The sequence below is a fragment of the Callospermophilus lateralis genome, chromosome 2, assembly GCF_048772815.1.
Source record: "Callospermophilus lateralis isolate mCalLat2 chromosome 2, mCalLat2.hap1, whole genome shotgun sequence".
Taxonomy (NCBI): domain Eukaryota; kingdom Metazoa; phylum Chordata; class Mammalia; order Rodentia; family Sciuridae; genus Callospermophilus; species Callospermophilus lateralis.
In genome coordinates this window covers 37,174,395-37,244,016 of record NC_135306.1, presented here as the reverse complement: position 1 = coordinate 37,244,016, position 69,622 = coordinate 37,174,395, and the positions used below count along the sequence as shown (strand labels likewise).

Here is a 69,622-nt window from a genome sequence, read left to right as displayed (position 1 = left end):
ACTGCTTCAACAGGAAAGATGTCAGCTCCCAGAGTAGGGACTAGTTCCCCTTCAGGCTGAAAACCTGACCTCTCCTTCTGTCCAGGCTCAGGTGTGAAGGCCCCTCCCTGGAGTTTGTCTCAGGGCTCTTCAGGTCTTCTGACAGTATCTTGGTGAGGTGTAGGCCCAGGACTTGACAGAGCATTCCATATTTGAAGGGATCTCTGATGTAGACATTGTTAAGAAATAGCTTAAGAGCTTTGTTGCTTTCTTCAAAGAGATAACCTAGAGGTGACTCATCTTGAATCTTTGGTACCAGAGACCTTAGGATCCCTCTCTCACTCCCAGTCTGGACTTGTGCCCCAAAGCTTGGGTGTAGCCACTGAAGAACTTCCGAGGAACTTCCCCAAGATCCCCATCATCTTGTCATAAACCTTCTTTATCAGTTGGTTGCCTGTCATACACTTTGTGATCTTTCCTGGACTTGTCAATTCCAGAGAACTTTGGAAGGCAGAAAACAAATACTAGGTGTACACCCGTCTCTCCCCTTTGGCTTTTCCAAAGATCAGGCCAAGTCTGCTGTCGAAGGGGCAGCCCAGGCTGAAAGTCATTGGTCCCACCTAGAAACTGGGCTATCTTTGTAACTTAATGCCCTGGTGTCCTTTCTAATGTTGAGGTTAGTCCCTAACTAAAAGCAGGCTAACATAGTAGTCCTCCACTTTGGGAGTAGTCTCACCACGTTGGGAGTTAGTGGAGCCCAGGTTTATTTGAGCAACACAATACAATGGGATGGCAGGGAGCAGTGGCCCTTGGACTTTACTAGGGAAGTATCAATAACAGCTAGGTGGGTTAATGCTAAGAATATCTAAAATTGGGATCAGCCTGGAAAAGCCAGGTTGGGGTACTAACTGTAGGAAAGGCCTCCAACCCACATCAGTCTCCTGAGGCAGGTTACATGAAGAGGCAGCTTTTGTGAAGAGACAGCTTCTTAGGAATCTACCCCTTCTGTCAGCCTACTTCCTACAACCCTGGCTTAAAGTCTTTTAGATTCATTCCCAGGAAGGGAAGATTCTTCAGATACCCAGCAAAATTCTGGCTAGGGGGAAGGTGGTGACCAAGAGATGGGGCTGTGGGAACATATCAGCATGGGGATGAGGTGGACAGGGAGATCAGGCCAGCGTTATTTACTTCTCTCCATATAAGACTACTGACAGTGAAGGGAGTTTTTTTTTTTTCTTTTTTCTTTTTCTTTTTTGGTGGTGGGGGCACAGAAAAGCAGTCACTTTTGATAGTAACAGGAAGCCTGACTTGATAGGGGCCCCTTAGGCATGGGGGGGTTGATATGGAAAAGCACCCCACTAGGGAGGAAGATCCTGTCGGTATGTAAACAGGTGTGGAGAGGGGCTCCCAGTCCGAATGATGGCATCGAATGGTGGCAGCGGCGGCAGAGTCAGGAAGGCAGTATGGTGGGCTTCGCTTTAAATTTTTAATGCACCGGCTGTCTGGGCAGCGGTGGCAGGGGTGCGGCAGAGGAGGCCACGACCTGAGCGATGGGGAGCAGGGCCCAGGCTGCTCGACAGACAGCTCATCAGGCCCCGCAGAGGCTCCAGCTTCTGCTCTCGGGGGTGTGCAGAGCTGTAGGGCAACCCGATACTGGCATGAGGTGAGGCGGGGGCGCCCAGATTCCCACCCCCCCATCCGTCCTCCGAGACTGAGTCTCCTCCATGCCCCTGGCGGACCCTCGGGATCGCAGCCCCTCACCTCCGCTCCCTGCGCCACATTCGCAGCCAGGGGAAAAAGTAGAAACAGCCCCAGTAGATCCTGTAGAAAGAAGGCAGAACCGGGCCGGGCCGGGCGGGGCGGGGCTGACCCCTCAGACTCCGCCCCCGGACGCCTCGATCTCGAGGGAGGCTCCGCCCCCACAAAGGCGGATCCATTTGTGGCCTACGCCCCTTACGGCCCCGCCCCCCTCCCCCGAGAACGCGCACCCTCCCCCACCCGGAGCCGCCTGATTCCTCCTCCGCAGAACCCCGCCTCCACTCACTCCTCCTCCGCCTCCAGCGCCACCTCGTATCTCCTCAATCCCGACATGTCCTGGGTTCCGAACGTCTCCTGGGGAGAGGCATGATTGGATCAAATATTCCCTAGCCCCAGGTCCCCTTCTCCGTCATTCTTGGGATGAGTCTGATTAAATCGCAGGTAATCTGAAGTAGGTGCCCCGGAAGACAATTGCCACATCGGGACAGGGTGGGATTAAAGATTTGGGAGACACCAGAAGTTAAGGCTTTAAGAGGACAATTATCTTGGGGGTCTGGGACATGTAGAGGGTCAAGGCAAGGGGTTTGGCGATTATGGGGCTGGGAGATTTGGGGACCTTGGGTGAGGGTTTTCAAGGGCTAGGGTCACCTGGAGGGGGGCTGAGGGGTCGGCGCAGCCTAAACTCCCGCCCTCCCTAGCTCCACCCCGGAAACGGACCGTTACCATTACGTCACAGGGACGCTTTTCTACACTAGGGGTGGGGCTTGCCTATCACCCGGAAGGGGCGGAGCCAGAATTTCTCTCAGAGAAGGCCGAATCAATGTTACATTCTGAGGTGGAGTTAGGGTCTGTCATTAAAGGGAGGAATTGAGGATTTTTTTTTTTTTTTTTTTTTAAATGCGGGGCATAGAATCCTCTTAGAGGGATGTCGTCAGATTTTGGAGTTACAGTCCGGGAGGCTGAGGCTTTAGCATCTGGCAGTAATGAAACAGCTTTGGGAATCTGTCCAACAGTTTTCCCAGTCCCCACTACCCCTCCCTGACTTCTGCCATGCCAGTTGCCTTTCTTGCCTACCCTGTTCCCCTTCCTTGGGTGATTCTAGCCTGAGAAGGAATGGGTTCCCTATAGAACCCAGTCTAGAGCAGGCTAGGCTGTGGAAACATATCTGAGTGGTCTTGGCCAAGTCACTTAATGGCCAGATAGATGTACCCCTTCTCTCTTGAGCTGAGACTGATCTTCCTGTGCTTTTCTTTTTCTTTTTATAGACATTCAATCAACAGCTATGTACTGAGTGTCTACTTCATGCAGGCACTGTGCTGAACATGGAGATATAGTGTGAAAGAATACAGGCAGTCTGCACCTTCGAAGAGCCATCATCTGGGGTAGAGCTGGAACAGTCAAAAGAAGACAATTAGATCATTACAATAAATGGAACAGGCTGGCTAGGGAAGATAGAGGATGCTGCACCAGAGTCAAGAAGGGCATTAACCCATTGTAGCAGTTTGGAAATAGCTGCCTCAGATCTCTGACATGCCAGCCAAGGCCCACTACTCACCTACAGTTTGTCTTGGAGGAGCAAAAAAAGAGTCTTATGGCTGGACTGGTTGTATAGGAGAGAATGACCCAAAATAAGCAAGAGGAAAGTTTCCTCAGCTGAAATGGAAGGAATGGATACACTACCCTTTCACCCATTTGACACCTTTATTCTCTCTCATATCCATCTTCCCGAGCCTGCACTACATACAAACAACAGATAGGTTCAACAGTGAATGCCAGGTGACTTTATTGGAAGCACTGCAGTTTGGACATGAAGAGGCTGTGATCTTGCCACACTCACACTCTTGTTCACACATTGGTACTTCTGCTCTGGTTAAGTCAGGTCTGGTGCAGAGCAGCCTGGTCTTTTCTTCTGGTCCTTGGTTCTCCAGGCCAAGGAGATTCTCTTCACTTAGGCAAGGGCTTCCTCTGGTGTTGTCATTGTTTAACATGGGGCTTGCTCTTGGGAAGGAAGGAGAGGCAAAGTCCTGGGTTGGGTAGAATCTTCAATAGGGCCTTGGAAGTTGGAAGCAGGGTTGAGGATTTTGTCTTGGCAAAGAACTACTTCTTCAGTTTCTGAATAATGTGGCACACCCCAGGCTGATCTGGGTGCCCAAAGCTAATGGACCCTCATTATGGTGAACCTGGAGTCAGAGGTCAGAGAGAATGGAGCCCTGGGACCCAGCTTCCTAGAAAGCTTTTTTGTGAGGGGCAAAGACTGGCATTTATCACTGTTTTTTGAGGAGATTAGAACTATGGAATTTCTCAAGTACAAATGGCCCCTGACTCATGATGATTTGACTTAGGAATTTTTCACTTTATAATGGTGCAAAAGCTGCATGCATTCAATATTTCAAATTTAGAAGATTGATTTTTTTTCCTATTCCAGTGATATGTGGTACAATACTCCTTGAGATGCTGGGCAGTGTCAGTGAGTCCCAGCTCCCAGTCATATGATTATGAAGATACATAACTGATGCTCTGCAGTGTACTGTATTGATAAACTATGATGCTTAGACTTAGGATATTTTCAACTTATGATAGGTTTTTAGGGTCATAATCCCAGTGGAAGTTTAGGAGTATATGTAATTGAGTGTCTTTGGTATGTGAGCCCCTTAGGTAACTTTATGCTGAAAGATGAGATGACTCAGGATGGGAACTTGTCACCATAAGGACCAATCATGGTTAGAGGGTTGGGACTTTTAAGTCAGCCAGACCTTGGAAAGGAGAGAGAGGCTGGAGATTGACTTTGGTATGTGGCCAAAAATTCAACCAAGGCTATGTAATGGTATCTCAATAAAAATTGGACACCAAAGCTCACAGAACTTCTTGGTTGACAAACATGTTGATGTGTCAGGAGGGCAATGCATATCTTATGTCCCCAGTGAAAGCACGAAAGCCCTGCATTTGGTATTCTCCCAGACTTTATTCTATGTGTCTCTTCATTTGGACATTACTGACTTACACCCTTTATAAACGTAAATAGCACTTTCTTGAATTTTCTGAGTGAGTTTACTTTTTTTTTTTTTGGATACTGGGGATTGAACCCAGGAGTGCTTTACCATTGAGTTACATCCTCAGCCCTTTTAAAGTTTTATTTCGAGGCAAGTTCTCACTAAGTTGTTTAGGGTCTCCCTAATTTGCTGAGGCTGGCCTCAAACTTGTGATCCACCTGCCTCAGCCTCCCAAGATCCTCCTACCTCAGCCTCCTGAGTTGCTGGGATTACAGGTGTGCGCCACCAGGCCCACAGTCTTGTTAGAGACTTTCCCCCTAAACCTGTGGGGTTTCATGCTGCCGGTGGATGGTTAATGTCAGAATCAAATGCAACATGAGTTAATAGCGAAACACCTTGCTGGATATGCTCCCCTACAGTTTTTTTGCAGAAGATTTTCTTTTTCTTTTTTCAGATATTACAAATTGAATCCAAGGCCTTGCATGCTGAGCTACATAACCATCCCTTTCTTATTTTTAATTTTGAGACTAAGTTGCAGGGACTGGCCTTGAATTTGTGATCCTCCTATCTCAGCCTTCTGAGTAGCTGGGATTACAGGCATTTGCATTGTGCTCAGCCTTTTTTCCTTTTTATAACTCTTCTCTAGCCTCCCTGCACCCATTTCTCACTCTACTTTCAGCTCTAACAATCTCAGCAATCAGCAGTTTGGACACCCTGTGTGTGAGGTTTCATTGTTGTGTCCTTAGAAGTTTTGTGAAGTTGCCCTCTTGGAGGTATTGAACTATGTTTCAAGGCTGGAAGTCAGGAGTAGAGATTTAGTCCCAAGATATAGGAGGTGGTAGAAATGGGAAAGATAGGACATAGCCCATTTCCCACAATCATAGGAGCAGGGTAAGGCTGGAGAAGACCCCCACTCAGATTCTCCAGCTCTGCATAAGCCTATCACAGTGGCTACACATTCATCATCTGAGATCCACTCCACCCTTGGAGAAACAAAGCTAAAGGAAGGCTCTTTGGAAGCAAATCTAGCTCTCTCACATTGTTGACCTCTAGAATTCCTCCTTCCTGGCTTAGCCAGCAGTGTCCCTCTTTCCTATTGATCCAGTTTTCTATGCTCCATGAGAGGAATATCTAGAGGGAAATCTGGCTCCAAACAACCCTTTCTATCACCTCTCCCTACCTTGGGAATTGATAAGAGATTTTTTTTTTTTTCCTTTAGTGGGGAGAACTGAACCCAGGGTCTCACACATACTAAGCAAGTGCTGTGCCACTAAGCTAAGCCCCCACCCTGCTGAAAGGGATTTTTGAGGAGAGGAAAGTAGAGATCAGGGAGACCTGTGAAGCAGGTGGATCAGTTGTTAACCAATGTATCTCAGTCCTGTGAGACAACACACTCATACGTGACAAGTTACACAAAACCTAGGTTTGTTGTGAGCCAGGCCTCTAAGGCTCAGGAGAGCTGCATATTCTCCACTTTTCCTTTTTTCTTTTTCTTTTTTTTTTTTTTTTTTTTTTGTGGTTCTGGGGATTGAACCCAGGGCCTTGTGCATGCAAGGCAAGCTCTCTACCAACTGAACTATATCCCCAGCCCATGTTCTCCACTTTTGCTGCAGCTGAGAGACCTGAAAATCAGCCAACCCTGGAGTTTATACCCACCTTGGAGTTTATAGCTAGCCTATAGTGCTGAAGGACATCCTGTTTCTGAAGGACACCAGAACACAGCCCAGACTGTTTCAACTCCCTCTTATCTCAAGACATTGCATTCCCAGCACATTCTACAGTTATCCTTGAGAATTACAATTGAGAAAACAGGGAGAACTAGATCAGTCCAAGTCCACTTAGAGAATCTACTACGGAGCTACACCCCCAATCCCAGACCACTTTTCTACTCCTTATATTCCTTTAAGGAACTCCTCTCCCATTTCATGTGGACTTGGTAGGGCTACCAACCACAGTGCTCTGGTCTGAGTACCCCGTTCTCTGGACACTATGATAGACTGAAGAACTAATTATATATTTTAAGTATACAGTTAACCAGAGCTTTTAATAAGATTTTAAATTTGGAAAGTAGAAGACAGAGGGCCTTTGCTTTATCTAAATCATTATAAAAATTTAGACAGGAGCTACATTTCTTGCTATTAGAAAAGGATCCATCTATGACAGAGAATCGGTAAGGTAATATATGGAGATAACATTTGAACCCCTGGATCCAACCAGAGCTGGAGATTTAATATCTTTAACAGTTCTGGTTATGTGACATGATAAGCTTAACTTTTTGCCTAAACTTTTGCAATTGAAAGAGCCCTCAATACTATTTATTACATTATTATTTTTATTTTACAAATGAGGAACCAGAGGCCCAGCAAGATTTAATTTCCAAAGGTTTACAAGTGGCAGAGTATTGCATTAGTATTTTGGAGTATTTCTGTGCTATATTACTTATATCCATCTATCCATCGTTTCATCCATCCATCCCATCTATTTATGGACCTGACCATCTTTCAGTGCTAAGACACTGAAGTCAATAATTCTTTTCTCACTAGCCAGCTCCTAATCTGAAACTGGGTCTTGATCAGAGATTGACAAACTTTTTCTGTAAAGATTCAGAAAGTAAATGTTTAAGGTTTTATGGGCAATATGGTCTCTGTGGTAATTGCATAGGTTTACTATTGTACAAAAAGAGGTAGAAGGCTGGATTTGGCCCATGGCTATAATTTACCAATTCCTGGTCTGGATCAATGGGAGGGACATATGTTTGTTGTTTTTTTAATTGGGAATATGAGTAGGGAATGGGAACACATAAAAACCTTGCATTTGTCATTACTAATGTAATAGAAAAGACAGGATTTTTATACTCAACTCTTGTGTTTGAATCTGGCTCTGTGGCTTTGAACACATAAGAAAAACAAGTGTCAGTTTCCTCATCTGTAAAATGTACCTTGTGAGGTAGTACATGTACCTGATGCACAATGGGCACTCAGGAAAGGGTAGGGGCATTTCTCCTCTTTACTCACCACCTTCCATGTATTACCAGTAGGAGGAGACCTCTTTTTTTTTTTTTTTTGTACCAGGGATTGAACTCAGGGCCATTCAACCACTGAGCCACATCCCCAGCCCTGTTTTGTATTTTATTTAGAGACAGGGTTTCACTGAGTTACTTAGCACCTCGCCATTGTTGAGGCTGACTTTGAACCCACAGTCCTCTTGTCTCAGCCTCCTGAGCCACTGGGATCATAGATGTGTGCCACTGTGTCCGGCAGGAGACCTCTTTTTAAGGTTTTTGGAATGCAGTGAGGACAGAGCTCAGTCAGACTTGTTAAATTCAAGAATCCAATTTCTAAGAATAAGATTTCATGTAAGTTATATAGATTAAGCTCCTGGAAACTTTAAAAATAGCCCTTCCCCAACTCTTGCCTGCACTGTTCTAAACTTAAAACCACTCCACTGCCTAACAAAATAAAGGGTTCTGCAGTCAGTGGGCCTCATTAGACCTAGAAGCAATTTAGCCACCCTATTTTATCAAGTTTACCACTCAGTGTATACCTTGATTTCCAAGTGGCTTCTCAACCTATTTCTTCCTAAGACACCTCTTGAGGAGAAGAGGTTTGTCCTTGTGCTCATGACTGTGTGTGTAATCATATATGTGTCTGTTCTCAGATCTGTATTGTGATTATATGCTTAAATGTCTGTGGTGTGTTCTTGATGTAGGGGAGTGATTGACTGTAATTGATTGTGTGCCTGTGTATGTGTGTGGAACATGTGGCTGAGAGCGTTGGCACTTGTGTAATTTGGGTAACTGTTTGTTTTCAGTTCATTCCTTTGTGGAGCGGAACTACACCAGGACCTGCAGGGGGCATCCTCTGCCTGGGGAAAATAGGATGTGGTACTCCAGGCATGGGACCTCAGACTTGTGGGGCCTGCAGAGGGAGTCTAGGTATGGCCCACATGGATATGTAGCTATTAGTCTGTGGAAGGGGGGCCCTGGGCTCTGGAACAGGCTGAGATATCTTGTTCCAGAAAGGAGCTGGAAGTGAGCAAGAAACAAAATGACTCAGCTTTTGAAAGTCCCTGATCTTAGAAAGGGGTCTGTTTCACTTTCCATCCTTCTCCAAATCTTCTGTCCATGTTCAGGGGGTCTCAGCCTAGCCAGAGGGGCAGAGCTTGCCCTGCAATCTAAGTGTGGGTGGAACATTGCACAGAACTTCCGGAGGTGAGATGATGGGACATTAGGATGGGGGGAGGGAATCTTGAGCAATAGCACACCCTCCCTCTGGAGCTCGAGCCAATGCCACTGCCAGGATTTCTTGAATACTTCTCTCCCTCGCCTCCGCGCCCCCCCTTCCCCACACACACACTGAGGATTTAACCCAGTAGTACCTTACCGTTGAGCTATCTCCCCAGCCTCTTTTTAAATTTTGAAACAAGGCCTCACTAAGTTGCTGAGGCTGGCCTTGAACTTGCAATCCTCCTGACTCAACCTCCCAAATCACTGGGATTACAGATGTGCCTCAGACCTCCCAGATGATTAATTTTCTCCTTAATCCCCTGTAATTTGGGCTATTAGGAGCTCCAGGTTGCCTAGACCTGGGCTGAGCTTGCTTGGAGAAGCTCAGGAATCTAGGGCCCCTGAACAAAAAGCAGAAGGTGATCTATGTGGCTGGAGATAGAGAGTTTTGGGGCAGAGGGAGGCAGGGAGTTCCATGATGGAGGGAGCTCTGCAGAACCTTGAGGATGGGTAGACATTCTAGGGAGAACGAACAGCAGGCACAAAGGCTCAGAAGAAGGATGTAAGGGTTTGTGGTTAATCTCAATATGGGTGAGTGGGAGAAGGGCAAGTAGTGAGAGAGGCTATATGTGTGTGTGTGTGGAATAAATGGGAGGTGGTTATTTGAAGTCAGCTCTACTTTTAGAAAGATTCCTGAGAACAGGGCCTTGGGGATGGCCAGTCCAACTCCAGTCCTCAGTCCTGAAAAGGCATATACACATTAACTGAACCCCTAGATACGGGGAGGCTGAGAAGGTAAGTCCACAGCCTATTGGGTTTTTATGTAAGAAGGGGGTTCAGTGCTGCAATTGCTCTGAGGAAAGAGGTTGAAGTCAGGGCCAGGCTGTAACAGTGGCACTGAGGAAACCACATTGACACCAGAGACATTAAATAGGTAGGAAGCCCATGAGTTGGTGCCAACTGGAATGAGGGGAGCAGTTGGAGAAGCTGATGGAGGACCCAGAGATGATGTACAGATCTACTTCTGGATTCCATGCTGCAGAGCCAAATGCCTATTTGGGATTTCCTCTTGGATCTCTCATACACCTAATTCCAAATTCAAACTCTTGATTTCCAACACCTCCCTCCCAGCTTGTCTCCTTCCCCGGCTGCCTGTCTTTAAGAATGTCACCACCATTTCTCCAGTTGCTCAGGTCTGAAGCCTGGTGCCATCCTTGGTTTTTCCCTTATGATTCAAATATAATCTATCAGCTCAGTTAGTTGTTCTATTTTATAAGTATGTCTAGAATCCTTATCCTTTCTCTTCCAACTGCCACCACCTGGGCTTGGCTGATGTCAACTCTCTCCCTCTAGACATTGGAAGAGTGACCCTGACTTCCCTTCCCTTTTCTCTACAATCCATTTTCCAGACTTCCCAGAGGGTCTTTTTAACTGTAAATGGTCCTTGACTGAAAGTTTTCATAGCACTTAGAACAAAATCTTCTTCACTCCTTCCTGTGGCTGCAAAAACTTGAATCATGTGACTCAGGCCTGCCTGTCCTATCTCACCTTATACCTCCCCCTCCTTGTCCACTGTGCTCTAATCACACTGGCCTTTTCTTCTTGAATGGCTGATGTCATCTCCTTTAGGCATTAGCTTATGTACCATCTCCTCAAAGAGACATTTCCTAAGCATTATGTTGTATGGGTGTCAGTGCCATTTCCTCTGCTTATATCTTTCTTAACCCTTTTTATTTTTTTATATTTATTTTTTAGTTGTAGTTGGGCATAATACCTTTATTTATTTATTTTTATGTGGTGCTGAGGATCAAACCCAGGGCCCCGCACATGCTAGGCAAGCATTCCACCTCTGAGCCACAGCCCCAGCCCAACCCTTTTTATTGTATTTTGCATACACTCAATTTGAAATTGTCTTAGTTATTTTTATTTTTTTATTTATTTTTTTAAAAAATTTATTGGTTGTTCAAAACATTATAAAGCTCTTGACATATCATATTTCATACATTAGATTTAGTTATTTTTAATTTATTTTTTTAGTTGTAGATGGGCACAATACCTTTTATTTTTTATTTATGTGATACTGAGGAACGAATCCAGTACCAAATATGTGCTAGGCAAGGGCTCTACCACTGAGCCCCAGCCCCAGCCCTGAAACTATCTTATTTCTATGTTGTAGCCCAATATTATTATTCCTGACTGACCAGCATTTCTACCCCTTTCCCACACAGAAGCCAAACAGAACAGTTACTCATTTTCTCAGACTTCATTTTATTTAGGGAGGTCCAGCCAATCTGGATGTATCTTCTCAGGACTGTGAATTGGAGCTGGCGATGCAAAGGAGCAGGGACCATGGAGAATCTGTTTTGATGGTGGCAGCAGCCCCACCATCTTGGCTCTTTGACTCAGCAGTGTTTGAAAAGTCTGGGGCCAATTGCTGTGTTATTGGAGCCTGTGAGCAGGTTGCTCCTATTTCCAGCATAACTGCTCCTGGGTCATAGTCATGTTTCCCTTAGTCCATAGGTGGTCTCAGGGAGAGTTCCCTATGACTACCAATTCAAGTCAATTTGTAAAAAATATTTATTTATTAGTTTTAGGAAGATACAATATTTTATTTTTATGTGGTACTGAGGATCGAACCTAGTGCCTCAAGCATGCTAGGCTAGCACTCTACCACTGAGCCACAAGTCAATTTTTGAACCAAGTTTATATGTATATTTTCAGGGTTTTTTTTTTTTTTTTTGAGGGGGTACTGGGGATTGAACTCAGGGGCACTCAACCACTGAGCCACATTCCCAGCCCTATTTTGTGTTTTATTTAGAGACAGGGTCTCACAAAGTTGCTGAGGCTGGCTTTGAACTTGCGATCCTCCTATTTCGGCCTTCCTAGCCAGCCACCTTGCCTGGCATATTTTCAGGTTTTTAAAATAACTTTTATTTCTTAAAAGTTAACATTCATTACAGGATATAGAAAAACACAAGGACAGAACAAAGTCATCAAGTAACAAGCAGCTAATTGGGCGTGTCCTTCTAGTATATATATGGTTTTGCACAATTATCTGGAACTAGTTTAGAGTGGGTCACCATAGCATTAATACTCCATTCAGGGTGATTTTTTTTTTTTTTTTAAAGAGAGAGTGGGAGAGAGAGAGAGAGAGAGAGAATTTTTCAATATTTATTTTTAGTTATCGGCGGACACAACATCTTTGTTTGTATGTGGTGCTGAGGATCGAACCCGGGCCAAATGCACACCAGGCGAGCGCGCTATCGCTTGAGCCACATCCCCAGCCCCAGGGTGATTTTTTTTTAATCGTATGGGAGATTGAACCCAGGGTGCTTTACACTGAGCTACATCCCCATCCCTTTTTAAAAAAGAAGCAAGAGGAAGCGGTAGCAGATGCTCTTGTATTGGCTTTGAAGAAGCAAACTGCCATGTGTGGAGAGGGCTGCATGAACGGGACCAGAAGGCAGTTCTAGGAACCAAGGACCTCAAGTTCTACAACCACAGATGTCAACAACCAATGGGTTTGAAAGAAAGCTGAGCCTCAAATGAGATTGCAGCCCTGCTGACATCTTGAATTGAGCCTGGCGAGACCCTGATCAGAGGAACCAGGAAGCCTACACCCAGACTCCTGACCCACAGAGAAGGAGGGAGAACAAATTTGAATTATTTTAAGCCACTAAATTTGTGGTTTATTAGGCAGCAATAGAAAATCAACACATTTGCTTAGTTAGCAAATGCCAGTTAAGTCTCAGGACACATTTCAGTGCTAAGCACTGTAAAATTTTATCCATATTTTCTTCCTTGTTGTGAAATGTGGGTTTTTGTTTTTTTTTTAATGTGTGTGTGCTTTAACTGACTTCTCTTTTCTTTCACTCACGTTTGATCCTCAAACATAGGTTGTGTGGTGGTATTACTACCCCCATAGGGATACTAATTTACTTCTCCTGGGAGTTTACCCCCATGAAGTTGCGCATGGCTGATTAACTTCAGCTAAAGAAATGTGAGCAGAAATGGCATTTGTCACTTATGGACAAAAACATTTAAGCAAGTGCTCCCCTCGCTATCCTCCCTGACTGGGATAATCATGGAAGTATGTGTTGAAGAAAAGGAACATGCCAAAAGATCAAAGCAGCTTGGAATTATGAGCCACCACATGGAATACAGCTGTGTTAGAGACTGCCTGGATCCACAGCAGGCTTGGGGAATATAATTTTGTTGTGTTAAGCTACTCACATTTGGGTGTCACTTGTTATCACAGCATAACCTAGCCTATCTTCACCAATCAGGTATGTGGTTGGTGGTCATCATGTGTTGCAGAATAGAGATAGGAAATTACAACAAAACTAAAAGAGGTGTGTCACTCTGTGATCTTGGAATTAGAGTTGGACTAAATTGTGTCTACCTCAAATTTATACATTAAAGCCCCAATGTGACTACATCTAGAGATAGAGGTAATTGTGATTAAAGGAGGTCATAAGGCTGGGGCTGTAATCCAATAGGAGTGTGATCCTATAAGAAAAAGAAGATCTCTTTCAGTTGCATAGTGAGAAGATGGCTGGCTGGGTGCAAGCCAGGAAGAGAACTCTGACCAGAAACTGACCATGCTGGCACCTTGATCTTGGACTTCCTGTCTCTAGAACTATGATAAAATAAATTTCTATTGTTTGATCCACCCAGTCTTTCCACCCAGTATTTTGTTATGGTGGCCTGAGCTGATTAAGAGATGTGGGTGGTAATTACTAAGGCTCTGAGTTTCTCTTTGGGGAAAGGTGAGGTTTTTTTTTTTTTTTTTGGTTTTATAAGCAAAGATGAGTATGTTAGGTGATACTCTTAATTTTTTAAGTCTAGGGTTTGAGAAGACGGGTGTATATTGATGTTGGACAGTTATAGGGTAAACTGTAGAAATATTTATCTTTCTTTTTTTCCTTCACTTCCCTCTAACTTAACCCCTTTCTGTGTTAGAGAAATTTCCTCTTATATTAGTCTTGATTACTGTTTGAGCTTGTTTGCATCATAGAATCCCCAAAGGTCACATACTAGTCTCCCTAGCCCTCTTTGCAGCCAGGACTCAGACACATGACCTAGGCTTTGCTAATCATAAGTTCCTTTCAAAAGCTGTGAATCAGAAGCTAGCAGTGATGTAAAGGGGCTGGGATGTCAGAGGACCCATTTTGGTGGTAGAAGGATAGTGGCAGAAATGATGTGCATTTTACAAGGGCAGCTACAGCTGTGATTCCAGAGGTGGCATCTGCCAGGCTTACCACCTAACATTTGTGGAGCTTGGAGCAACAGTATAAATGGAGGCCTGCCATCTAAATATTATTTATTTATTTAGTGCTTCTTTGGTGCAAACTAAGCACACACTCTACCACTGAGCTACACCTCCAGCCCCTCATCTAAATATTTTTATTTTAAATATTTATTTCTTAGTTGTAAATGGATACAATATCTTTATTTTATCTATTTTTATGTGGTGCTGAGGATCAAACCTAGGGCCTCGCACATGCTAGGCAAGTGCTCTACTGCTGAGCCACAACGCCAGCCCCCAGACTTCCTATTTGAGGCTCTGAAGAAGTTCACTTGCCTTCTACTGGAGAGGGCCAGAAGGCTGGATGCCCTCCAGGAGACATCTCTGTGTCTCACTTCAAGTGCTGTAGTCCCATTTGGGGCTACCAGCTTCCTCCTCTTTTTTTTTTTTTTTTTTTTAATTTCTCCAGCTCTTTCTAGTGAGCCAAGTCTTCCTAGCAAAACAGCTAGACACTCCAGCCCCCCCAGTTCTCACTTTAGGTACTACTAGTCAGGTAGACTTAGGCTGCAACTCCAGCTTTGCCACTTACTAGTTGTGTGAATCTGGAGCTCGTTCTACCTCTCTGCTTTAATTTCTTTGTACATAAAATGATACTAATGGTCCCCAACTCATAAGGTCATTTGAGAATGAAATGATACAGTGCAAATGAAGAACTCAGCTCAGAGACTGGCACATAGTTAACCCAAAGTAGTGGTTTTCTCTATTCCCCAAGGGTCTTTTTCAGACCTGGCTATGCTGTACTGTCTCCATTTTTATTTAGGAGATGGGTCAGGGGTGGCCTGAGTAGTAATAGTATTCTGAAAGAACCCCAGTTCTGACATTTTCCTAGCCCTCTAGTCTGGCAATTCCTTCATTTCTCTACTTCCATTTTCTCATCTGCAACATAAGAATGGCAGTAGTACTTACAGCAGTGCCCAGAACTTAGGAAGTGCTAGTGAATTGGCTAGTACTACAGAGATATGTCCTTCCATGTGGACAAAGTCTAGGGGCCATCTAGGAAGTTCTCTGACCAGAGAGATGCCTGCTTATTCCTTTGGAGGGGCTCTTGGAGGAAACTCCCCACTTTGAAGATCTGGTCCTTTCTGAGACTGTTATTTCCAAGATTTTTTGGCTGTTCCTGAATTTCCTGGAGGCTAGAAGAAGCGGGTGACGCAGGGTGGGAGCTTGCCGAGAAGTTGAACATGAGATGATCAAAAACATGATCAAAACCGTATGGAGTTGGCTCTGACCAAATACTCAGCCATGCAACAGACAGCCCCAAGAGTCTTGAGAACTGGATGTGCTCCAGGCCTGTGTGGGCATAGTAGGAAGGGGCCATGTTCAATTCTTTTTCTTACTAATTAAATGTGTATTGGGGCTTATTTTGTGACAACCACTGTGCAGAGTAATATTAGCACTGAAGATGAACAAGATTCAATCTCTTCTCTGGTAGCTATCTCAACATTTAGGACAGTGGGTTTTTGTCCAAAAGGAAGCTCCCCAAGTAGGGATGTCAGGTACTCTTAGGGAGATATTAGCTGCAGGGACCACAGGCCTTTGGGGTAGGAGTTATCATTCAGCTACAGGCCTTGAACTATATTGAGTGCCATGTGCCCTAGAATGGAAGGGATATATTTAGAGGCAGGCAACAAGGCCTCTATATTCTGCTTAGAGAGCTAGGAGTCCACATTCCCTGCCAGAGAGCTACATCCTAATCACTGTCAAAGGTAAGCATGTAAAACTTGTGATAATGAAGATGTAACTTCTATCAGTAAATGGTAGTGAAACAGGAAGCAGATGATGATTAGATGCCATCACAGTACTGAGAGTGTTTAAGGAGGATGGGTCAAGATTGCTGGATTTATGTACCTGACAGGGAGAAAAGTAGATAAGACCCAAGAGGGGTTGGTATGTTTGGAAGGTAGGAAATAGAGCCGGGGAGAAGGCTAGGATAGACTGTAATGATTGGAGAAGGGGTGGGAAGAGTTATGTGCCTGCTCCTTGTGAGGTGCCCACCCTCCCAGATTTCCTCCAAATTCCTTATTTTCAAAGGTTCCAGGATCAAGCAGAGACTGTTCAATTTAAGGCATTTCACTGGCTTTAGATTATTTTCTCTATTCCTGAGCCTCAGGGTTATGGTTTGGACCTTTAATGTTCTCTGAAAAGCTCATGTTTTGAAAGCATGATCCTTAACATAGCAAGTCCAGAGGAGACTTTTAGGCAATGGTTAGGTCATGGAGTCTGTAACATCATCAGAGAATTAATCCATTTGATGAAATAATAATTTGAATGGACCACTGGATAGTAACTGTAGGTAAGTGGGGCATGATTGGAGTAAGCAAGTCACTGGGGGTGTGCCCTTGGACTATATCTAGTCCCTGAGTCCTCCGTTGCTCTCTCTGCTTCCCAACAGCTTTACTCCATCACATCCTTCTGCCACGATGTTCTGCCTCATCTTAGGCCCAGAGCAATGGACTGAGATCTCTGAAACCATGAGCCCAAAATAAACTTTTGCTCCTCTAAGTTGTTCTTGTCAGGTATTTTGTTCACAGCAATGAAAACCTGAGTAGCACACTCAGCTTCCCTTTTGTTCCCAGAAGGTGGCCCCTGGTAACCCAAGAAGTGGGGAAGTTTCTGGATATGCTTGACTTTGTGGGAGACTATGTAAATGCTCAGGGCTTAGTATGAGATCCAAAGATTCAGGAGACAAGTGTTTGTTTGGAACAACTTTCAAAAATCAAGCTCCTTCCTGGCCATGGTGGTACATGCCTGCAATGCTAGTGACTTGGGAGCCTAAGATAGGAGGTTTACAAGTTTGTGGTCAGCCTGGGCAACTTAGTGAGACCCTCAGCAACTTAGTGAGACCCTGTCTCAAAATAAACTAAAAAAGGGTAGAATATAACTCAGTGGTAGAATAGTAGAATATAACTCAGTTCAATTCCCAGTACTGGAAAAAAAAAAAAAGAAAAGAAAAATCAACCCCCTCTTTGTCAACTGACAGATGGGAGAACTGAAGCCCAAGGAGGGTTGAAGAAACTTGCTTGGTGTCACATAGTGACAGGGGCAGAGATATGAGACATGGGCCTAGACATTGAACCTCCTAGTAGCAGTGCCATGGAGGTAGTGTCTAGGGACTCGGTCCTGGTATCAACTTCCTCAGAACCTTACCTTCCCTCTCTGTATTCATGTGAGGATCCAGAAGGAGGGTCTGTGTCTGCTTTTGAGGTAGGCTGACTTCCTCTTTGTTTCAGTGGTACCTGAGAAGGATTTGAGGCAATGTGCCCCCCTTATATATGTGTTTATTCTCTGCCTGTGGGATGCAGGGTGCTCCATGGCTGGCTGGCTTGATGGAAGAGGATAGTTGGGTAGGTGTGTAGATGGAGATCTAATGGACGCAGAGACAACTGGATGCATGGATGCATGAATGGATGAATAATTTTTCCCCAGCATCAGAGCCAAACTTTCCAGTCATAACAACTATTTTTGAAAGCTATTCCCATCCCTCCCACCCCTTGTGACTCTGAGATTTCGGTACCTGAAGTTTTTAACACCTGCCATGGGAGCAGAGAAGATGAAGATGCTGTCATACTTTCATCCCAGTGAATAGGGGCTGGCACAATCCCTTTGTTCTCCTTCCAAAGCCTGCCTAGACCCGGCTTTGTTTCTGCCTGAGTTGAATCTTGTATAATGATGATTTGTCTTTCCAGGTAAGAGTATTCAATTTGGCCTCCTAGTTGCCATTGGAACCCAGCATACAGACTTGTCATTCTTTTTTTTTTTTTTTTTTTGGTACTGGGGATTGAACTCCACCACTGAGCCACATCCCCAGCCCTATTTTGTATTTTATATAGAGACAAGATCTCGCTGAATTGCTTAGCACCTCACTTTTGCTGAGGCTGGCTTTGAACTTGTGGTTTGCCTGCCTCAGCCTCCTGAGTCACTGGGATTATAGTGCACCACCCATGCCAGGCAGACTTGTCATTCTTGACTGTTACAGGCCTTTAAAGGCTATACTCTGGAAATCAACAAGCTTCTCTGAGGGACTAGGGAAGCACAGGGAGTTTACTCCTCACAGACATCCCTATGGGATGCTCTAAGAACCTCAGGGCTTTTGTTCTTCAGACCTGAGACTCTTTCCCTGAGACTCCCCTGGTCTCAGTGTTGCCTCTGAACCCTAGAACCCATGTGTACTGCAGGGTAAGGGTGGAGCTGCCTGCTGGTTATCCTGAGCTTCTTTGGCTGCTCCTTCTTTTATCATGAGGGTTTTTCTCCCATCTCTGACCTATGACTCTCAGGTCTGTTTGTCAGTGCCCCTGAGAGGTATGGCCCCCCGGATTGCTCAGAATGGACAAGATCTTGCTTAGACTGACTGAGTTAGAGGAGGGCTGGTCTAGAGGTCAGATTCTGTATGTACAGATGGAGCCTTCACACACAGCTTCTGAGTCTTTCATCATGTATTTATTTTTCTTTAAATAAATATTTATTAACTACCTTGTGCCAGGTGGCACTTTGGAAACCAAACTAGACTTGATCCTAGCCCAGGAAGATGGACAAATATAGAAAATATTGGTCAGTATGATGAATGCTATGGGAGAGAGGTTGTGAGGGAGTGAAGTTATAAAACCCTGCTTGGGGACAGGAAAGGCTTCTTGGAGAAAGAAACATATGAATCCAGATGGGAAGCCGGAGGACAGAGGAGAGAGAAGAACGTGCAAGAGGGAATGGTATGGGCAGACAGACACTTCCTCAGGCATTAGAGCTAAGCCCTCTGCCCTACTCCTTTCCTTCACTGATGCCTGATCCCTGAGACACCTGGAGGCTTGGATACATACCTTGGAGAGAAAACATGGTCAGGCCCAAGACACTTGGCTTGTCGAGGGACTGGCATAAGTTGAGAGTGGCTAAACATGAGTGTGATAGACAGGAGACATGAGATGAGGCCCTAATTGTGGGGGCTGATCCTGAGATCATCAGGGTGTTAGGTAAAGGTTTATGAAGAGATTGCTCAGAACTTAAAGTAGAAAATAGATCCTGACATTCCATCTCTTCCTTTCTTATTCCTGTCCTTTTAGATGAAGAGCAAACAAACAGATCAATGGGTGCTAAGTGGCTTTATTGAAAGCATTGCAGTCTGGGCATGAAGAGGCTGTGATCTTGCTACATTCACCCTTTCACTCACACACTCACACAAAGACACTGAAGGCCCTGCCTTGGTTGGGACAGGTGGGGTGCAGAGCAGCTGGAAGCCTGGTCTTCCCTTCTGGTCTTTGGTTCCCCAGGCCAGTGAGAGTCCCATCCCTTCAGTCAGACACAGGGCTCCCTCTGGTACTGTTATGGTCTAATTGCTGTGGCGCTTGCTCTGTGGGAGGAAGGATAGGCAGAGTCATGGGATGGACAGAATCTTGAACAGGGGCTTGGAGGTTGGAGGTAGGGCTGGGAGGACAGACTTGCCTTGGCAGAGGACTTTTTCAATCTGCGGATGATACGGTCTACCCAGGGCTGGTCTGGAGGTGCACAGAGCTCGTGGCCTCTCAGTGTGGTGAACCTGGAGTCAGAGGTCAGAGAGAAAGGGGGGATCCCTGGAACCCAGATTCCTGGAAGGCTGTAGTGTGAGGGGCAGAGGCTGGGGACCATGTCTGGGAAATTTTCAAGGGCTACCTTGAAGGAGTTAAGCTTGATCAAAAAAAGAGGGATAAAAAGGTAGGGGTATCACTAGAAGCCAATGGGAGTATAGGACTAGACACCTTCCCAGCAACTTACACAACAGCAGGCACCCTGCAGCCATCCTTGAGGAGGAGGTAGCGAAAGGCTTTCACAATGTTCCCAGGGATGGGGCGCTGGGTCACAGACAGGCAGCAGTCTTCTGCATCATTGGCACCACCCAGAGCTGGGGCTGGGGTAGGGGAAGAAGGTGTCAGGATATAGGGATGGTGAGGAAGGGAGGCCACAGTCTGAAGTGGGATTAAGGTCAGCTGTGTGCTGGTATTCAGCCAGTGTGCACCAGTATGGTTGCAAACTCTATTGTAATACTTCTGAACTGTTTGGTAAAGAACCACTACCCTGAGCCCCACAGATGCCTTCCTGCTACTCTGATCACCATAATCTCTCTTTCTCTCAGGTCTTCTCAACTTCTCCATGTTCCACAAATAAAAAATTAATGCTAGCTGTCTCTTTGACTGGAGATGGCCCATACTCTCCCTTGAACATGTCTCTATTTTCCTAAGTAAACCCTTGTCTGTGTTTCTGGAAAAAAACAACACGTTAATGCTAGTCACAGTGCTGGGGCAAAGAAGCTGGTGTTAAGGCTGATGAATTCGTAAATAGTTAAGCTATGTCACAGACCTATTGTCCCACATTTTTAGGCCAGCCTGTGCAACATAGTGAGATCCTGTCGCAGAACAAAACAAAACAAAAGCAAAAACAAAAACAATAAAAAAGAAGAAGAAGGAGGAAGAGGAGAAGGAGGAGGAGGAGAAAAAGAGAATGTATCACTGAATATTTTGACTGTCAGCCTTGCCTCAGTGTCTCCATTTCTCCCTACCTTTAACAAATATATATGTTCCTTTTTTCTACCTGGGAAACAGAGGCACAGAAATAGACACTGCAAAGGAAGGAAGCCATAGGCCCCAGAATATGCCAAAAGCTGATCCATATTGGAATTTAAGGGTACGGAGGTGCCCACACTCACAGGCATACATACAGGGCACAGGGAACCCCTAGGCTCATTGAAACATGCAGACGCAAGAATTCCCCTGAATTTGGAGTATCCCTCATGACCATCAACAAGCAATTTGAGACCCAGTTTTTGACCCCCAACTCACTGCCACCACCACCCTAGTCATCCCCTCAGCCTTACCTGGGGAGTTCCAGAGAACTAGTAGACTGAGAGCCAGTAGTGGGGCCACACGGGGTGCCATGGAGAGTGAACTGAGTCAGGCAGCAGCGACTGTGGAAGTCTGAGTGAGTCTCTGGGTGTGTGTATGAGTCTGTGAAGCTGAGGCTCCGGTAGGCTTGCAGGACAGTGGTGGCAGTGCACAGGCGTCCTTGGGGTGTGAGGGGATCTAGAAGTGTGTGTGTGAGAGCCTGTGTGAGGCTGTGGCTGCTTCTTATTTATGGCTCAGAGCTTTCACTTTCTCTGTCCAAAATTCCCCTCTATGTCCCGTTCCGGGGATTCTCCTTTACCCCCCTCTTTCTGGCAAAACAGGACCCTGCCCTCCCTCCTTCCCCCTTAGTGGCTTCCCCTCTCTTCTGCTTAGTTTGGCTTCAGCTCTGAGAACCTAAGCAGCCTACAGTCTGGCCAAGAAAAGGGGGAGCTATTTATTATCAGCTCCAGGGACAGTGTTTGCATTCTGATCTCCTTGTTGTAGGGGCAGACAGATCAAGATTAAGGGGATTACTCTATAAAATGGGCCCACTGTGCTGACTCCCCACATTCTTTCTTTTTCAACAAGCAATTCACCTGCAGCTCTTCCTCAGTGAAGTGGCCAGGATATGATACATGTCTTGGCAAAATACCTGTTATCTGCAGGAGACATGCAAGTCCAAAATCATGTTGATAAGAAGAACACAATTTACCCTGAAAGTGGAGATTTTTGTGGCCCTTTTCACAGATCAGATCCCAGAACTCAGGGAGATAAGGATAATTGCTTCTAATCATAAAATCTGTAAGAATTTATGATTAGGAATCCAATCAGAACCAATCAGTGTGGGCCAAAGTGATGTAGAGTTATCGCAGTGGCGACTTCAAAATCTGATGTCATCCTGCTGTCAGTCGAAAGTCAAGAGGTGGATTTGGGTGGGATTCTCTGGACACTTCTCTGGGACCTCCAATAAAAACTAGAGTGCAGGAGAGGCAAGCAGTCCCTCTCTTCTCTGGAAGGACCTACTCTCTCTCTTGAGAGTGTCCCCTTTCCTCTTTCCTATCCCTGTCACTCTGAGCGATATGTCTGAAATCTTTCTGACTTGCAAGAATTGGAGTTTGAAGGAGAGGGATTTTCATGCTGTCTCAGTTTCCCAGAAGGCCCACTTAGGTGGTATTGTCATGGGTGAACTATAGTCTGAGTTTTAAACCAGGACCCAGTGGCAAATCAGGAATTGCTTTTCAAAAAGAAAACAATTGTTAGCAGGAGAACTTTGGCCTTAACTTCCACTGTCTATGTTTTTGCTATAATTCTCCTATTTAGGGTTCCTACAGGATCTTTCTGTGCCAGAAACAACTTAAAGTTCATTGGACTTATGTGTTGTTAGGCACAAGCAGCAAAGCAACTTTCCCTGGAGTCTGTAGAGGCCTTTCTTGCTCTGAACTTCATTCAGAACTCTTGGCTTTATGCAAAATATCAAGTAAATATTTTGAAGTAGTACATCTAATTATGGTATATGTTGCTTCTAAAATCCAAACTGCCTTTTAACATTGTGCCTCTTTCTTCATGTGTAAAAATGTTCCAGATCACTATTTTTCAGCTTACCTCTATCCCTAGAAGCTTAGAAATTTCATCACACTTTGAGAAACACTGACTAGGAGGAAGAATAGAATACAATTCACCTGTGAGAGAGATCCAGGACCTCCCACCTTCCACACAATCAAGGGGGTTCAGGTCTGGGGAGCTGACTTAATTTGAGGAACAGATAAATTAGAAGTGAAGTTAGTCAATCCCCCAAAACCAAAGGCTGAATGTTTTCTCTGATATAAGGAGGCTGATTTAGGCTGGGGATGAGGCTCAAGTGGTAGCATGCTCGTCTGGCATGTGCGGGGTCCTGGGTTCGATCCTCAGCACCACATAAAAACAAAATAAAGGTGTTGTGTCCACCAAAAACTAAAAAATAAATATTAAAAAAATTCTCTCTCTCTCTCTCAAAAAAAAAAAAATAAGGAGGCTGATTCATAGTGGGGTAGGGAGGGGAAACATGGGAGGAATAGACAAACTCTAGATAGGGCAGAAGAGTGGGAGGGGAAGGGAGGGGGTATGGGGTTAGAAATGATGGTGGAATGTGATGGACATTATTATCCAAAGTATATGTATGAAGACAAGAATTGGTGTGAATATACTTTGTATACAACCAGAGATATGAAAATTGTGCTCTATATGTGTAATAAGAATTGTAATGCTTTCTGCTGTCATATATAAATAAAGAAAAAAGAAAAAAAAATTAGAAAAGACGTAAAAAAATTTCAATTCCAATATTACCTGAATAAATTTTCTACCCATAAGGTCTAGAAATTTTGTGTCAATTAGCATATCAGTAAGCTGTTCATCTATTTTATTACTTAGGAGACCATGACCAATTTGCTATCACCACATATCCCATGGGCAAACATCAATTAGCAGTCATTCCTATAGCTTATATAGTAATTTCATTCACCTGTGTTAATCGACTTTTCATCCCTGTTAACCAAAATACCTGTCACAAAAGAAGAAAAAATTTGTTTGGGTTCATGGTTTCAGAACTTTCAGTCCATGGTTGGCTGGTTCCTTTGGGCCTGAAGTGAGGCAGAACATCATGGCGGAAAGTTGTAGCACAGGAAATCTCAGCTCATGGTAGCCAGGAAGCAGAGAGAAAGGAAGTATCCAGGGACAAAATACACTCCTTCAAGGCATGCCTCCAGTGACCTACTTCTTTCAACTAGACCCTACCTCCTACACTTTCCTAACAATCCATTTGAATTATTAATCCATCAAATGGATTAATCCACTGATGAGGTTAGAACCCTCATGATCCAATTGTAAGGGGACAAATATATGAAGATAATGGGAATATGAAGATAAGAGAATAAGTCTATAAAATGAGTCTATTGCACTGACTTTCTGTGGGTGCTTTATTTGCCAAAAAGCAATCTGCCTGCATCCCTACCTGGCCTGAGGGAACAGAAAAGTCACATTCCTCAGAAAACTGAAGCAGAGGGGAAGGGTCTGGTTGTCAGTGAAGGCAATGAATGATGGGAGTTGAGAACATAAGGGCTGGGTATCAAAGAAAAGACAAAGGATTGCTAACAGCCAACCTTTCTGATCACAATTCCTTGCACAAGGAGTTACTAACAATTACCCTCTGTGCTGTTCCTCCTTGCCTTTAGGCATGTACACAGAGAAGAAAGAGAAGGTGAGGGGTGCTGGGGTCTATAAAAGAGCAAGACACATCTACTTCCATGGACACCCATGGACACCCATATCTGGGCCCCCTTCTCTTCAGAGAAGTCTGCTACTTCTGTCCCTTTCTTAAATAAAACTTGTTTTCCATGCTTGCCCCAGTGTTTCTTGGGTGTTTAATCTTTGACACCAGGAAAATAAGGATCCAGTCCTGATCTCCAAGACTGGTATCACAAATCATTTCCCATCTCTGAATATTGCTGCATTGGGGACCAAGCTTTCAACACATTGGGGCCCATTCAAGATTTGAATATTATTATATTAGCGGACCACCTGGGAATGTGCTCAATATTTTGTTAGATTGGTTACTGAAAGCCTAACAGTGGTCTATGATCAACATCAGATTGAAAAGCTAGAACCTTACTTACCAATGTATTACAGAAATCCTAGATGAACACTCATCGATAAATTTGTCCTCACTTGTCCCCAAGATTCTTCCAACACAAGTTGGCAGGTTCCTATAACTCCTTCAGTATATATGCTCTTGTACTTGGAGCACGTCTATAGTACCGTTAGGATTAAACCTTCATATGAGCCTGGAAACTATGAAGGGTGGTCTGGTGGGTCCTGAAGAAAAAAGGCACACCCACTTCCAAGGAGTTTTCAAAACATTTTCTAGTAGGGAATACTGGATTCTTCATAGTTTTCAGAGGAAGTGGGAATGATATTCTGCCATCAAGGAAGTTTTAGAGATGGGGAGGTTGGAGGTCCAAAATTCTCAGCTTCGTTCATCTCTGCCCTTATATCTCCAATCCTAAGTCTCAGAGTCCTTCTCCTTCACCACAGTGCCTCTATTTCAGCATAAGGGATGTAGTAGGCTTGTATGTTTGTCTGATGTTGCAACTCTACAATTCATACAATCGAATCTTGGATTTGATTTTCAGTCATGTCTGTCACATGATCACAGAAAATAAATATTTATTTTTCTTCTTCTTCTTCTTATTTTTTGAGTACCAGGGATTGAACTCAGGGGCACTCAATCACTGAGCCACATCCCCAGCCCTATTTTGTATTTTATTTAGTGACAGGGTCTCACTGAGTTGCTTAGCACCTTGATTGCTGAGGCTGGCTTTGAACTTGTGATCTTTCTACTTGATATCACAGGCTTGTGCCACTGCCCTGGCTTAAAATAAAATCATAAATTTATTTTATAAAATAAATTTCTTAAGACTTTAATAAAAGTTATCTTATTTTATAGAAATTATCTGGATCTTTATTCCTGCCTTGAGTTAGAAGTTCATCATCTTGAACTTATCTTTTTTTTTTTAATGTAATTTTGCTAGCACAATTAGAAACAGCAAACCCTCCAAAATATATGTAATCACCATTTGCAGTCATCATTTGTGGCCATAGCAATTAAATGACTCAGATACTTCTAACTCTTGCCTTTTAGTATTCCATCCTATGTCTCACTGGTGATATTCTAAGTGATTTTGAGGCTTCTGCATTGCCCAGATTGCTTTGTCCACTTTTCCCATGCAAGGAGATTATCCTTGTACTCATCAAATACTTGAGCAATCCAATTCTAGAATTCCATTTTGGCAATGTTTCCTGGGATCACTTCTGCAATCATTTTCTCTATCAGTCAGGATCCTGGCAGGAAATAAATGGCATATGTAAGGGTATGGGAAAAATCAAACACTTGTCTTACTGATTACTCAATACTTGGGATTCTCCCCTACCCAGCATTTCTTTGGCAGATGACTCTCCAGCACACATCAGCTGGATGTCCTCTAATTCAATTCAGTTCTGACACTATCTATCTGGAGACTGCATCAGGTTGAGGGTTCAGTCCCACAAGACTGGCACCTACTTCAGTTGCCAGTCACAAGAACAGGTTGCAGCTTGTGCTTCTGACCAACCAGTTAGGTATACGGGTTCCCAGGACTCCCTCTTTGGGTTTAAGGTGCTAAAGTAGCTAAAGAACTCAGGGAAACACACTTACTTTTTTTTTAATTTTTTTATTTTTTGCGGGGGCAGGAGGAGGGTATCTGGGATAGAACTCAGGGGCACTCAACCACTGATCCACACCCCCAGCTCTTTTTGTATTTTATTTGGAGACAGGGTCTCACTGAGTTGCTTAGTGCCTCATTTTTGCTGAGGCTGGCTTTGAATTCATGATCCTCCTGCCTCGGTCTCTGAGTGGCTGGGATTACAGGCGTGTGTCACTGTGCCTGGCACATTTAGGGTTTGTTATAGAAGATATAAAGGATACTGATGAACAGGTAGATGAAAGAGAAGCATAGCATCAGATATGGGAGAAGGAAAATAGTTTCCACTCCTTTTTTGGCTCCCTCGAGGAATCTTCACTTGTTCAGCTTTTCAGAAGACTCCAGAACTCAATCCTCTCTGGGGTTTTATGAAAACTTTAGTATATAAGCATAATTGGTTTCATCATTAGCTATTGATTTATTAATTCAACCTTGGAGGGGGGGCCTCACCCCTCCCAGGCAGTATGGGGGGTAGGGCTGAAAGTTCCAATCTTTTTACCACAAGATTAACCAACACCCAGGTAACCAAATTCACCCTAAGGCTATCTAGGCATGCTAGACAACCAGACATCTCATTAGCATACAAAAGACACTCTTGTCATCAGTCATCTCATTAGTATACAAAAGACACTCTTATCACTCTGGGAATTTCAAGAATTTTAGAAGTTATTTGACAGGAAAGGAGCAGGAAGATCAAATATATACTGCACAATATCACACATTTTCAAAAAAGTTTTAACCAGAAAGATTCTATAAAAGGGCAGTTTAATAGGGCTGAGGTTGTGGCTCAGCGGTAGAGCGCTTGCCTCACACGAGCGAGGCCCTGGGTTCCATCCTCAGCACCACATAAAAATAAATAAATAAAACAAAGTATTGTGTCCAACTACAGTTAAAAAATAAATTAAAAAAAAAAAAGCATCTGAATCAAACTGGGGATTTTGAAAAAAAATGGCAGTTTAAAAAGCAAGGTCATGATTAAGAAAACATTGTGGGATGGCGAGGAACTGTGGTCTAGCAACGGCAGGAAGTCATTACCATGTCAAAACCTAAAGGGGCAAAGGGAAAGAATACTATTCCAAAAGTTTTTGTTTGAGATAGATCCATGAATGGGAGGCGGTATGAAAGGATCTGTAACTCTAGATCAGTAAGTCTCAAACTTTAGCATGCATTAAAGTCACCTGGAAGGTGTGTCTGTGTCCATCATAGTTTGTTGGACCCTCCTCTGGAGTCTCTGATTTAGTTAAGTCTCTTGGTAGGATCTGAGAGTTTCCATTTCAAACAAGATTCTATTGATATTGATGCTGCTGTCCTAAAACTGAGACCAGGACAAAGGACAGGTAGTTGATTACCAAAGAAAAGGAAATAGACAGATAGCACTTCTCATGAATGTGTTGCTAACAGCCTCAGGGGGAGGGGAAGTGCTAACAGCACTTTCCAACACAAGCAATCATCCCCTGGAAGGCTCTTTTCTTGTCCTTTGGTCTCGTAGACATAAGAAAAAGGAAACCTGAAATCTATAAGACACCCCCAGCCTCCCCAGGCTGGCTCTAGACCCCCTTCTCTCCGGAGGAGTCTGCCTGTCTGTCTGTCTGTCTCTATATCTCTATTTCTCTCTGTGTGTTCTACCCCTTGAATAAAACTTGTTTTCTTGCCTCGACTTTTCTTGAGTGTTTGATCTTCAACACTGGGGAACAAGGACCCAATGTTTCTTTGAGAACAATTGCCATGAACGAAATTATTCACTGCCAAGACACATACAAGATGAAGGATTTGGGGAATTAATACCCCAAGTTCTTTATCCTTCCATCCACTGATCTGCTACTCCTTTCCATTGACCAAACCCAAACAGAAACCAGAGGGTGAGGGATCCTGGATAATGCAATCTGTCAAGGTCAGCCTTCCAGGGAACACCACAGCAGGTCAGAGAAAAATAGAGAATGATTAGGGTTGGAGTAACCAGAATAAACAGAAACACTGTAGGCAGAAGAATGGATATATCAATGGAAAGATGAATGGATAGATGAGTTAATGGACAGATATCTGAGCGAAAGGATGAAATAATAATTATGGTTGTAAGAATAGAAAGTGGTGGTCCAGCTGGGCGTGGTGGCGCATGCCTGTAATCCCAGTGGCTCGAAAGACTGAGACTGGAGGATTGCGAGTTCAAAGCCAGCTTCAGCAATGGTGAGGTGCTAAGCAACTCAGTGAGACCCTGTCTCTAAATAAAATCCTAAATAGGGATGGGGATGTGGCTCAGTGGTTAAGTGCCCCTGAGTTCAACACCCAGTACAAAAAAAAAAAAAAAAAAAAGGTAAAAGAAGTCCAGTGGTCCATTTTCAGAATACAGTATTTAGCCTTAAATATAAAATAGGATATAAGAAAAGCACAGGAGGAGAGAACAGAATGAAAAGTTACAAGCAGTTAACACAAGAATGCACAGCCCCTTGACAAACAGGAGGTAAGAGGGAAGCCCCCTGCCTCAGCCTGTCTAACCCAGATAAGCTGTGTAGGCACCAAGAGGCACTCATTCCCCCTCAAAAGGCCTTCCTGCCACAAGACAGCAAAGGGAGGTGGGGGAAATTTAAGGTACATGTCTTTAAATAACTCAATAGGGGACAGGAAAACTTACATGATGTTGGGGAAGACTGTACACTGCACAGTATTCAGCCAATGAGAAACTGGCTGAGGGACCTTTGTACACTAGGGAATAAAATGAGGACTGTAACTACTCTAGGTGTACCTGCTCACCCAGACACCTGATCTTGAAAGAGTGTCATTAAAAACCTTGCTTTCTCTATACTTTTTTTTTCTTTCAGTACAATCTTTGGGTTTGGGCAGGGGAGCATGTTTCTCACAGTGGTTAATATTTAGTGAGTGCTTATGTTACTGGGCAGCACAGGATCCCACTCAGGGAGGAAGAGGCTAGACTCAAATTAGAAATATTCAGACTCAAATTAGAGGAAAATAGGCTTTATTCAAAGCCAGCTTTGAAGGAAGATGAAAAAAACCTTATTGTTTCAATTTTCCATTTCTGAAATTCCTGAAAATTAGTAGAACTTTAAAGGAGAAGAAGCAAAAGGCAGGAAACAGACATATGCAGATTTAATTAGCCAGTGCTATGTCATGGGACATATGGGAGGGGTGGGGCCTGGGACAAGGTTTGCTAATCTATCCTGCCTCAAGCTAGACAGGCCTGGGGAGGGGGCAATTTCCAGTCTCAGTTTTCTTGATGTTAGACCAAGGGAGTGTTGGGGAGACAGACCTTCAGCTTCTATTCTCACCATGAGGCAGTGGTTCTTAATTTCAGAGGGAGACCCCAAATTCAATCTGTTTCAGCTCCACCACTTACTAGTTGTGTGAGCCTTATATGTAAAACAGGTTAAGATAATAAATACTAATTCATAGTGTTGTTGATAAAGTTAAGTAAATAGTGGTAAAATACTTGCTTGATACAGAGCCTAGCACATAGTAAGTGATCAGAAATACTGTTATTATAATTAATGGATGGAGAGTTGAGGATGCAGATCAGTGTAGAGCATGCATGAGGCCCTGGGTTCAATCCCATGTGCTGCAATATACTACTGCTGCTGCTGCTACTACTACTAATGGTAATAATGGATGAAAAGTAAGATATGTCAATAGCTTGTGAAGGAAACATTCCTCTCTCTTCATACAAGAGTCTAGAGCTTGAGTGGGGATGGTTTAGCAAGTATCTCATATATTAATTCCTCTTTCTAAGTCTTTTCTTCTGGTCTTTCTCATAAGGATGAGAAATCTTATTCTCTCCCCCGTTGATTCCTTGAAATTTGGGGATTTGTCTGATAATGAGCTGGCCAGTCCCTCTCCTTAGAAATCCCCTCTTGGTTCCCAGGATTGAGAGAGGGGAAAATGAAGGGGCTGTTCCAAGCCAGGCTCCCTCTAGCGGTTCTTTTGACCTAGGTGTTAGATTTAGGGAAATGGTGAAAAGAGGAAGGGGCAGTGCTTATGGCACCAGAATGTGGAATCCCAGAGGCCTGAGATGTGGGATGGGGTTCCTGGGCCTCCTCCTAAGGAAATGTCCCTTTCAACGCCTCTTGTCTCAAGGGAGGGACTGGTTCCCAGATGGTGGCTAAACAGGCACTGTGCCATCCCAGGCTCTCACTGTTGTTCTGAGGGCACCAAGGAGCTTTCACCACTGGCCTCACCAGAAAAGAGGCACCAGTGAGGACTGGGGATAAACTTAGGCCCCCTGTAACTCTGATCTTCACTCTGAACCTCAGACCTATGGTTGATGATCAATGCCACCAATTGTTACAATGTTGGGTTCTTCTGGGAAATTGAGGCAGTGTGAAGACCTTTCCACCTTCAAACCCTGATTCTTGCAAATTGCAAGTGTTTACTAGAAGAGATGGAAAAGGGGAAAAGGGGACATTTTCAAGGGAGAAAATGGGTCTTCTCAGAGAGGAGAGGACTGCCGTGCAGTGCCTCTCTTGCACTTCAGTTTTATTGGGAATCTCAGAGAAGTGTCCAGAGAGTTCCATCCAAGTCCACCTTTTGATTTTTTAAAAAATATTTATTTATTTTTTAGGTGTAGATGGACACAACACAATGCCTTTTATTTTTATGTGGTGCTGAGGATGGAATCGGGTCCCGCCCGTGCTAGGGGAGCACTCTACTGCTGAGCCACAATCCCAGCCCCACACCACATTTTGATTTTTAACTGACATCAGGATTACATCAGACTTTCAGGTCACCACTGCCATGACCTTCCACTTTCTTTCTTTCTTTTGAAAAAAGGAAAGAAAAAAGTTTTATTGCTTTGCTAGCAAAGAGGACAAAGGGGACTCTTGTCCCAAAGACTGTGATTCTCCCCATCAGGGCTGCCATGACCTTTTTAGATTATTTTGATCTATGTTGACCAGTTCTATAAAATTCTTATAGATTTTATGATTAGGAGCAATTAGCCTTATCTCCCTGAGTTCTGGAATCTGGTCTGTGAAAAGGGCCACCAAATCTTTCAGGATAACTTGTGTTCCGCTCTTATCAGTATGATTTTGTAACTGCATGTCTCCTGCAGATAATGGTAGTTTGCTGAGACATGTGACATGACCTGGACACTTCAGTGAGGCAGAGCTGCAGGTGAATTTCTTGTTGGAAAAGAAAGAATGTGGGGAGTCAGCACGGTGGGCCCATTTTAAAGAATTATTCCCTTAATCTTGTGTTCCCACTACTTGATCTATCTGTCCCCTATCAATGTGCACAGTAGTATTCACTATTAAATGGACATTTTATATAAGAAACCAGACCTTGGAAGTTTCAGAAGACATGATAAAAGCATAGGAAGATGGTGCTGACGCCTACACATGTTATTTTCTGCCTCTTCCTCTTATCACACTTACCGTTTCATGGAGATTTCTCTACAAACAGTTAACAGGGGGAGAAAAATTCATGGTCTTGATTTCCAGGTGGGTCAAGGTATGCTGGCATCATGACAAATAGGCAGCTGCTTACAGCTCTATCCAGGGCGAATAAGCAAAGTTCTCTCAGTGGGCAGAATTTCAGGCAGTATATTTAGTGTACACTTTGTCTAGAAGAAGAGATGGCTTGAGGTCTGGAGCTATACTAACTCGTTTGTGGTATTTGTCTATAACAACTACCCTGCCTTTCCCTCTGCAAATGATTCCTTCACTAAATTCTTTAACAACAAACCTTTTTGAGTATGCATGTTTCCTATCAAGTCCCTAAATGACACAGTGGTATCATGTAAATCTGGCAGAGAAGTTTTAATTCAATTTCAACATCATCTATTTGGAGTGCCTGTTGAGAAAGATTCTGATAATCAGCAGAAAGGGTGAAATAATGAAATAATAATAAGTAACACATTTGAATCACATTCACCCCAAAAATATGCATTGAGGGTCAGATAGTGAGATATAGCAGTCAACAAAACAGATACACATATCTGCTCTTGCAGGATTTTTATTGTAATGGAGACAGACAATTAATAAGCAAACAAGAAAACTCCATGATATGTCAGATTGTAATAAGTGCTGTGGGGGAAAATGAAGAAGGCAAGAAGGGTAGGGAGTAAGGGGAGGGTGTTATCTGAGATAAGGCAATCAGGGAAGCCTTTACTGATAACATGTGAGCAGAAAGCCCATCTGGAGAAGGTGGGCAGAAAGCCATACAGAGACCTGGGGAAGATGTAGAGAAAGCCACAGGTACAAAGGTCTTGAGGCAAGAGTGTGTTTGAGGAATAGCCAGGAGGCCAAAAGGGGAGAATGGTAAGACAAACAGTCAGATAATAACAGGGCCACACAGTTCAGGGCTTTGTCAGCCTTTGTAGGGTTTATATTTTACAGAGATGGAGAGTTTGAATAGAGGTGTGACATGCTCTGATTTATGTTTTAAAAGACTCCCTATAGCTGTTGAGTGTAGGATAGACCAAAGTGGTACACAAATGGAAACAGGGAGGTGGGGCTGGACGTTATTGCAATAATCCAAGGGGCAGATGATGGATAGTGCTTGGAGTTACTGAGAGGTGTTTGGTTCTGGAAACAAGGTAGAGTAAATAGACTTTGCTGAGGGGAATGGAGTTTTGCATAGGGGTACAAGAGAAAGAAGAGGCAAGAATATTGTAAGGTTTTTGGCTTGAACAACTCAATAGATGGAATTATAATTACCAATGTGGATGATTTCAGAGGAATGGGTTTGTGGAGAGATCAGGAGCCTGGTTTTGACTTGTTAGGTTGTAGCTGTATATTGGACAGTAGGTAAAAGTTGGCTTGTGTCAGGAGTTCAGGGTTTCTGGCAGAAGATACAAATTTGGGAGCATATGAATGGTATTTAAAGCTGCAAGACAACAAGGTCTCCAAGAGAATGAGTGTAGATTGAAAAAGCTCAAGTTCCAAGTTCCAAGCCTTGCCCAGTATTTACATATCAGGGAGGTGAAGAGAAATCAGGTAAAGAGAGGGCAATCAGGGCGTTCTGAAGGTACTTACTATAAAAAGGGAGAGGCTCCATTAAGAGGTTCCATTTAAGATACCAGCCATCTGTTTAGACAGTCCACTGGGGTTAGGGCTAAGTGGTCAGGAAAGTAGGTTTGATACAGTTTCTACACAGAGCCTACAAGCTTCACCTAGTTCACCTTCTCCCCAGCCACGTTGCCTTTGTGGGGCCCTGGTTCAGTGTGAACCCTGGGAAAGTCTTGCCCTTCCTCAGGGCAACTCAGCCCTGCACAATTTAGCTAGCCTCATGCTTCTCAAAGGAAACTGCTGTCTTTACGAACCCTATTCTGAACAAATCCCTGCCTCAGGGGTCAGAGAACATGAATGGAGAAAGACTTAGCCTTTGGGGTAGGGAAGAGGGCCCAGGGCCTGGGAAGTCAATCAAGTTCTGTGGATGCAGGGGTGCAGGGGAGTGAATGGTTGTAGACAAGAGGATCCAGACTAGATGCTTAGTGTTTGTTGAATGGATTGAATGTGAGCATCCTGAGCTATGTCCGTGGGATTGTGGGCGACTGGTGTGTGTGTGTGTGTGTGTGTGTGTGTGTGTGTAGGTGTGTGTGTGTGACATTTGTCTGTATGCCTAAAGTGTCTCTGCTCACAGGCCTGCAGAGGGCGCCCCAAGCTTGGGAAGGGAGCTCTGGAGCGGGGCGCGGCTCTGGCAAAGAGACGCAAGGGTGCGGCTCTGACCCCGCGGATTCCTCAGCTAGTCTGGGAGGAAACTTGGCGTCCAAAGCCCCTGAGCCTCAAAAAGCCTCTCGCTCTCCCAGCGCCCTGTCGGCTTTAGCCTCCCGACGAAGGGTCGCCCCCTTGTGCTGCCTTCCCTGGCGGCCGGCCACCCGGGTCTAGGACAGGCCCCTTTGCCACATCCCCCGCTTTCAGGTCCCTGAGCTAGGTGGGTACTCTGCGGAACCGGCCGAGACCTGTGGGCGGGCGAAGCCCCACGTCTGTCCGCGAATAGGAGGCGTTCACCTCCTCCGTCGCCACCCGAATGTCCCCAATTTACCCTGAGTCCGAGGAGTCAAATGACCAAGACATGAAATAATTAATGTTTGGCTTAAAGCTGAAGGAAGCTCACATCACCTCCGGCACTTCCTTCGCAGCATAAATAAAACGCACCCGGCGATTCCTGAAGCAGTTAATTACGGTTCAACTCCAAGCAAAGATGTCTTTATTCCCCAGAGATTTACTGAGCGCTTAACTGTCCGCTCGGTGCCGCGCGAAGGGCTTAAACCCGACGAGCAGAAAAGGATTTTGTCTTACTCATAAATGGACAAAGAAAAACACAAGACCTCTGGCCTAGCGTGAGACACATTGGAGGCTTTTTTTTTTTTTTTTTTTGAAAAAGTCCCGGGAAGATGAAGGAAAAGATAAATCCAGGGGGCAGCATCGATTGCTGCCCTCTGGTGGCCACGAGGGGCAAAGTCAGTGTGTTTCCAGCGGTGATGCATCTGGTGCAGCGGGTATTGAGAACACAAAACAGGTGTCAGGCGCTCAGGTATTCAAAAGCAGTGTCCTGTTACTCTCTTAATACTGGATCGGACTGAATTGTTATCACAACTCATTGCTCTAAGGCAAAAGTCTAAAACAACATGTCAATAGAGTTTTAGTTTGCCACCAATGAGAAACATATCTTAAGGACAACTAAAAGTTTTTAGCTAGCAATCTGTATAATATGGGAATTGTAGAGCAGACATCATACAATTAGAATTATTGCAAATATTGCTGTTAGAAAAAAAAAGACTTGGCAAGTTCAGCATTCATAAAAATGGCAATTAATCAGTCAAGACTGATGGCAAAGGGTAGACGCGTTGATGATTTTTTAACAAAGCAGCATCATTTTATCCCCCAATACAAGAAGAAACAACAGGATGTCGGAAAGAAAGGGGCCATCTGACGCTGGAGAGGTGTTCCCAGATATATGATTAAAGCTGGGAAACAAGTTATTTTAGGCTTTCATATATAGTTTCATGGAGATTTCATTTATTGTGAAAATTTTCAAGTTATTTTGAGCTTTTCAAGTGACAAGCCCCATCCTTCTGAAATTCACTAGGCCATACAGCAAGGTGGAAAATTCCAGGTATATTACATGTGTTGTTCTGATGGCCTCATGCTGCCTCATTAAAAAAATTTAAGGTGTTAATAAAAAAACAAAAAACAAAAACAGACTGGGAATGTATCTTAGTAGTGGAGTGGTGGCATTTATGAGGCTCTGAGTTCAATCTCCAGTAATACACACACACACACACACACACACACACAGAGAAAAAACAACCCCCCCCACACACCTAACTGCTGGTGATCATATTCCTCTAAAGGATTGGATTAATGACTGAAGAAGGAAATTGTGGCTAGTCAAGGTGTGGTTCAGGTATCATGGGCAGAGGGGTTGTTAGGAAACCTGACTTGCAAAACTATGGAAACTACCTAGGTGTCCATCAACAGATGAATGGATAGAGGTAATGTGGTAGTATACACAATGGAGTTGTGTGTGAGTGTGTGTGTGTGTGTGTGTGTGTGTGTGTGTGTATATATATATATATAGAGAGAGAGAGAGAGAGAACATAAAAATAGAAGAACAAAAATGGAACTTGAGAGCAATGTGTTAAGCAAAATAAGCCAAACTCAAAAAGTCAAGGGTCATATGTTTTCTCTCATATATGCAAGTTATAGAGGAAAAAGGATTTTAAAAAGGGGGTGATATGGGCTGGGGTTGTGGTTCAGTGGTAGAGCACTTGCCTAGCATGTGTGAGGCCCTGGGTTTGAGTCTCAGCACCACATTTACAACTAATATATATATATATATATATATATATATATATATATATATATATATATATATATATATATATAAATAAAAGGGGGTGATAATGGTGGAAATCTTGTGAAACTAGAAGGGAGTTTCATAGAGTAGAGGAAGGGGTCCAGGGGGAGAAAGGAGGGAAGGCAAAGGGGAGATGCTGAAGAATAAAATTGACCAAATTACGTTGTGTTCTTATATGAATATGTGACAATGATTTCCACTATTATGTATAATTATAATGTACCAACTACTGTCATGTATAACTAATTAAAACAAATTTTAAGAAATGAAAAAATGGAGGCTGGGCATGGTGGTACATGCCTATAATCCCAGCAGCTCAGGAGGCTGAGGTAGGAGGACGATAAGTTCAGAGTCAGCCTCAGCAATTTAGCGAGGCCCTCAGCAATTTTGTGAGTCCCTGTCTCAAAATTTAAAAAGAAAGAAAGAAAGAAAAAAGGAAGCCTGGCTTCTTACCTGAAATTTGGTTTCAGATTTATATGACTGAGGTTGTGAAGACCTTTCTATAAGCTCAAATCAAAGAGGCCCTTAAAGAATTGACAAAGTGTTTTCATGTGTAGGGGATGATGATTTTGTAAATTTTGGATATAATTTATGATGTTTTCATTTTATATTTCTAGTAGAAATCATTGTTTTCCTGTTCACCATGGTCATACTAATATTTAGTAAAATATATATTTTTAGTGTATACAAGAACAAGACATTGGAAATCCTTCAAATTATAATTTTATTTTGTACTTTGTCCCATCTTTACTGAAATATTTACTTGTCTAACCGGTAGTCTCTTGGAGAGTTGCCTTCCACTCGAGTCCTTGTGTGTTTATGCCTTTATATACAAACACACATCAAAAATATTTGCTGTGTTGTAGTTTTAGTAGGGGCTCAGGAAGAAATAAATATAAAGGCATGTATTTAATTTGTCATCTTTTCCCTGAACTCCCAATGTCTTTGAATTAAGTTGTATCGACTTTTTCCCTTGCAATATATTTTTTTTGGTACTAGGGATTGAACTCAGGGATGCTTTACCACTGAGCTACATCCCCAGCCCTTTTCATTATTATCGTTATTGTTATTTTTAAAATTGAGAAAGGGTCTTAAGTTTCTGAGGCTAGCTTCCCACTTGCCATCCTCCTACCTTAGCCTCCCCAGTAATTGGAATTCCAGGGGTGCATCACCACATGTGACTATAATTTGGTTTACGTCTTGTTTAAGAAGTTCTCTTCTGCCTCAAGGTTATAAACACACTTGTCTATATTTTCTTCTATTACGTATATTCTAATAAGTTAATTATTTTTTGTGGTGCTGGAGATTGAACCCTGTGGGCCTTGTGGTACAGCAAGAGCTCTACCACTGTGATACATCCCCAGCCCTGTTACACATATTTAAACATTAGGTCTTTTTATTTTTAATATTTTTTTTAGAGAGAGAGAGAGAATTTTTTAATATTTATTTTTTAGTTTTCAGTGGACACAACATCTTTATTTTATTTTATGTGGTGCTGAGGATCGAACCCAGCACCCCGCGCATGATAGGCAAGCGCGCTACTGCTTGAGCCACATCCCCAGCTCAACATTAGGTCTTTAATCCACTTCATGTGATGAAACATTTGAAAAGCTCTGATAATGTCAACAAGGGAGATATTTTTAAAAAGGGAAGAGCAATTAAAACATTTAAGAAAAACAAAAAAGCTGAGTGGCAAAGAAGTAAGCATAGTGTACTGCTCTGAACAATATTTACAATAGTCACAATAATGTGAACTATCATGATCTAAATGTACTAATCATCATAGTTGTATTTAGAGGATGGAGTGACAGGACATAAGAGTTGGTAAAAGAGCCAAATATTCACCTTTTACAGTGGGAATTCAAGTGGTAATATTTAAAACAGATAAATCAAGAAACAGGGATCATTATTGGGCACAGTGGTGCACTCCTGTAATCCAAGCAGCTCAGGAGGCTGAGGCAGGAGGACGGCAAGTTCAAAGCCAGCCTCAGAAATTTGGCAAGGCCCTGAACGACTTAGAAAAACCCTATCTCTAAATAAAATATAAAAACGGCTGGGGATGTGGCTCATGGTTAAGTGCCCCTGAGTTCAATCCCTGGCACGCGCGCGCGCACACACACACACACACACACACACACACACACAATAGGGATAAGCACTAGATATGGTAGCACGTGCCTATAATTCCAGCTACTGGGGAGGCTAAGGCAGTAAGATGGCAAGTTCTAGGACAGCTTCAGCAACATAGTGAGACTCTGTCTCAAAATAAAATTAAAAAGTCTGGTCATGTAGCTCAGTGGTAGAGTGCTCATGTGTGAGGTCCTGGGTTCAATACCCACTACCCCTCCCCCCACCTCCCAAAAAGTATAAGCAAAGTATTTGTTGATAATGGCAGTAAGTCCTAGAAGAATAGCTCAAGAGTTAAAAGTTGTAGGAAGTGGTGGTGTTCAGAATAAGATTCTGGTACTTTTTGATTTGTTTTTAAAACCATAAGTATGTTTTTTTTTTGAGTTATGTGTTTTACAGAAAGGAGAAAGGACAAAGATGAAGGCAGACAAGGAGAGTGATAATTTGTTCTCTGATGAAATCAATAACATATTGCACGCAGGGCTCGAGGACGAGTCCAGACAGGTCATTGAGGTGGGATAACTCGATGAACTATCAGGTTTTGTTTGTTCTGCTTAAGTTTTTCCCCTCACTCCAGAATAGATGAGGATTTTGGCTGGGCTGAGGGTAGAGGCATCCTATGTCAAAGGCCCTTCTGCCTTTTGTAAAAGTCTAAAGTAAACCAAAGAAGAGGTTGTGCCCTAGAAGGAATGGGGAGAGGGAGAGAGAATTCTTTACAGCTGGGGAGAGGATTGGTTTGTGGTTCCAGCCAGTGTAAACACTGGGCTCTAGTCCCTGGCTGTGATAGAGCAAGTGAAGGGACTCTGAATAGAAGACTTTGGAGGGTTGGGAGGGCAGGCCGGGTTCAAGCCCAGAGGCTCTCAAATCTGAATCTCCACATTCAAATTTGGCACAGAGCTGAAGAAACATAATTGCTGAGACCACAGGGGTCAGAGCATTCACTGCTGATGTCCAGTGATGGGATGGGGCTGGAGGCGAAGTTGGTGGGTGGCCTCCCCTGGAACTTGGTGTTTTTATGAACTTGCTATAGCCTTTTGCAGATGGGATTCCTTAAGTGTGCCTAATGTCAAATTTTTTTCACCAGCACTTCAGTGCAAGAGCTTGGAGTAGCAATTAACTTCACTTAAAGAATATTTAAAAATACAGGGCTGGGATTATAACTCAGTTGGTCAAGAAGTGCCTGACTTGCATGTGCAAGGCCCTAGGTTCAATTCCCAGCTCTACAAAAATAAAAATAAAAATAAATAAAATAAAAATAAAAATACAACATTATTTCTTCCATATCTGAGTTTGAAGGCTAAGATCACACCTGATACACAAGGATGGGTAAAGAGGAGCCCCATCTTTACCAGCCCCAAGAAGAGTGAGGGCAGCTACTATAATGGCTTTGGGGTAAATGGCGAATGCTTTGGCATACTCAGGCTCCATGGAAAGAAAGGGGGCTGGGCAGCCACCCCTAGCTTCTTAGGTCCCTGCCTTTCTTGTCTTTTCCCCAGGATCTGTCCCCTTTCTTTCTTACATTTCTAGGCCCCAACCAACCATCCTTCCTCTCCCTGACTAGAAATGAGTGGGGAATAGAGGGTGTCTTCTCTGAGGACGAAGAGGTAGGGGGCCCAGGTGGAGTCTTTGACTCTGACAGATTTAGTCTGATCCTGAGCTTCCAAAATGCCCAGACTTGGTTTCAAGAAGTTAAAGGAGCTTTGGTATCCTGGGTCCTAACCAAAAGAGGAAGAGGAAAAACAGAGGGAAGGAGGCTCTCCTAACTGGGAAAAAGCTGAGGGAGACAAAGAGCTCAGTAGACCTCGAAAGAGATCACAGAAGTTCCATTCCACAGAGACAGGCCAGAGAGGGTGGGGAAACTTCACTGAACAGGGCAGAAAGGAGTCCTCTTGTGTCCATGGGGTTCCTTCTATGGCTGGAATTATAAATAGGGTAGGTTTCAATAGAACTTGTATTTGCCTTTGTTATCAATGGGTCCAGGCCACAGTGTTGCTCTTGAGGACCTCTTGGGTACTTGGAGGTTCTCATTCAGTAGGCCCCAGGGAAAGGGGAAGCAGTCCTTGGTAGATCTGGGAAAAGATCCAGAAGTCACTGCTGGAGTAACAGAGTGCTGAACAGACTCAGGAAAGGAAATCCCTGCAGAGTCCCAGAGACCTGCAAAGCCATGGTTGTGTGTGTGTGTGTGTGTGTTTTGTGTGTGTACATGTGCATGTGCATCTATGTTCCAGTAACACTGGCAGAATATTCATTGGCAGAAACTCCCCAGAGACAGGGCCCATCAGCCTCTCTTCAACTGCCCAGAGGTGTGGGCACCTAGGGTGAGTGGGAACATAGAATAGAGTAGATGACCCCAACCTGTAGTGACGCAAACACACAGGAACAGGGATTTGGGTGGGCGGCGGCAACAGCTTTTTATTTGGTTAAGCATAAATCACATTTAAAAGGAAGAGGTGGGATGCAATGGGGAGCAGGGTCAGGTCTTGGATCCTGGGTGACCTCCCAGAGGGGACAGTCCTGCTGTCTCCTTTCTCTGTCTCTCTGGGCCTGGCCCAGCATGGGCAACTCAGCCATGCAAGGTAGGGATGGGAATACAGATGGGTTGGCTGAAGCAGCAGAAGTGGGTGTGACAAGGCTGCATGGGGTGGCTGCTCTGGGGCTCCTGAGTCCTTCCTCTCTTATAGTCCCCTTCTTGCCTCTTGGGTTGGGGCTTCAAGCCCTGGTGAGGCTGGTGGGGGCCTCCTGAGCTCCAGGCTGGTCACTGAGCTAAGGCCCTTTGGGGGTCTGTGGCTCTTCAGTCCTGGGGGGCAGAAGAAGCTTGTGAGGGGCTGACCAAGGCTCCCCTTCACCTCCCGCCTCGTCCCTTCTGCTTTCTCACCTCTTGCAGCCTTTGGAGCCCTTTCTCTTCTTTCCAGGCTTCTGGGTCTCCCTGTCCTTCCTACAGCCCTGGCCTTCTTTCCGGGGGGCTGGTGGCTTGTCTAGACGCTTCATCAGCTGCTGCACCCAGGCCTGCTTGGGGTCTCCACAGAGCTCTGGCTGGGAGCGCTTCTGGGGCAAGAACCTTGGGGTTGGAGGTTAGTAAGCCTTCTTAGCTTTGCCCACCATACCGCCCCGCTCAACCATCAGCCTGTAGCCACCCCCTTGTGCCACTCACAGGATAGCTGGGATGGGGCAGCCTAAGCTTGCTTCCTGCTTCCGGTAGCCGCGAACAACCTTGTAGGGAATCTTCCTTTGGCTGTACTTTAGGCAGCAGTCCTGAGCCCCTCCATCACTGCCTGCAGAATGAGGGTCACAGGGACACAGGGGCTGCTTAAAAGCTATTACCTACATGTCTCCAGCCCCTTTCCCCCAGCTAAGACTCCTCCCTCCTTGGTACCTTGGGTCCAGGGGACGCAGAGGGCCAGGACCAGGATAAGGAGGCTCAGAGCCAGTGTCTGAGCCATGGCTATGGCTGAGTGTGAATATGAGGCGAGAGCTGTAGGCAAGATGGGCAGCTGAAAGTTGGGGGGTCTCTGTGAGGGCTGGGACTGGCCTTCTGCCTATTTATGCAGTCTGACACTTTCACTTCCCTCATCACCCCTCCTTTTCCTTCCTGAAAGCTGGCTGAGCCCTCTCCTGGCGCTCAGCCTCACTAGTATGCCTGGATTAAAACCACACAGCCAAACAGTTCCCAAGCTGCCTGACTCGACCTTCATAATATCGGTGGAATCCATGAGGGCCTCCTCTTATTTTCAGACACTGCCTTGGTGCAAGCCTTGCCACGGCTCCCCTGGGCACTTTGGTGGCTTCCTCACGGCTCTCCCGTGCTCTAGACTCCACACTCTCTCTCCTTCAAGCAAATCTGATAATAGGCCTTTATCAGACACATGACTTGCAAACATAATCTCCCATTCTATGGGCTGTCTTTTCATTTTGTTGTTAGTGTCCTTTGAGTCAGGAAAATTAAAAATTTCAATGAAGTTTAATTTACCCCCACCCACCCCCAATCCACCCCCAATCCACCCCCAATCCACCCGCAGCCATTACCTGTGCTTTTGGTGTTGTTTTTAAAAAAATCATCACAAATCAAGGCTCATGGTGATTTTCCCTGTTTTATTCTAAGGATTTTAGAGTTTCAGTTCTTACATTTAGATCTTTTATCCATACTGAATGAATTTTTTTTTTTTTTTTTTTTTTTTTGTGTGTGTATAGTATAAGGTAAGAATCAAATTTCATTGTGCATGGGTGTATGCATGTGTTTGTATGTACTAGGGATTGAATCCAGGGCTAGGCAAACACTACCACTGAGCTACATCCCCAGCATCTCCTCCCCTTTTAAAAATTATTTTAAAATATTTTTTAAATATTTCTTTCTTTTTCTTTCTTTCTTGTGCTGAGGATCAAACCCACGGCCTCACACCTGTGAGGCAAGTACTCCACCACTGAGCTACAGCCCCAGTCCCCCTTTTAAAATTTTATTTTGAGACAGCGTCTCTCCTAGTTCCTAAATTGTTGATGCTGACCTCAAACTTGCAATCCTCCTATTTTAACCTCCCTATTATATGGGATTAGAGGTGTGTACCCTCACTCCTGGCTTAGGGTTCAACTTCTTTAACATGTGGATATCCAGTTTTCTAGCACCTTGTGTTGAAAATGACTGTCCTTTCCCAATTAAGTGGTTTTGGTTCCCTTGTTGAAAATAACTGACCATATGTGTGAGGGTTTATTCATTGCATCTGTCTATATATCTATCCTTATGTTACTGCCATTACTATTTTAATTATTGTAGCTTTGTAGGAAGTTTTGAAACCAGGAAATGTTAATTCAAAAACATTGTTTTTTTTAAAGATTTGGCTTTCTAAATAAATGAAAAGATACCCCTATTCATGGCTTAGAAGATTTAATATTACTAAAATGATAATACTCTCCAGAGTGATTCACATATTCAATACAATCTCTATCAAAAAGTAAAATCCATCCTAAAATTTATATGGAATTTCAGGGAAATGTGTATACACACACACACACACATTTGTATATATGTAAGTACGTATATATAAGTACATATACATTTATATGTATATATGTATGTGTGTGTATATATCTATATCTATATCTATATATCTATATATATATTCTTTTTCTTTTTCTCTTTGGTACTGGGGATTGAACCTAGAGGTGCTTTACCACACATCTCCAGCCCTTTTATTTTTTATTTTGAGACAGGGTCTCACTAAGTTGCTTAGGGCCTCACTAAGTTGCTGAGGCTGGCTTTGAACTTGTGATCCTCCTGCCTCAGCCTCCTGAGTTGCTGGGATTTCTGTGCATCACTGTACCTGGATTTCCCCACAGAGTATGACATTAGCTATGGGTTTTTCAATTATTGCCTTCATCATGTTGAAAATGTTCCCCTCTATTTCTAGTATATTGAATATATTTTTTTTAAATCATGAAAGGGTATTGGATTTTGTCAAATGTATTTTCTGCATTAACTGAGAGAATCAAATATCACATTAATAGATCCTTTGATCTATTAATGTGATATATGAAATTGACTGATTCTTGTATGTTAAACTACACTTGTATTCTGAGAATAGATGTCCCCTGCTCATGGTATATAATTGTTTTAATATGTTACTGAATTTGCTTTTCCAATATTCTGTTGAGGGTTTTTGTGTTTATATTTGCAAGGGATATTGGTCTGTAGTTTACTTGTGGTGTCTTTGTATGTCTTTGTCTAAATAATGTTGACCTCATAGAATGGGTTAGGAAATGTTAGCTCTTTTTCAACTTTTTTAGAAGAGTCTGAGAAAGACTAGTTAATTATTTAATTAATTAAATTGATTGATTGATTGATTCTTGACATTTTTGGTAGATTTTTTTTTTGTTAGTGAAAGCATTGTTCTTGAGTTTTTTCTTTATTGGGATTCTTTTTTTACCAATTTAATCTTCTTACTGGTTATAGATCTGTTCAGATGTTTTCTTGAGTTTTGTGTGTTTTGGGAATTAATTCATTTCATCTTGGGTCTCCAAATTGTTGGAATACAGTTGTTCATACTATTCTCTTATAATCCTTTTTGTTATGACAAATTGATATTTGATATCAATTTGATATTTGATATCAATTGATAGTAATGTCTTACTTTTATTTTTGATTTTAGTAATTTAATCTTTTTTATACTGGGTATTGAGCCTAGGACCTGCTGAGCTACATCCTCTAGAGATCCTTCTGCTTTAACACAGGCACTTACAACCATAAATTTCCCTCTTAGTACTGCTTTCCCTGCATCATATATGGCTTGGTATATTATGTTTTTATTTGCCTCAAGTTACTTTCTAATTTCCCTTGTGCTTTCTTCATTGATTCTTTGGTTGTCTAAAAGCATGTTGTTTAATTTCAGAATATCTGAGCTTTCTAGTTTTATATCTGTAAGGACTTCCAGTTTCTTTCCATTGTGATTGGAAAAGATAACTTTGTATGATTTCAGTCTTAAACTTCATTAAGACTTGGTTTTTGGCGTAACATGTGTTCTGTTCTGTAGAATGTTTCATGTTCACTTGAGAAGAAAGTGTACTCCTCTGTTGTTGGGCAGAATCTTCTCATTATGCCTGTTAGGTCTAATCAGTTTATAGTGTTGTTCAAATTCTGTTTGCTTATTGATTTTTTTTTTGGTATTGGGGATTGAATCCAGGGTGCTTAATCACTGAGCCACATCCCTAGAAATGCTAAAAAAATTTTTTTTTTTAAATTAAAAAAAATTTTTTTTTGAGACAGGGTTTCAATAAGTTGCTTAGGCCATCACTAAATTGCTAAGGCTGGCCTTGAATTTGTGATGCCCCTGCCCCAGTCTCCCAAGCTGCTAGGATTACAGGTGTGTGCCACTGTGCATGGCCTCTTATTAATCTTTTATCAGGTTGTTTTATCCACTATTAAAAATGGGTTCTACAGCTATTATTGAAGAACTGCCAATTTCTCCTTTCAGTTCTGTCAACTTTTGCTTGTAGTGTTGTGGAGCTCTGTAATTAGGCATTTATAACTGTTGTATCTTCTTGCTGTATCAGACCTTTTAAAAAATATATGATGTCGGGCTGGGGTTGTAGCTCAGTGTGGTAGGTCACTTGCCTTGCATGTGTAAGGCACTGGGTTCGATTCTCAGCTCCGCATATAAATAAGTAAATAAAATAAAGGTCCATCAACAACTAAAAAAATATTAAAAAAAATAAAAAATATATGATGTCTATCTTTGTCTCTTGTAAACTTTTTGAACTAAAAATCTATTTTGTCTGTCATTATATAGCCACCTCAGCTCTCTTTTGGACACTATTTGCATCCTTTTATTTTCATGTTGTGTCTCTTTCTCTCTCTCTCTTTGTTCTGGGGATTGAACCCAGATATATTTTACCACTGAGCTAATCCCTAGCCTCTTTTATTTTTATTTTGAGATAGGACTTCACTAAATTGCTGAGGCTGGATTTGAACTCATGGTCCTCCTCCTCAACCTCTTGAGTTGCCCGAATTATAGGTGTGTGTCATTGCTCAAGGTGTCTTTGTGTCTTTATATCTAAAGTGAGTCTCTTGTAGGTAGCATACAGCTGAATCACATTTTGCCAATATATGCCTTTTAATTGGTGGATTTAATTAATTACTTTTAAGGAAGACGTTATTTCTGTCATTTAGATATTGTTTTCTGCACATCTGATATGCTTTTTGTTCCTTAATTCCTCTATTACTGCCTTTTTTGGTATTTAGTTCATCTTTTTGTAGCATACCATTGTGATTATCTTCTGCATTCCTTTTCTGTATGTTTTGTAGTTATTTTCGTAGTGGTTGCCTTGGTTATTACAATTAACATCTTAAACCTAAAACAATCTAGATTAGTTTGAATAATACCAACTTAGTTTCAATTGTATATAAGCACTCTACTCCTGTTCACCTTCGTCCTTTTTCCTTTATATTGTTATTGTGATAGATTACATCTTTATATATTGTGTGCCCACTAACATAGATTTATAATTATTGTTTTATGCATTTTCCTTTTAAAATTATGTGGGAAAAAAGAATCACAAACCAAAATTGCAATAACATTAACTTTATATTTCCTTATGAGTTACTTTTACCAGGGATCTTTTTTTTTTTTTTTTGTAAGCCTGTGAATTACTATTTTAGTATCCCTTTTGTTTCACCATGAAGGATTCCCTATAGCATTTCTTTTGCTTTTTTTTTTTTTTTTTTTTTTGCAGGGGGGACACCAGGCATTGAACTCAGGGGTACTCAACCACTGTGTCACATCCCCAGCCCTATTTTGTATTTTATTTAGAGACAGAGTCTCACTGAGTTGCTTAGCACCTTGCATTTGCTGAGGCTGGCTTTGAACTCTAGATCCTCCTGCCTCAGGCTCCAGAGCTGCTGGGATTACAGGCGTGCACCACCGTGCCTGGCTCCCTTTAGCATTTCTTATAATCAAGTCTACTAGTAACAAACTCCCTCATTTTGCTTATTTTTTCTTAATTCTTTATTTTTATTTTTTTAGTTGTGGATGGACACAATACTTTTGTTTTATTTATTTATTTTTATGCGGTGCTGAGGATCAAAACCAGTACTTCACACATGCTAGGCAAATGCTCTACCACTGGGCTATAACCCGAGCCCCTTTCCTTAATTTTTGAAAGATAGTTTTGATGGAAACACAATGCTTATTTAACAATTATTTTTTTTCTTTTAGGACTTTATATATCATTCCATTGCCTTCTGGCCTCCATGATTTCTGAAAATCTGCTGTTAATCCTACTGAAAAATGAGCTGGGGATGTAACTCAGTGGAAGAGCACTTGCTTAGCCAGTGGGAAATCCCTGGGTTCAATCCCCAGCACTGAAAACAAAATTATTGATAATCCCTTGTACATAGTGAGTCACTTCTCTCTTGCTTTTGAAATTATTATTTTTTTTGGCTTGAGTTTTGACTCTAGTATGTCTTTGTGTGGATCTCATTGAGATCCTGCTTATCCTGTTTAGAGTTTGTGAGCTTCATGGAAATGTATGTATGTATGTGTGTGTGTGTGTGTGTGTGTGTGTGTGTGTGTATATATATATATATATATATATTTTTTTTTTTTTTTTTTTTTTCTCATTAGATTTGGGATGTTTTCAGACATTATTTCTTCAAAAACTTATCCCATCCTGTTTTTTTCTTTTTTTCATCTAGGCCTCCTATTTATATATCATAGGAGGCCTAGATGAAAAAAAAGAAAAAAAAAATATATATATATATTTTTTTTCATCTTTTTTTCTTTCCATTTCTCAGGCTTGATCATTTCAGTTGTCTTATCTTCAGGTATGTTGATCCTTTCTTTTGCCTGCTCAAACCTGCTGTTGAATGCTCCTAGTGATCTTTTTCACTTCAGTGAAATTTATTTTTAGTTCCAAAATTTCTATTTGGGTTCTTTTTCATAATTTGGAGCTGTATTTTCAACTCTAAAATTTCTATTTGGGTTCTTTTTCTTGATAGTCTAAGTTTTTTTTTTTTTCACATCCTGTTTTCCATATTTCCTTTAGTTATTTGCTTAAGGTTTCCTTCAGCTATTTGAATTTATTTAAGACAGTTAAAGTTTTCATTTACTATTCCCAGTGTTTGAGCTTTCTTGGGGATGGTTTCTGGCAAATTATTTTTAACTGTGAATAGGCCATACTTCCTTGTTTCTTTGTAATGTTTTGGTGAGAACTGGACAATATGAATATTATAATGTAGGATAATCTTTGGAAATATAATTTTTCCATTCCTTAGATGTTGCTGATATTTGCCGGTTGAGGACTATGCCATCCATTTGTGACTTTTCATGACTTATTTTGCAAAATGTGCATTCTTTTTTGGGGGGGCATGGAATACTGGGGACTGAACTCAGAGGCACTTCCACCACTGAGCCACATCTACAGCCCTATTTTGAATTTTATTTAGTGACTGGGTCTCATTGAGTTGCTTAGTACCTTGCTTTTGCTGAGGCTGGCTTTGAACTCACTTCCCGAGTTCTCAGTCTCAGCTTCCCGAGCCACTGGGATTACAGGCATGTGCCACTGTGCCTGGCCAAAATGTGCATTATTTGATGTGAGGGGTCACTGAAGTTTGTTTTGAATTTCTGGTCAGTTAGTGACCTAAGAAGGGTTTCTCACCATCCCCTTGCAACACATATAAAAACATTTCTGTAGTTTTAAATCTTCTGATTTTTGTTGTTGGGGAAGTTACTATACCTCAAAAGGCTGAAACCAAGGCAAACCTGTCTCTTTGGGAACTACCATACTGACTAAAATATATAGCCCCAAATTGGGGCAGGGATGAGGTTCCCATTGCCCTCTCTGCCTCTAGCCAGCCACTCTAGGAGTGTGGGATGCTATCCCCACAGTGTTGTCTGGGAGGAAGTTCATGCATTATGCTCTCTTATTAAAGACCACCAGCTTCTCCCTTTATCAAGTACCCCTGCTGCTGTTACAAATGCCCAATCAGGTTCCAGAATTCTGAGATGGTTGATGTCAATCACTCTTTCCACCTCCGAAGTTGCTTTCCTGGAGGGACAAATCCTTGGAGATTCTTACTCTGCTGTTTTACATCACGTCACTCCTATAGTTTAGTTTTATTTTTTGGCACTCTGCCACTGAGCCACATCCCCAGACCTATTTTTTTTTTTGTATTTTATTTAGAGACAGGGTCTCACTGAGTTGCTCTGTGCCTTGCTTTTGCTGAGGCTGTCTTTGAACTCTTGATCCTCCTGCCTTAGCCTCGAAAGCCTCAGGGATTACAGGCATGCGCCACCATGCCGAGCTCCTGCAGTTTAGTTTTTAACATTTAAAATCTTTTATCCACTTGGAATTTATCTGGGTGTACACTGTATGAGAAATATTGGGTCATAATTTAGAATCTATGTTTAAAACAGAATCAAGACCTCAGAGTTGTGACCCCCAAGTCAGAACTGGAAAGCCCATTTGGTGTCCAGGGTGCTAAACCTAAAAGCAGGTTCCTCATCACCACAGTATTTTTTTCTTCATTCCCAGTCTTATCAAAAACAGTTTTATGAAAGGATGGCTTATGAAGGGGCAGGGAAACCATATGGTGTTGGAGAGGGGATGAGGACTAGGACAGATGCAGTTAGGACAGAGGTGGTCAGGGACACAGTAGTGACAAAAATATTGGACCCACAATAGGGGTATTGCTTTGGGGGAGGATGGGATGTGGAGAGGTTGGAGATGGGGATACTTTTGGAATTGATGTGAAGGGGTGGTGGTTTACCCTAGGTTCACAGGCGAGAGAGGATGAGATTTGAATGACTTAAATGATAAATAATTGAGCCCATGACTCTTAGGTTTTGTAACAGAAGTGCCCTTGCTGGAAAGAGGCTGGCATTCCTGGAACATGACTGGGCGTTAACAAGGAGATAAGGTTTCCTGGATCTTTTACCTGGTCTGAAGGCAGATCCTGACACCATCAAGTTTTAAATTCCCATCTCCTCATTCCCACCCACCCCCAATTGCCTTTGTGGAAATAATTTAGGTAGTAGTGAGTGGCCTATGTGTGAAGTTTTCTAAAAAGTCAGGATAGCATGGGCCTAGATGAGGGTGGGAGACAAATAGATGATAACAGAATCATATTGGTGCTTCCAAATTTGGCTGCAGTTCACAATCACCTGGGGAGCTAGTTAAAAATACAGAATCAGAGTCAGTACCCTAGACCATCTTAAATAGAATCTAAAAACGGAGCCAAAGAATCTGTAAGTTGTCCAAGCATTTGGTGAGGGTGGGGCTGAGAAAGCTACCTGGGCCAATTCTGCTCCCAGCCCACACTCCAGATGGGCACAGAGCTGGTAGGAGGGAATAAAGTTGGTTTGGGGAAAAGGAAGCTAGAGAGATGTCTCCCCTACCTCTCTTTAGCGAGGAGACTTTCTAACCTGGCTGAGTGTGTAGAAAAAGTGGAGTGAAGGAAAGAAAGAAGGGGATTGTGCTGTATCCTTTCCTGAAACCCCAGGATCTCTGTCTGTCTCTCTCACCCAAGAAACTTGTTGTCCTCTTGTCTTTATTTATGCCATTATGGGGGGGGGCTTCATATTTGTGTCAGATGTATCCACAGCTCCATCAGGTCCCATACTCACCCGTCTTTCCTAAATTCAGAGGAAGATCTTCCTAGGATAGACCCAGAGCCTCCACCTCTGAACCTGAGCCTGCAGAGGTAGAGCAGCCTCAGAGAGACATTGCATTCTGGAGATATTGGGTCCTCCCTTCTTGCTCCTGAGGCTTAGAACCTAAATTAGGATCCCTAAGAGAAAGGAAGCAAACAGCAGGGACTTTGCTGGAGGTGGAAACCTGGCTGGACAAAAACCCAGGGCAGAAAATAGCTGACTTGAGAGCAAGGAGATGGCAAGTCTCTGTCCCTCCCTGGTCTGTGGAAGACCTGGGGGCATGAGAGGCGGGGAGTGAGTCCAGGTATTCCACTGTATAGATACAGTGCCCAGGAGGAGGACTGAGGTGATAAGAGGAGTTGTGACCCTTCTCTGGGACCCCAAGGCTTTGGGGGACCCATAGTGCTCTCTAGGATCCTTGGCTACTCACCCAGTCATTCCTCTGCCCGCAGCTGCTGGCCTGGCTTGTCCCACCCTACAGTACCACGTGAACCTTATCCTGGGTGTGGCAGTTTGGAGTCTATAGCCCAGAACCCAGGCCTCTTTTTCTCTTCAGGCTGGGCTGTATGTAGGTATAGGGGAAAGTACACAAAGACTTGGATGGCTGCACATGGGAAATGTGAATGTCCACCAAGAATTCCAGTCCTGAGGGTGAAGGTTTTGGCTTGATGAGCTCCTAAGCAAACCCAGATACTATTTGATGACTGGTCCCTGGTGGTGTTAGTTACCTTTTCACTGCTGGGGCAAAATAACCTGAGCAAAATGACTTAAGAAGAGGAAAGATGTATTTTGGCTCATGGTTTCAGAGGTTTCAGTCTATGATCGGCAGGCTTCATTGCTTTAGCATGAGGTGAGAAAAAATATCAAGGTGGAAGGCTGTGACAGAGGAAAACTGCTCTCCTAATGGTAGCTAGGAAGCAAGAGAGAAAGAGGGAGAGCGAAGCAGGGATGGAGAGAGAGATATTGAGGGTTGATAGGGACAAAGTGTAGTTCCCAAGGGCACACCCACAGGACCCACGCCTTCAACTAGATTCTATCTCCTACAGTTTCTACCACCTCTCAATTATGCTGTCAAATTATTAATCCACTGGTGAGGCTAGAGCTCATGATCCAATCACTTCCCAAAGTGTCATCTCTGAACATTGCTGCATTGGGGACTAAGACTTCAACACATGAGTCTTGCGGAGATATTCCAGATCCAACCCCAAATCCTGGGGGTGAAGGAAAGGGGAGGCACGTGGGGATGATGTCAGCTCTACCCTGATAGTGAGTGTGGACTGATATGCCTTATGACCAGATTGAGACCCTGGAAGTGGGGAGAGGAACTGTGTTTATTTGAGCCTCCCTCAGCCTCAGTCTCAGCAGGCCCTCTACCTGTTTAGGACAGGCACCTGGGCCACTTCTGTGGTAGACAGCCTAGGTGTGAATGTTGCAAGAGTCTGGAAATTCCCACATTGGGGAGGGCCACATTCCCCTCAGCCCCAGGCCAGCCTGCTCCCGCCTGCTGGGGGCTTCCAGGGCAGCAGATGCTCCCAGCTTGGCAAGCAAGGAGGCCTATGGCCGGAATTTCAGCTAAGAGACTTGGCGAATCTTGGAACATGATTTGGGGTGGGCAGGGCCCCATGAGCCTGTGTATCCAACAAGGGTCAAAGGGCCTGGGTGCTTTGGTGCTCCTGGGTTCCCAGCAGAGCATTGAGCCCTCCAGGAACAACATGCCCCATGGACTGGGCTGTTGGTCCTGAAAGAACCACCAAGATCCTGAGGGTACAAACCTTACTATGAGTGTGACATCGATGTGTCCAGAGTGGAGACATACATTACCCAATGTGTCACCACCCAGGGTTAGGGCTAGAGTTAGGCTTGTGCTTAGAACAGCAGTGATGTTGTGGTTGCAGACTGGAGTTGGACAGTGGTGAGCACAGAGCTGGGAGCCTGGTGATGTGAAAGTGGGATTCAGGATTGGGTTGTGATTCTGGTTGGTAAGAGCTAGTGTGCCTTGGATTAAGATTGTGTTAGGGTTGGAGTAGGGCACTGCTTGCATTTAGGATTGGGATTAAGATTGGCCAGGAGTTCAATTTTGTGTTGGAGAGCAGTCTTAAACTTCTAAGAGAGACTGGAAAGGGACTTAGGCGAACCAGTGTCCCCACAGTTATCCAGCTAGGGCAGATAAGTGCCCTGATCCTGGGGAAAGGGAACACCACAGTTTTCTACATCAAACTCATTTGGCCATGTAAACATGTTCACTTAACACCCAGCAGTATTACCTTTCTAATGTGGGTTATTTTAAGGGTTTCCCTTGAAGTTGTCTCTGGGAATGGAGTTGGAGTTGATTTACAGGTAGGGGCATAGGATGGGATTGTGGTTCACATTAATTAAAGTGTGGGGGAGAGATATACAGTTGGTCATGCCCTGTGTCAGGAGTGTCCTCCTGGGTATCCAGGACCTGATACTTGAGAGTTCCGTGAGAGTAACTAGACTGAATGTGTCTGTCTGGTTTGTTGTTCCCTCGTGCCTGCCATGTCAAGTCTGGGGCTCAGGACCCTGCCGGCATGGATCCAGCATTACATTGGGGACCCTCTGTAGGTGAAGGATGGGCTGCTGAAGAGGGCAGGGGACACACTTCCTGAGGGAGACACAGGGAGCACACAGCCCAGCTATTGAGCCCAGTGATATGTATGTGAATCAAAGGACAAGAAATAGGACAGAAATAGAAACCAGAGGTCAGATGAGGGAGAGACAGGTCTGCTCAGCAGTGGCCTTGAAGCTTAGGGAGGAGTCTGCAGAATGGGTTTAGATTGCACTTGTCTGTGGGTTTGTGTGAGGGGCTGTGTCAGTTATGTGTGCAAACGTGTTTTTGAGTCTGTGCGAGTTTTGGGGCATATGTCTACTGGGGCATGTCTGACTCAGGGTGTTCATGGGTTAATGTAGGTATGTTTCCTACACGTGTTTGTGTATGCTCTGAAAATTTTTCTGAGTGGCAAGGGTGACCTTGCGTCTTTTCTCATATGTACCTGTGTGGCTGAATGTCTGTCTTTGTCTCTCTGTTTCTCTGTGTGTGTGTGATCTCCTCTGTCTTCTCACTCTCTGCCTGCCCCTCTCCAGCCCCCCCCCCCCCTTTGCCTGACACACCCCAGCTGCCAGTACTATTTACCGCAAGCAATGGCTTCCCTTCCCGCTGTCTGGATTCCCATGGTCAGGCTGCCTGCCCGGGGGCCCTGCCCCTGTGGCCTCTGTAGGGGGCCTGACCTTGGAAGTGATACACTCTGGAAATCCCCCAGTGTGCTCCTTGCCTGGTCCTGGATCCAGAGAAATTACAGTGAAGGAGGGGCACGTGGAAGGGAAGGGGGCCTGTTGGCAGCACCCACCCATCCTTCTGGAAACAGCATCTTTCTCTGGCTAGTCCTTCTCCCCATGCTTTCATCCCAACCAAGTATTCAGGGTCCTGGCCTCTCTGTCTGAGGGTTTGGGAATGCACAGTCCTCTGCAAACCCAGTTAGACCTGGCGAGGATCTGGCACTTTGTGTCCCCAGCACCCTACGTGCCTGTGTTATGCTTACTTCTCATGTCCTCATTGAACTCAAGGTTGTCCCGCCATCTCTTCATTTCTTGCAGTGGACACAGGAACCATTCTTGTCCTTTCTTCTACAACAGGACTGGCCTAAGCCATGGGTTCCAGTCCAGGCAAAGTATTAAGTTTTGGTTGGCTGATAGAGAAGCAGAGGTCCAAATGCCTCTCCATGGTGCAGGAAGCAGCATCTCCAGGGGGTTTATTCTTGTGCTCATCCTGTGTTCTTTCCCTTCCTGCCTGGGCTTCAGTGAGTTGAAAAAAAAGCCAAGCAGCCTTTTTAACACTCCCTGTTGGTTTTGACCCAGCCTTGAACAGAAATGATATTGTGGAGAAGCCACTGTCCTCCCTCTGTTGGTGGTCCTTTGCCTGAGATTCCTTCCAGACAGTTCTGAAGTGCCTTCTGGAGGGCCTAAGGAAAGGGTTCTAGAAGGTCAGGCCATTCACCATATCACAATGTGGTAGAGATGAACCCCAGAGTTCCCAAGCACTGGTGCATTCCTAGCATCTACCCCTAGTTCTGGAGTAGCAAATTCTTATATGTATGCATCTTCTGATTTCTCCTCTCTTGAGTTGAGGGAGAGGTAAAGGGTGGTGTTGTGCTAGGGTTATGGGATAGCAGGCTTCATCCTCCATCAGCATACTGTGTGGATCTCAGACTGCTCGTATTCTCTCAGATCTTGGCTTTGTTGAGAACTCAGGATCCAGAGGTCTCAGTTGAAGCTTAATTCTTCCTTCAGCTCTTTGTTATGGGGCTTTGTTCAGCAACATGAGCATAAGGCAGGTAGGAGCCTGTGGGGGGCCCTGGGAAGGGCCTTCTCCCCGCTAAGCCAGGATGTGTGCACACTAACCCGGCTTCCCACCTGATGCCACTGTGACCCTTCTGAGTGAATTCCATTCATTCTGGGCCTCCCTTAGTGTCCTATCTCTGTGTCCCTCTGCACTCCCACCAGGCAGGGAGGATGTGCCTGTCCCAAGGCCTTCTTTGATCTCTGGGGATGCTTCAGGAAAACACCTGCAGAGTGTTGGCTCAGCAGGCCTGGGCCTGTGCCTCCTTCCCTGGGGGCCAGTTAGGGTCTGGGCCTCCATCCTTTTAGGCACAGATTCACCATTCAGAGGAGGGACTCATTCATGCTTCTTCCCATCTGGGGTGCTGCATCCTGTCACAGTGGACACATTGTGCTAATCTGTGTGGTCTATTAGAGGAAGCAAGTCCTGCCACAACTTCCTCCTGGTTTGACAGGATGCTGAATGGTTCTGGATTTCCTTAGGAATGAGGGGCATCCCCTGTCCCTCAAACCACATGATAAGAAAGTCCAGCATTTTCTTTTCTTTCTCAAGCTCTTGACATCTCTTGTGGTAAGTGGAAGGAGAATGCAGCGGTGCCACCTTCTGAGGGACATTAGGTGGCTAATACAGGTCTATCTTATCTACTCAGGGCAGCTTATTGTCTTCCTGCTTCCCAGCTTTCTCCTCTCACACCCAATTCTCTCTGGTCCCTTGCTGAGCACTAGGATGCCACATGTCTCTTTTCTTTTTTTTATTAGCCCCTTGCTGTTGTGCAGGTTTGATGCATTTGGTGTTTTCTCTGGGGTCTGTTCTGTTCCTCCAGTGTTGCAAGAGCACCTGCTTCACACACATAATCTGCAACTTTAACCACTTTTTGGTGTCCGCTTGGGCTCTCATACTGAGACCAATAACTTAAACTCCAATTAAAATTTTCTGTGGTAACTTCCAGAATCCCTCTCTACCTCCAATTTTTTTTGGCTTTGACTCTCTGTATAGCTCTCACCCTTGTGGTCCTTTCCTAGATTCTTATTCACCTCTCTGGGTCTTTGTCCATGCTCTAATTAATTGTGGAAGAAATCTTTATTTTTCTGATCCACTAACTGCTCTCTCATTGATACTAAGTTCTTTGTGTTTACATAAGCAAAGTGTCTGTACTTTAGCCAAAGCTGGTCCCTTACCCTGGGGACTTGCTCCCATTCCTTCATTTCTCCCACTCATTCATGGTTTCAGCAGCTCTTCCCTTGTTCTCCTACATCATTAATTTATCCCCCTTAATTGCATCTTTTCCATAAACATTCAATATTAATTTGTGCAAACTTTTGGAGCATATCTTCTTGGTGCTATTGCCTCATATTTATGCATCTTATTTTGACCAAACCTCTTGAAAGAATTAAGTTTGCTGTCACCAGTTGCTCTCATTCCATTCTGTCTTGAATCCCCTCCAGCCATGTCTTCATCTGCATCACGTACATGAGGCCATTCTTCAAAAGTCATAATCTCTTTGTGGCTAGATCTGAAGGTCCTCGTCTTCTTTGGCTTTCCATGCAGTCAATCACTTTGTCTTTGAAAGATGTCATCTTTTGGCTTCCTGTGTACCACACTCTTGGTTTTTCTGCTACCTCAAGGGCTATTGCTTTTCAGTTTCTTCTTACTGGTTCTTCCTATGTTTTCCAACTTCTTAAAGTAAAAGTATCCCACGACCCAGTCCTTAGATCTCTCCTTCATTTACATCCACTGCCTTGGTGATCTAACCTCGTATTATCGTTATATCTCTTTCTCTCATGAAGACAGGATTCTCTTTGGGGACATCATGTTTCTGTGTTGAGGATAGACTGTTTAGGGTATGGTCTCAGGATGCTGCTGCTTCAGTTTTGATAAACTAGAGGATGTGGTAAGTCATAGTCTGGATACATTTTTGAAGGTAGAGACAACAAGGATTTATTGATGGGTTGGATGTGGACTGTTAAGGGGAAAAGTTATGGATGTTTCATTCCACTGTACATGATCTGAACAACTGGAAATATGGAACTGCCATTAACTGATGTGGGAAATATGATCAGAGGGGTTTGATGTGAGTGGGTGGGTGTGGAGCAGATTTCAGGAGTTCATTTTTGTATAGTTTGAGATGAATATTTGGTTTCCAAGTGTATATATTGAGTAAACAATTTGGTCATGTGTCTATCACATGATATGAGATCAGGAGCTCCACGTCTGGGCAGGGCTGTGTCTTTTCCAATGTTGTGTTTGTAGTAGTACCTAACATGTAATAAGTACTTAAATATTTAATTTTTGAATACAAGATACTTCTTAAGGTCATTTTATTGTGACAGTTCCTTCTCATCAACTGAGTACTTCCTCCTGTGTCAGGGCTTCATAACTCATAGAATTCATCACATGATGTAGTGCTTTGTCTAGAACTTGGCTGGAACTAATATAAGTATCATTATGCACTAGACACAGTTAAACCAAAACACTAGAGAGACCAAGAGATCTCTGAAATAAAAGGGCTTATCAAGCCATTACAGATACTAGCCAGAAAAATAAAGAATGAGTTCCTGGGACAAGTTTTCACAAATTCCAGCAGCAGAACTAGGTTGGAAAATGTCCACTAAACTGGAGCCAAATGTATTTTTTTTATTATTTTTAGAGAGAGAGAGAGAGAGAATTTTTTAAAATATTTTTTAGTTTTCGGTGGACACAACATCTTTATTTTATTTTTTTGTGGTTCTGAGGATCAAACCCAGCGCCCCGCGCTTGCCAGGCGAGCGCGCTACCGCTTGAGCCACATTCCCAGCCCCAAACCAAATGTATTTTTAATAAACTGTGGGAAAAGAAAGCACTATAACCTACATTTGCTATGGATAATAAGGGCACAATAATGGGAATTAGGCAATGTTTTGGGATAGGAGGAAAATGTATAAGAAGTATTGTCTGGATAGGTTGGGGATGGAGTTCAGAAAGTTTATATGTAAACAAAACATGGTGGCGATGGGATTTTAAGTCAACGCTAATGGTCCTTTTGTTGATTCCATCTGCAGCTAGTAACTGATTAATCTCCTATCTTCTTCATACCACCTCTGGACTTTGTAATTAAATTTAGGACAATTCAGAATTATTCTTTCCACTATCCTTGATCTAAAATAGAGAGGTAAATGTGGATGGTAAATTATTGGAATTTAAGCCCAACCTTTACCTTCAATATGCCTTATTCAAGTCCCTGATAGGGAGCAGTGCAATAGTGTCCCTTCTGAAATGTGGCTGAAAACTCCTTTCCTACATAGGAAGGACTTTATAGCCCTCTTCATGCCACCTTTTAGCAAAGTATAATGGAGACAAAGAGACAGACAACTCCGCTTAGAGATATAGAGTGTATTTCAGGTGGTGCTCTGCTACACCTGTTCATCAATGGAAATGAAAATAGCGCTCTTCAGGGAATGCCCAGGTTGGGGAGCCTCGAAACACTTCCTCATTGCTTTGGGAGTTCTCTGGCGCAGGACAATGTTTCAGAGCTGAGGGCCAGGAGCTAGGGGAGGCTCCCTGGATGGGAGGCACAAGCCACTCGAGGACAGTGCCGAGGGCAGTGGCGGGGATGGCCCAGGGTTGAGGCAGAGCCATGCTGTCGGGAGCGTAGCCGGAGCTTACTGTCTGGGGAATGGGGACCATTTAAGGCAGCTGGGCCTGCTGGCTTCTCAGGGGAGGCTGAACGCGCCTTGGCATCTAAGTAGGTCAGGCCCACTGGCTTCTTAGGGGAGGCTGAACGGGCCTTGGCATCTAAGTAGGTCAGGCCCACTGGCTTCTTAGGGGAGGCTGAACGGTCCTTGGGGTGCCCACTTGGCTTCTCTGTCTTAGTTCTCCCCGTGGGGCTTTTGGCTGGAATGAGGCTCTTTTCAACATTTTCTTTTCTGGTTTTGGACACTTTCCCAGCTTTGGAGAACATGGACTCTACGTGCCCTTTGCCTTTCTTCTCAGGGGTAATGCAGTGCAGAAAGGATTTTATTTTATTTCTCAAGCCAGTCTCTGGAACCATGGGCTTCTTGTGAGAATGGGCTGGCATCGCCTTCCCCTGCAAGACCTGACTGTGCAGAGTTTGGCCCTGCAAAGGTTTACCCTGAATTTTCTGGGGGAGGAAAGACTTGTCCTGGGAAACGCGGGGCACCACGGGCTGGACATTCTTAGGGTTCCTTGTGGGCTCAGGGATGACATGTGGCTTGCTTGGACTGTCTTGCCTGTCAGGCTCAGATTCTTTCCCCCCAGGGACTGCTGGGGGTGGCTCTGGGGACTGCAGCTGAGGGTGATGCTGGTGGCTAGGTGGACAGGGATCCTCAAGAAGAAAGCTCTGGTTCCATTGCCAGGAGCCTCGGGATGTCCTGTTCATTCTTTCTGGCCTCTGATCTTCAGCAGGGTGTCTTTCTTCACTGACTGAGGAGATCCCAAGCCCTGCATCCCCTTCTCCAAGGTCCCCTGCTGCCTTGGGTTTTCCTGGGTCCTCTTTGTTTTCTTCCAGTGCCAGGACTTGGGCTGAGCCCTTGATCTTGTCAGGATTTTGGGGCTCAGGGATCCAGGGTTCCTCCAGGATGGGGTTGTTCACACTGGCCTCCACCTGAACGCAAAGTATCTGGGCCTCGGTCATGTTCGCATTGAGTTGTGAAATCTTGGAAGACCCGGGGGGTGATCCGTGGGGCACTGGTTTGGAACTAAGTGACTTTAGGTTGTGCTGTACTGCCTTCAACTCAGTGGCCAGCTGTTCTTTAAGGGGGATCCATTCTGAGTCTGGGGCAGGAGGCGGCTCTGGTATGATGGACAGTTCCTGGACTACTGTGCTTTCTGGAGTGCTTAGACTCCCGAGAGACTCCTGTGTGGATTTGTTGTCTGCAACTCCTGCAGTTGGTTCCCTGGACTCTCTTGCCCTTATGGGAATTCCCAATTGCATCTCTATGACCTTTTTCCTAAGGTGGAAATTTAGTTTGGGGAAGATGTGTGTCTTGGATGAGAAGGGGATAGTAGGAAGAGTCTGGCTCCTTGGAGTTACCATCTCTGTCATTTCTTCCACCTGAACTTCAGGCTGGAACTCCTCTGTATTGTCTGCCCAAGTCTCATCGTCATCTTGAAAGCATGATTCAATTCTCCTGCAAGGGTCTTCAGATGAGATCATCTGAATCAGTGGAGGAGTTGGAGGCTCCTTTGGGATTTCCACAGGCCCAGACACCATCTCTGTGATTACAGGTTGGCTAGATTTTGCTGGAACCATGGCCCTAGAGAGGGCCACACAGTACAGAGCAGGCAGGCCTGACAGGAAGACCAGATACTTGTGCCGCAGCATGGTTTCCAGTTTTTCAATGGCTGTATCAGACAGGACTTGGGGCAGCTTAGGGTGTTCAGTGTCAGCACTTGGTAAGGCCTGCTGCTGCTGCTGATCAAGGGCCACTGTCATCCAGGGCATAACTTTGGGCTGTGGGTCAGGTTCACTTGCTGCCTGCAGTTCTGGGTGCTGGCTTTGTGGAATGTAAGGGAAGGGAGCCACTGCCAGGCCTCCAGGAATTCTGCATTTCCAGGAGCTGAATACACAGGCAGGGACCTGGCCCTGGTGGATCTGTCCACATTTGGAGCCGATATGGCTCTGCAATACTTCCTTGGCCTGGGCAAACAAGTGTGGCATGGGGGTGGGCATTTGGGCTACAATGGGTGAGAATAGGACACCAGCCTCATTGTCATCTAGGGTTGCAAGCGGGGGCATGCTCACCCTGGGTAGGGCTGTACTGCTCCAGGACAGGGTCTGCTGGTCATTGGAGGAAAGGAGCAACTGGATGGACTGCTGAATCTTTGGGGGCAGGCCCCAGCGATGGTGAATCAACTGCTTCTGGAGATGGAATTCCAGCAGCCTGCGGGCATGCTCTGGGAAGAAGAGCAGTTCCCTGGTGAGGACCGAGAAGGACTTTCCTGGCCAGGAGGTCTTCATGGTCTCAGGAGGTTGGATTTTGTAACATGGTTCATACTGCTTGGGACCTGGAGCATGCTGAGATCTCTGGAAGACTGCTGGCAGGCCCCACTGAAGCTGGAGTTGCCTCTGCAGCAAGTGCCATTCCAAGGCTTCACACTCAGCCGTAGTCAGAAATGGGACACTGACCTGATTCTCAGAGGGAGACATCCAATTTGGGGAGGTTGGGGGTGAGGCTGGGAATGAGGCTAGGGGTGAGGCTGGGGCTGACTCAGGTGGAGTATTGGACAGCAGGGGATGGAGCTCATTGAAGAGAAGAGGACCATTCAAGGGGGACTTGGGCACATTCTTGTTCCTGGAGAGACTTTTAGAGTCCAAGAAATTAGCAATCAGGGACTCACTGTGCAGAGTAGGGAGGCCACAGAAGAGCTGGTTGTATTTCTGCTGCAAATTGCACTGTGAGTCATTATCCTGTTCCCCATGCAGTGAATAGATGTCATTTAGTACGTTAAGGGCAGGAGAGGGTAGGGTTAGTACGTTATAGTTTTGAATTTGCTGACAGTGGCGTCTTTGTTCTGGATTTACATCAGACCATTCAGAAACCCAGATAGACTGAATGGGCTGTCCGGCCACAAATGAACCCCATGTCTGGTGGGAAATGGTTTTAATTTTGTCAATAATAACCTGAGAAGTCATGGAGGAAACCTGTGGGTTTTTTTCAGATCGGTAAAACAATGTTGGGTCTGGCATAAGCTGCCTGAGGGAGTCTTCGACACGCCTGGGGAGCCCCCACCTCTGGAAATGCATCCATTTTTTTACATGTACCTCAAGAAACCTCAGAGTTTTAGGATTGAGTAAAGGCAGGTGAGCGGGGAGAACTGACTCTATTTCTAAGGCCATAGGATGGGCCAGGTTAGTGATCTCTGAATTCGGTGATACTAAAGAAACCTTAGGCTTCAAGTGGTGATGAACTTGGTCCTCCTGGTCAAGGTAAATGTTGTTCTGCATAATCTTCTGCTCATTCACTGTAACTATAGATTCCTCAAGCCTTGAAGAAGCCATAGTCTCTGGGCCCACTGGCTTATCTGCCAGTTGAAATTCCTGCTCTAACTTGAGGTGATCGGCCCAGTATTCTTGGATTCTGATTCCATCATTTTTCCGGGAAACTGTCTGGGTTAAGCATTCGTGTTCTATTAGTTGGCTTAGTGTTGGAGTTTCAGATGCCACTGAAGAATCTCTGGAGTGCTGGGAATGGAGCTCCAGATTCTGCTCAAAAGACATACTTGACATGGACAACACCTCTAGGCAAGAAGAGCCCCATGATGATCCCAGTAAAGTAGAGGGGATCTGGTTATTCTCACCCTCCAGCAATTGGTCAATCTCCAGAGCCACACCATTGCAGGTTTGGCAGTAGGGATCTGCACATAGAAGCTGCCGCACACTTTCCTTCTGAGGAAGCCATCCCTGACTAGGAAGGAAAACATGGCAACCATTAAGGATGGAGTGACATCTGCCTCTTCGCAAGAGTGTGGCTGGGGATTGCTACCCCATCCCTGAGTCCTACAAGAGCTGGGCCTATACTGTGGAAAATGAGGTCCTTATGGGAACTCGTCATTCTGAGAACTATGGGATGCTATACCCTGCTGCTATACCCAGCATCTTTGGATATTATTCTCTTGAAATTTTAAGGAGAAAATAAGATGATAGGCTCCTATATGAGGGATCCCAGGAACTGTCTTCCCTGAAGACAGACCAGAGGAGGTAATGTCAGCAGAGTCCAGCAAGACCCAGGAGTCGCCCTTGAAAGGGTATAAATGTAAGAGAGTAAGACAATGATGACTTCATTATTCATTTTCTTGATGGGATAATTTGTGTCATGGCTGAGTACAATCCCATGTCATGCCTTTTATGAATTATGCACTAGTCAAATCCTGAGTTGTACAACTGCTGTGACCCTAGCACAGAGAAAAATTAGGTGACTGCCTCTTTCTTCCTGAGATATCTGGACTCCTTACTGCCATAGCAACTTTCTCAACCAATAAACTAGTCCCAACCATGCATGTCTCCTAACCAGCCATTATCCCTCTCCTCATCCCTGCCCCAGGCCTAGCTAAGAACTCATAGGGCATATGGGGAGTTGAAAGACTGCAAAGAGCAAGAGATCACCTTTTCATGAAAGAGAGCAGCTCCTGAGGCTCCTCAGCTTCCTCTTGGGAAGGTCTCCTAACTGAGGAACCAGGACACAGTGTTATATGGTATAGGATTGTTTCAGGGGCCTCCTATGGGAAGCTCAATTTTAAGACCTTTGACTCAGCAAGAGGAAACTAAAAACTCAAGGTCAGTGCTCCAAGATATGTTTATGTACAGAATCACCATTTACAACATGATATCCCTTACCTAATGTCATATGATATTCACAATCACAATGTGAGTGAGAGGGGATCATCAGCCTATTTAATGGATAAGACTGAGAGATGAAACAGTTCCTAAAGGTCATAAAACTAATAAATGACAGTTAAGGACATCTGCCTTACTTCTTCAATTATTTATTCTCAGGGTCATAAGGTAGTGAATTTTGGAACATTCCCATGTTCAGATTTCCCACCCATGGAAGTCCTCTGTGAAAGTCATCAATTTGGGGGAAATTGGAGCCTTCAGAGATTAGAACACCTGGATCCTGGCACCAGGGGTAGAGCGACAGATACTATATAGGAAGCTAGCCCACAGTGGGAATCAAATGACAGTTTGGGACTTTACCTCTTGACGCTGCATCTTTATTCCTTTGCCTGACTTTTCGATGATGCTTGAAGACAAAAAACATGAGAATGTGAGACTAGGATGCCATTTTCTTTTTCATGCCCCAAATGAGACAAAAACTCATATTTCCCTTTCCCTTTCTCCATAGCTGTCTGCATTTTATATACTCTCCTACATTTCCTTTTCCATACTCCACCTTTTTCCACCCCAACATTTCCCTTTTCTGCTTCACCCTTCTGATTCACTTCAAGATTCTGCATTCTTCATCCTCCTGTCCTCATGACAAGTTCTACAGAGAGCTTGGGATGACACAGGAAGAAAAGTGGAATGGATTAAAGGATGAGCATTTCTAATGACCCAATGACTTCTGCTTTACAAAACTCACCAACCAGAAAAATCCCCCATATTGGGAAGTCTTGAGATCTAGTGGGGTAGACTTTATAGCATCTATTTCTCAACTCAAGCCAAATAGGAAGGGTCTTGAGGCTTTTCATTGCATTGGAGGGAGAGCTGGTGAGGAATTAAATAGGTTCTCAAAACAAAAGCAATATACAAAGGTAACTGAAAGTATGGTATAAAAATGGGGTCGGGGGAGATTTAATATGGAGAAACACTGAAAACTTGAAAGCTTATCTGAGGCTTAAACTAGCTCAATTGTGGTGACAGTGTTTCCCTACCCGGCAGCTGCTCCTTGTAGGTTTGCGCTTCAATCCATAGTAACTCCGTCTAATTTGCCAGATAATTAGGATAACGATGAAAAGAGAACCATAGGTATATAAGGGATATCCAGTGTCCCACAGAACAGATGTAAGGCTCAACATGGCCTAAACATTATTAGCATGAGGAGACCAACCATCTCTACAACTAGGCATTCAGGGGTCTAGTGCCAAATGACTCCCAGTGCTTCACCCTTGTCTGTCCACCTCACAGAGGACAGAACAGGCTGCAGACTGCATCACAAAGCCCTCCTGTTTCACAAGGGAGGCTCATGTGGTGGTTCAGTCTGTAGGTGAAGGCGTCTGCTCCTCTGTGAAGGTTGCAGAGCCTGCGTCTAGAGGTGCCACACGCACATGCCTATTTCCCACTTTCTCTTCATTCTCCATTCCCCACAACAGGCTGCTGGCTCGGCTCACTCCTTTCACAACAAATGTTTGGTCACCTGTCCTCAGAAAACTGAGTGCTTTTGTGACACAGGGGAGGGAAGGAAGAGTGGAGGAAGAGTGGCTGGGATGGAGGAACTTCACCAACTCCCCACTTCCCTGGAAATATAACTGAGAAGTGCACAGGAGTTTAGGGAGGTGAGCGAGTGGTTATGGCTTGCAAATGGAGAGCTTTGATATTTCTGGCAATGGGTGACAAGAAATCAGAAGTGCAAGGAGAGGAGACCATGGCTGATGAAAGGCAGGGTTCGCTGTATCTTTAAATGACATTGTGGGAGGAAGGAAGGGAGGCCCTTGGGGGTGTGTGTGTGTGTGTGTAGGGTGGGGGGATTGTAAACATCGCCTTCCATGCAGACACATTAATGTGGCTTGCTTCAGGAACTCTGTCTATTGATGGGTGTTCTAGAGCTGTTTTTGCCCAGGTTATAGCATCCTCCCTGCTCAGGGAGATGAAAGCCTGCAGAGATGGATGGGTTAATGGCCACTTCCATCTATGTGTCACAACCTGCTTGCTGATCATGGTTGAATGTATTGTTTGCCTGGAGTCCATATCTGATTTTGGAATCTTTAAGGGAGGACAAGTGTCTTCCATTCAGCCCCAGGTCCTATCACTCCTATGCCCTATTTATTTAGACATTTGTATAACCTTCTTGGCCTCTGTGGATAGTGTAATATGCCTCTAATTACCCAGCACTTCTGAATTTTATTGAGAGGTTTGCCTTGATGACAGTGATCCAAGCCAGAAAATCCTTAGGCTCAAAATCTTTGGAGAAGGGCTGGGGATGTGGCTCAAGAGGTAGCGCGCTCGCCTGGCATGCGCGCAGCCCGGGTTCGATCCTCAGCACCACATACAAACAAAGATGTTGTGTCTGCCGAAAACTAAAAAATAAATATTAAAATTCTCTCTCTCCCTCTCTCTCTCTCTTTAAAAAAAAATCTTTGGAGAAGCTAATTTGTTTTTTTGTCTTTCCCCACAGCATCCAGCTCACCCAGGACGCATGGTGAGCTTTCAGTATGTTCAACCCTACGTTGGGCAGTGTCAAGGGTACAAAGACATTTGAGTTGTGTAGTTGTATTCTCCCTGCCTGGTCTCAAGAGACTCACATACATTTTCAAAAATATGACTAATTCATATAAAGCAAGAGTCAACAATTATTTTAGGATAAGTAGATTTAAACTCATTTGTGGGGCTCTAGTCACAAACATCATATTTTGGAAGACAGAAATCCTAACAATAATCGAGATCATTGCAATAGGCTGTTGGGTCACTGGAAAATCATAATAATGATCATGGTCTTTAGAGAGAGCTATTGGGTAGTTGGAATTGGCTTTAAAAGTACAAATTGTGGAGTAAAGGACTGTTTATGGTGGGAGAGAAACTTACCAACAAATGTAGACACTAAGGAATGATCCATGAGTTCATTTGGAGGTAAGAAACGCAGTCTTTCTCTAGAAGAGGTGCAGCTATGTACATGGGAGAACAAATGTGGGGAAAGACTGAAAGAGCAGGAATGAGGCCTTTTGAAGGAAGGCCTAAACATTTATTTTATGCAATCACTAAGATCAATTTTTTTAAAGTAGGCATACACATACATGGTAAAAATTCCAGTATTAATTTAGCCTAGGAGAAGCATGAGTAAATTGATATATTTTTCTTCATACCTGGAAACATACCATAGACATTGTTTTCCCCTTTTTTTGTTTAGCAACATGAACACATTTTCTTTTTAAACTTTCTTTAATGCCTGCATAGTGTTCTTTGGTGGAACAAAACACAATTTATCTTTAATTCTGTGTTCTTGGATATTTCATTACTTGAAATCTTTTGTTCAACAAAATAATGCTGACACGAACCTCATAGATAGAAGTCTTGTCACAGCAATGAGTACAGATGTAGGAGAAATTCCTAAGGGTTGAATTGACAGATCAAAAGGTGTGTGTATTTTCAATGTTGATATTGCCTATTGTCCACCAGTTGTACAAATTTTCACTGTCACCAAAATTGTATAGAGATGGCTCTTATACCATACTTGTCCACTAAATATTACAAAAATTTTTCTCTTTGTCAATTTAGAAATAAAAAATTGTATTTTATACATTTATAAATTTGTTTTGAGGTAGGCACATCACCTTTTAGAGTGTTTATTTTCTTTTCTGTGAAATATCTGTTCCTATCCTTTGCCCACAGGTTATTAGACAAAAGATTTATTATTGGGAAAAAATCACATTGATTTATAAATGCTTTTCAATATTAAGAAAACTAGTTCTTTATGTTTCACATTTTTTGTCCTCAGTTTGTCTTTTGATGTATATGATGAGTTCTTTTTTGTTGTTTTTTGTTTGTTTTTGTTTTGGTGGTGGCTGGGGATTGAACCCAGGGCCTTGTGCATGTGAGACAAGCACTCTACCAACTGAGCCATATTCCCAGCCTTTATGATGAGTTTTTGTAATGCAGAAAATTTTGCATTTTATGTAGTTTAATTTGTTAGTTTTCTGTTTCGAGTCACACTTAGATTTCTTTTTCCTTCTCTGAAGTTATAAAAAAAGTTCTAATTCTTTTTTTTTTTAAGAGAGAGTGAGGAGAGAGAGAGAGAGAGAGAGAGAGAGAGAGAGAGAGAGAGAGGAGAGAATTTTTAAATATTTATTTATTTATTTATTTTTAGTTATCGGCGGACTCAACATCTTTGTTTGTAAGTGGTGCTGAGAATCGAACCCGGGCCGCACGCATGCCAGGCGAGCGCGATACCACTTGAGCCACATCCCCAGCCCAGTTCTAATTCTTTATATACTCATAGTTTAATTTTTAAATGTTTATACCTTTGCCCATTTAAACTTTATTTTTGAGTCATGAGTGAAGTTGTTAGCTGTATTGGTTAAGAATTGTGTTCAAGGGGCTGCGGATGTGGCTCAAGTGGTAGTGTGCTCGCCTAGCATGCGTGAGGCACTGGGTTCGATTCTCAGCACCACATAAATGTAAAATAAAGATATTGTGTCCACCTAAAACTAAAAAATAAATATCTTTTTAAAAAAAGAATTGTGTTCAAAAACATGGAACAGGGGGTGGGGCTGGGGCTGGGGCTCAGCGGTAGAGCACTTGCCCAGCACGCGCGAGGCCCTGGGTTCGATCCTCAGCACCACATAAAAAATTATATATTTAAATAAATAAACAAATAAAATAAAGATATTTTTTTAAAAAATGAAACAAATTTATCTACCAAACAGAGTTTCTCAGAAGCTTCTGGATTTCCCTTAGGACAAAAGAAGTCTTGCTTTCACTCTTCTAACAACAACACAAAAAACACAGGACATTCTGCATATTTACAATTTTTCTTAAGTTAAACTTCATCCAAGGAAAGACAGATTCTTCCAAGGAAAACATGGTACATGTGCACTTGCTTATTTGGGGATGACTCTCTTCCTACCACCATCAAGCTGGTAAGAATTCAGCTAAAGTATTTAAAAAATTTTAATTGGGACTGCAATTGTGGCTCAGTGGTAGAGTGCTTGCCTAACATGTGTGAGGTACTGGATTTGATCTTCAGCACCAAATAAAAATAAACAAATAAGCCAGGCGCCTGTAATCCCAGCAGCTCAGGAGGCTGAGGCAGGAAGATTACAAGTTCAGAGCCAGCCTCAGCAATGGCAAGGTGCTGAACAACTCAGTGAAACCCTGTCTCTAAATAAAATACAAAATGGGGCTTGGGATGTGATTCAGTGGTTGAGTGCCCTGGATTTCAATCCCTGGTACCCCAAACAAACAGACAAAAATAGGTAAAATAAAGATATTGTGTCCATCTACAACTAAAAAATTAAAAGAAATTTAATTGTACATATTTATGGGGTCCAGTTGACTATTTCAAGACATGTGCACATGTGCTGATCAAATCAAGGTACTTAATGTTTGCATCTCCTTATCATTATTTTGTCTTTGGAGACTCTGCATTCCTGTCTTCTACTTATTGATAAAATAGGTAACAGTTTTAATGAATTGCTAAAGACCAAGTATAGGCCAGCATGAGAGTACAGAAAATTGGGATCCAATACTCCACGGGGAATTCAGACTCACTTCCAGGCTCTTTTCCACAGACTTTAATGCTCTACTGTATGTTCATAAGAAGTACTGTGAGCAGTGGGCGAATCTTGAGAAGTCTCCCTTGTGGAATAGGCTTGGAGAAAACCACCAAGCCCTTCTCTGATCCTCTCCCTATCTTCCCTGTGGGAACAAATCCTTAAGTTGCTGAGTTAAAGGTCAATAAATCCTAACATGAGACATTAAGTTATGAATTGGTGAAGACCCATTGCAGTCAGAGAAAGGGAAAAAAACCCCAATAACAACAATAAAACACTTCTATCCTTGTGAGCCCCAGACAATTAGAAGTCTTCCATCTGAGGGTGGGGTAGGATCATGGAAAGGCTCTACTCCTGAGACCCAAAGTCACAGTGTTGGTCTAAAACTAATAATGAATCAGAAAAGCAGAGAACACCTCCATTACCACAACCATCACCACTACCAGCCAGGCTAATAAGCAATAAATAAAAACAGCAATCTACTGCTGAAGTGGTATGAAGAACATAAAGACATTTCAACAGTCAAGGAGAACATGTAAACCAAGGGTAGAACGGACACTGAGAAAACCTCTGGCAAACTAGCCTCAAACGTAAATACAAGGCGATGTTAGAGAGAGCTGGAGTCTATAGTGCCCGGACAGTAATAGAATAAGAACAAAACCCAAACACGGCTCAGTTCCTGATGAGGCTGGATCCGTCTCCCACACTAACTGCCCAGCAGAAAAAAAAGGGTGACCATTTCCAGGCATGCAAACAACCTAGCTCAGTCTCTGCAGCCTTATAACAGATGTTCGTCTTTCAACAACATAGTATTATGAAGCAACCTTCCTGATCAGGTGAGAATCTCAAAAGAAAATGGGAACTCAAAGAAAGAATCAAATGGAAATTCTGGAAGTAAAAAACATAGT

General features: G+C 43.7%; 4 protein-coding genes across 4 annotated transcripts; all 4 read right to left on the bottom strand.

Annotated features, from left to right (window-relative positions):
• Window positions 1–1,451: 1,451 nt before the first annotated feature.
• On the bottom strand, window positions 1,452–2,437 carry LOC143392428 (uncharacterized). Its single transcript, XM_076845868.1, has 4 exons — window positions 2,386–2,437; window positions 2,024–2,091; window positions 1,741–1,800; window positions 1,452–1,614 (listed from the first exon to the last, which is right to left on the bottom strand). The coding sequence occupies exons 2-4, from the start codon at window positions 2,068–2,070 to the stop codon at window positions 1,458–1,460; spliced, it is 264 nt and encodes an 87-aa protein (XP_076701983.1). The 5' UTR covers window positions 2,071–2,091; window positions 2,386–2,437; the 3' UTR covers window positions 1,452–1,457.
• Window positions 2,438–19,333: 16,896 nt separating this feature from the next.
• On the bottom strand, window positions 19,334–21,331 carry Ccl19 (C-C motif chemokine ligand 19). Its single transcript, XM_076843325.1, has 4 exons — window positions 21,096–21,331; window positions 20,000–20,132; window positions 19,691–19,784; window positions 19,334–19,598 (listed from the first exon to the last, which is right to left on the bottom strand). Exons 1-4 carry the CDS (start codon window positions 21,154–21,156, stop codon window positions 19,578–19,580), a joined length of 309 nt encoding a protein of 102 aa, XP_076699440.1. The 5' UTR covers window positions 21,157–21,331; the 3' UTR covers window positions 19,334–19,577.
• Window positions 21,332–40,707: 19,376 nt separating this feature from the next.
• Window positions 40,708–41,803, bottom strand: Ccl21 (C-C motif chemokine ligand 21). Its single transcript, XM_076843324.1, has 4 exons — window positions 41,680–41,803; window positions 41,458–41,578; window positions 41,182–41,364; window positions 40,708–41,103 (listed from the first exon to the last, which is right to left on the bottom strand). The coding sequence occupies exons 1-4, from the start codon at window positions 41,744–41,746 to the stop codon at window positions 41,070–41,072; spliced, it is 405 nt and encodes a 134-aa protein (XP_076699439.1). The 5' UTR covers window positions 41,747–41,803; the 3' UTR covers window positions 40,708–41,069.
• Window positions 41,804–58,317: 16,514 nt separating this feature from the next.
• On the bottom strand, window positions 58,318–64,307 carry LOC143385775 (protein SPATA31F1-like). Its single transcript, XM_077108026.1, has 5 exons — window positions 64,164–64,307; window positions 63,487–63,532; window positions 62,896–62,956; window positions 58,581–62,197; window positions 58,318–58,472 (listed from the first exon to the last, which is right to left on the bottom strand). The coding sequence occupies exons 1-5, from the start codon at window positions 64,305–64,307 to the stop codon at window positions 58,318–58,320; spliced, it is 4,023 nt and encodes a 1,340-aa protein (XP_076964141.1).
• Window positions 64,308–69,622: the final 5,315 nt, after the last annotated feature.

Excerpts from the sequence above, each read along its gene's own strand:
- Ccl19 (XM_076843325.1), bottom strand. The coding sequence starts at position 21,156 with ATGGCACCCCGTGTGGCCCCACTACTGGCTCTCAGTCTACTAGTTCTC. Across the intron at positions 19,785-19,999 it reads TGCAGGGTGCCTGCTGTTGT|GTTCACCACACTGAGAGGCC; the intron begins GTAAGTTGCTGG and ends CTCTGACTCCAG. Across the intron at positions 19,599-19,690 it reads TGAAAAAGTCCTCTGCCAAG|AGCAAGCGCCACAGCAATTA; the intron begins GCAAGTCTGTCC and ends TTCCTCCCACAG.
- LOC143385775 (XM_077108026.1), bottom strand. The coding sequence starts at position 64,307 with ATGTTGAGCCTTACATCTGTTCTGTGGGACACTGGATATCCCTTATAT. Across the intron at positions 63,533-64,163 it reads CTACAAGGAGCAGCTGCCGG|CATCATCGAAAAGTCAGGCA; the intron begins GTAGGGAAACAC and ends TTTGTCTTCAAG. Across the intron at positions 62,198-62,895 it reads CTGCTCTCTTTCATGAAAAG|TCAGGGATGGCTTCCTCAGA; the intron begins GTGATCTCTTGC and ends TTTCCTTCCTAG.
- Ccl21 (XM_076843324.1), bottom strand. The coding sequence starts at position 41,746 with ATGGCTCAGACACTGGCTCTGAGCCTCCTTATCCTGGTCCTGGCCCTC. Across the intron at positions 41,579-41,679 it reads CTGCGTCCCCTGGACCCAAG|GCAGTGATGGAGGGGCTCAG; the intron begins GTACCAAGGAGG and ends CTCATTCTGCAG. Across the intron at positions 41,104-41,181 it reads GGCTCCAAAGGCTGCAAGAG|GACTGAAGAGCCACAGACCC; the intron begins GTGAGAAAGCAG and ends TCTGCCCCCCAG.
- LOC143392428 (XM_076845868.1), bottom strand. The coding sequence starts at position 2,070 with ATGTCGGGATTGAGGAGATACGAGGTGGCGCTGGAGGCGGAGGAGGA. Across the intron at positions 1,801-2,023 it reads GCGCTGGAGGCGGAGGAGGA|GATCTACTGGGGCTGTTTCT; the intron begins GTGAGTGGAGGC and ends TTCTTTCTACAG. Across the intron at positions 1,615-1,740 it reads ATGTGGCGCAGGGAGCGGAG|CTCTGCACACCCCCGAGAGC; the intron begins GTGAGGGGCTGC and ends GTTGCCCTACAG.